The sequence below is a fragment of the Micromys minutus genome (genome assembly GCF_963924665.1).
Source record: "Micromys minutus genome assembly, chromosome: 1".
In the NCBI taxonomy this organism is placed as follows: Eukaryota; Metazoa; Chordata; class Mammalia; order Rodentia; family Muridae; genus Micromys; species Micromys minutus.
Genome location: NC_137969.1, coordinates 140,225,079 through 140,297,167, shown reverse-complemented (window position 1 = coordinate 140,297,167; position 72,089 = coordinate 140,225,079). Strand labels below are relative to the sequence as shown.

Below are 72,089 nucleotides of genomic sequence, written 5' to 3'. Positions count from 1 at the left end.
TGTTCTAAATGCTAGTTGCAACACTGTGTTTTCAATTGTCACTGCTATAGGACAGTAGATGACACATCTGCATGGAAGCCACACAGCCTGGTTCTCCCCACACGGAGTTCCAGTACAGGTCAGCTTTGTGGCTGCCTTTCCTCACCTACGTGTGAAAGTTTCTGCTTTTCTTTGCTCAGAGAAAAATTGAACTATGAGTTCTTTCCAGGAAGTGGAGCTTTGGACTTTCTTTCCTTCTTTGACACGATTTCTGCCTAGTTCATTGTCCAGTTAACTTCGGTGAGCTTTTCAAAGCCAGGATGTCCAGAGGGGTGAATCAGAAGCAAAATTACTTCAGGACTATGAGGAAATATGAGGATACATCAAAAAATCCTGAATAGTGACTCTCTAGGGAAAAACATTTTCAGACAACTATATAGAGCTTTTCTAGATATCTGATAAACATGATTACATCAGCAATTGTATTATTAAAAAGTTAGAATGAATTAAAATATGCAAAATAAAGTAAGAAAACATGTTGTATCCAACATGACATCATCAGTTGAGTGATCAACGTGGACCATGGGTGATATAGCTTTGTTTCCAGCTCACTCAGCTCCACATTTCTTTCCTTTCTTTTTCTCTTCCTTTCCCCATTTCTTTGTAGTAGAGAAAGGGAGTTACTACAAAAGTATCATGTATTTGAAAAAGCAAATAACAGTAACTGTTCAGACCATAGCTAAGAACGAATAGGGGAAATAAAAAAACCTATCTAAAAATTAAGCCTTTGACGGTAGGCTCATTATACCATACCCTAAGTACATGAGCTAATCTCTTACTGACTGATGGCTTAATAAAGTAGGTGTGGTCCTTTAACCCACTGTTTAAAAAAACCACATACCTAAGCACGGAGCATGAACATTTAGTTTATTTTTATTTATCACCATGAGTTATTATATTAACAGCTAGCACTGGCTAGTAAAAAATTGAAGCCAGCATCCATAGTTCATTCATTTTGACTGGTAAGCCATCACTTGCTCTGAATCACACATCACCAAAATTTTAGTCTCATGTATAAAATAGGATTGTGGTTTTCTGTTTTTCAATATTAATTCATAGCTGCCTAAGTTTTTAACACACACATACTGTTATAACTGAGCACAAGAACCAGAAAAAGGCAAATTCTTTAGAGATGTGTCCTTTAGGTTGCATGTGGCTTCCCTCTGAGGCAGAAAGCTTAGCAGGGGGCATGTAGCCCCTGTGTCATCCACTGCAAAGCCACATAACTTGTATACACTTCATACTGCACAGCTACAGATATCAAAGTACAGAGTGGTTGGCATCAAGAAAAAAATAAATGTATGTAAAAGCAATTCAAGATCAGAAGAAATGAGGATACAAATCATTAAGAGAAAATAAGAGATTTTTAACAGAGTGATACTGATTTTTTCATTCAAGTATAGAATTCGTCTCTTTCATATGAACTGAGAATTCTCTATGAAGCAAATACATTCAACAAGCCATGACTCTGGACTAAGTTATGACTCATGGCTCAAGTTACACAATGGCAAGGAATGCTGTCTTCTCTTTATGGGGTATTCTATGTGTACTTAAGGTTATTAAGAGAAACAAAACAAAACATAATAAAAAAAAAGGAAGAAGAAAGAGTTCAGCAGATAAAGCAAGAAACGAAGACCCCATTTCCACAAAAGATTTTTTAAAAAGATTTTCTATTTTGATCTGTTTTAACATATTAAGGTTCCAAATGGGGCTTAGTTTAAACAAAGCATTCCTTAACATAAAGCATAAATAAATAAAAACTGGCTTTAGTGGATCGTTCCTATTGCCTACCTTGTGGCAACAATCTGCTGGGGGTTGAAGCTGAAATAAAATGTCATCTTTTGGGCATAGTTTTTATGTTCTTCATAACTCCAACATGTAAAATAAACACACTTTATCTGCACATTCTATACATGAGGGCCTTCGAATTACGTCTGGAGTTTCCATTTTTTAATGTCAACGACAGAGGTAGCAAGTGGGATGAGTGTTAACCACAACATGGAATTAGCAGGCATTCTCCTCCCAGCTGATGTGGACTTTGGCAAACTTGAACTTGCCAAACCTGGATTTGGATGACAGCTCTGTCACCCCCTGGCTGAGTAACTTAATCCCTCAACGCTGTTTCCTTGGCCATAAAGCACGTATTTTTATGAGGATTAAGCGAGATGAGGTAGGGAAGCCTGAGACAGCACAGGTTCCTGGCAAGCGTTTGATAGCTGGCAGAGATTTCCCTGTGATTTATATTTGTATACATCAGCATTCAAAACTGGGATCACAATGCGCACTTTAATTTTTCCCCCTCAATCTAAACTCTTTTTTTACCTTGGCCAAACCCAAATTATGAAGACTACCCTTTGACCCCATACCTCTCAACTCAAATTCGAATGTATAGAGGCTATCCTTGGCCTTTGGGTCTCTCAACACAGATTCTAACATACCCATTATGTAATATAACAGTGTTAAGTGCCAGCCTATTCCCTTCACTAAACTGCCTCTCTCAGCAGAAATGTTACCCTTAGAGGCCGAAGGTCTGTATCCAGATCGGGAGTGAGGGCAAGGATCAGGTCTCTCTGGTCTTTGAGTTCACAGGTTGTTGTTCTTGTTGGTTTGTTTTATTGGATAGTCTTTATATTTACATTTCAAACATTATCCCTTTCTCCCAATTCCATTTCCCTCTCTTTCCCCTTGCTTCCATGAAAGTGTGCTCTCTCCCACCTAAGCACCTTGGCATTCCCCTACACTGGAAAAATGAGACTTCACTGGACCATAGACCTCTCCTCCCATTGATGCCAGATACTGGTATCTTCAGCTACATATGCAACTGGAGCCATGGGTCTCTCCATGTGTGCACATTGGTGTGTGCTTTAGTCTGGAAGCTGTGGTGGGTTTGGTTGGTTGATACTTTTGTTCTTCCCATGGGGTTGCAACCCTTTCAGCTTCTTCAGTCCTTTCTCTAGCTCCTTCAGGCTCCAGCCAGTAAACACACTTCAATTTTTAAAAGTATCTCCAAACTATTGTAAAAAGTACTTTTAAAATCTTTGTAGAGTCGTGTGTTGATTTTTCCATTAATAATGCCTATGTAAATTCTATGGTCTTCTACTGCTCATTATATGCAGACTAAGAAGATTCAGTGATGCCTTTCACAAGCAAGTAACCTGTAAGTGGAAACATGTACAAATACTCGTGTTTGACATATGAACTTATAAAAACAGTGAGAAAAAACGTAGCAAGCTTTATGAGATCAGGAAGCAGTGGGGGAGAAGAAACCACCCAGTGAAGAAGTATGCTGCATGAACTATTTTAAGGATAAAATAATGTAACTAGGCACAAATATTTCTTTCAAAAGGGTGTCACCAAACCCAAGCAGTAGTACTGATGCCAAGAAGTTCTTACTGGCAGAAGCCAGATATGGATGCTTCCTCAGAGGCTCCTCAGAGGCTCTGCCAGAGTCATACAGATACAGTTAACCATCTGTCTTAACACAGGACCCCAAATGAAGGAGCTAGAGAAAGAACTGAAGGATCTGAAAGGGTTTGCAACCCCATGGGAAGAACAACATTATCAATATACAAAACCCTACACAACTCCCAGGGACTAAAACACCAACCAGTGAGCACACATGAGAGACCCATGGCTCCAGGTGCATATGTAGCAGAGGATGGCATTGTCTGGTATCAATGGGAGGAGAGGCCTTTGGTGGAGTGAAGGTTCCCAATGTAGGGGAATGCCATTGTACTGAGGTGGATGAGGGTGGTTGGGAGAGGGAGCACCTTCATGAAAGCAAGTAGAGGGGGAGGGCAAATGGAAGTGGGGGGAAGGGGATAACACTTGAAATGTAAATACAGATATACACATATATAATGTATATAGAATGTTTATAGAACTACAGGAAGGTGTCATGCACAGATACTGAGTCTGGCTAAGTCAAATCAAGCAGGTCAGAACAGCTCAGAAGATGAAATGGCAAGGGTGATCATCATGGATCATAAATGTCACATGAAAAGTTTAAATACTATCCTAAAGACAGGCAGATTCCATATAAAAAGGGAGATTTTTTTCTGTTTTGTTGTTGTTGTTTGTTTGCTTGCTTTAAATCTCTAGAAGCATTTCCAGGAGTTTATTAGCAAGAAATAAAAATTCTATATTCAATTAAACTCGACTTTTCAGAAAATGTCAGCCCCAAATTCTCTACACTCAAAATTTAAAAGACGCCCGGACTCTGAGCAGTCCCTGGCCATGTCTTATCTTAGACATCATCTTTCACCTTGAATGCTGGATAACCTCCCGCACTCTCTCCCACTCCATCTCAGACCTACCATTCCTATAACAGCAACAGAAAGAGCCCACTAAAGGAACGATCTGATGCTCTTCCCGTGCCGCAAATCTCCAATATTTGCCTCACTCAAACAAAGACATTTACATGCCCAGCCCCAGATGACTGTCTCTGCCCTGACTTCCGCTGCCAGTTGCAGTGAATTTCTTTCTTCTATTATACTGTCTTCCCCCTTCACTCAGCCTCACAGATCACATGATCATTAGTCTCACTAATCCTCCCTCCAGGCTGTTTCTCCAATGCACCAGTGAGTACCCTGGATCAGGGCTTCCCATTCTCTCTGCCATCATGTTTACTTCACTGCGTTTCTCCCGTTCATTCCAATGCCGCTTTGGGAAGGAAGGTCTTTCCTGGCCACTCTTAACTATGCAGCACCTCATCCAGACCCATTTCCCACTTCTGACGTCATCCTCTGTTCTCCCAGTTTACCTCTATCATATCTGTCACTTTTGCTCCCATCACTAAGGCTGGATCTTGTTCCACAAAGGCTGATATAAACGTGGCATATATGATAGGAAACTTAGAAACAACAGAGGTTTATTTCTCACAGTCTGGAGGCTGGGAGGTCTGCGTCAATGGCAGTAACTTGTGTTTGTTGGACCTGTTACTTTAGTTATGGACGCCCATAACCGTAATACACACATGAGAAATCCATGTAGTCTCTTGTATCAGGACATCAGTCCCACGAGGGCGTTTACTCTCCTTATAACCTAACCACCTGATTAACTATCACACAATGCCACGTCTGCTTGAAGGTCAAGATTTCAACTAAGAAATTTAAGGAAACAATATTGTTCAATTCATAACCACTGGTATGATTATTTGGTTTTATTTACTGGGCCCCTAGGAGCTAAAACAATCACTAGAACATTATAGACTTCCACCAAATCTTTTGAATTAAGCTATGCAAGTTGAATTAACTTGGTTAGTTATTGAGTCAAGGCAACCAGCTAAAAGGTTTCTAAAGTATCATTAATGAAGCAATTTTCAAATCATAGTTAAGAGAGAGATACTAAAGGAAAAGACTTAGGAAGCAGAATTAGAAGTGAGCTAACTCCTTGGTGCCTGATGTACGTAATGCTCATGAACATGAGAAATAGTGTGTGCTGGGGTCAAGGACTGTAAGCTGTTTATTTGGGTGGTTGTAGAACATCTATGAGCTATTCATTGATCAACTGTAAGCAATGATACAGAATACACAGAGACTTAAGAAGCTGTCTGAAGAATATTCTACTGGTTGCTTGTTAAAACTATAGCACGGGTGAGATCATTTGAAATGACTCCATATCAGGAAAGGGCTGAGACTCAAACCATTGTTAACATCATAACTGACTTTTAAAATGGACATAGAATTCTCAAAAGGTTCAGTATTCACAATATTATGTATATCTAATCTAACAGCTATGTTACCACTAAGGTCTTCAAGTATTGTACATAATATGACTTTATTATCAAATTTCTATTGATCCATAGCTAAATTTCAGGCATATCTAAGTACCAATGTCAGAAGTTAATTCCTATATAAATATATTAAGATATATTTTCAAAATCAAATTAAATCAATATGTTTATTGATCTCATACTTCCTGTGTAATAAAATGCATACATACCATGTGTAAGGCAAAATTCTAGACATTTGAGAAGACAGTCAGTAGATTATATGAACCTTGCTTTTCCCCAATGTGAGATCAAGGGAGACAATAAACCCAGCACTTTTTCTGCCCTCTGAAGTGTATTGTAATTTAGCACATATACCTTAAGAAGTGTTTGTTCTTTCATTAAAACCTTCCTGGTTTCCACTTTCTGCTTTATCATTCTTGATCAAAAGGGATTTACATTCTTAGCCACACTTTTCCTATATTCAGAATGAACTCCATTAGAGAGTTCATGAGACCATTGCGGGAGTCAGCCGCCCACATGGGTAGTGTATGTATGACCGAGGCTTTCAAAACAAGACTATAAAAGAGGCCGCTGAAGAGAGAAGAGAGAACTGGGTAACCATATTACAACAAAGAATTTGTTTTTGTTTTAATGCAAAGTCTTGCTGTTTAAAATTCTGAATAAAAAGTAAACTATTTCCTTAGCAACTTCAACTACATTATATGTCAAAATTCAAACAAATGTTTGCAAACATTACAAAACTTTCTGTACATTTACAAAGCTTACAGTTCAACTGGAATTGCCTTAATCTTTATCATCAGCAGCGTGCAGAGATTTATCTCTGAGTTACCCAGCAGAGACTTCCTCAGCTCTTTCTACAGGGTGGAACAATCAATTCTTATGTAATCATCTCTTAAAAGATTAAGGTGATTTAGGCTCCCCACCCTTTGTTCCTTGAGTCATATGTCTCCTGGTGCTTCACAGTCTCCCAGTTTAAGATGTTTTCAGGGAACTAAAGGCAGAGTTGGCTCAGAGTCATTGTCATGGGAGACAAGACTCATCCAAACCAAAGCATGCACTGTCTCCTGACTGTTGTTTTTGGTTTTCTTTTCTTTTGTTTTTTTGTAATTTTACTTTATTCTCTCTGTTCTTCTTTTATAGAAAACAGACTTTCTTCTCATACAATATATCCTGATTATAGTTTCCTCTCCCTCTACTCCTCTCAGAACCTCCCCATGTCCTCTCTCCTCAGGATCCACTTTCTTTCTCTCCCTCCCCTCTCTCTCTCTCATTAGAGGAAGAACAAGCAAACACAACAACAACAAAAATAAGATGAAGCAAAAACTATCCTATGGCAGTTGGACACAGAAACAAAAGAGGAGGAACAGATCCCAAGAGCAGGCACTAGAGACAGAGACCCACTTGTTCTCACAGTCAGAAATTCCATAAAAGCACTAAGTGAACAGCTGTTTTACACACACACACACACACACACACACACACACACACACACACACACACACACACACAGAACATCTCTGCCTCAGTTCCATCTGCTGCTTGGGGGAAGCCTCTCTGATGATGACTGGCTAAGGCACTGCAGCCCTCTCCTCTAAGTTCCCATCTCTTTGTTGAGGGAAGATAGTCTGTAGGCTACTGAAAAAAAAAAAAAAACATGGATACCAACCTAACCACAAAAGATTTGACCCACAGTCTGCCCTACCTGCACCATATGCTAAGGTGACAGTAGCACAAAGAATTGTGGGAGTAGCCCAGGAATGATTTGACCTAAGGTCCACTCCACAATTATAGACCTACATCAGACACTACTCAGAGAACCATGAACCAGAGACTAGACAACCCAGAGATCTAAGGTAAAACCAAACACTACTGATCAAAAAAAAAAAAAAAAAAAAAAAAGCAACAAAATAGTTCCGAATGATACTCTGCTATAACTAACCTTTGGTTTTTAACGTTCAGGCTTTTTGGGTGCTTCAACTTGTTCCTTGTTTTTGATTACTTCTTACTCCACATCAGATTTTGTTAGAGAAATACAGTCCACCCACAGTTATTATTTCCTGAGTTCACAAACCCCAGATACTGTGACCTGTAGTAAGAAACACCTGGCACAACAACCCTGGAGGTGACAAGTGAATACACTGGTACTCAGAGACACTGGGAATGTCGAAATTCCAGTTTTCTTCCTTAGTGAGACTCAAGAGTCAGTTTTCACCAGTGCAGTAAAAACACTGATGAAGTACAAAAGATTAGAAAGGTAAAGTTATGTCTTTTATCTTTTATTGTTTTATTCTTGGGTAATGCCCTTCCTAGTACACATATTTAAATGTACTTTTGTTGTTAAAATATGTTTGATCTGAGCCAAATTTTAAATATAATTAATTATTCTTTAATTAACTTAATTAATAGTGTACCTAGTCAATAAAAACACAAGGTAGGAAATCTGCATGTGGGTTCAAAAGATGGCTCAGCAGTTAAGAGCACTGACTGCTCTTCTAGAGGTCCTAAGTTCAGCTCTCAACAATCATATGGTGGCTCACAACCATCTGCAATGGGATTTTGTGCCCTCTTTTAGTGTGTATGAAGACAGCTACAGTGTACTCATGAAAATAAATTTTTTAAAAAATAAGAAATCTGATGCTGACAGGAGTCTGATATACATGTCTCCTGAGAGGAAAATACAGAGGTGGATTCTCCCAGCATTATCAGACATCGGGCATCAACAGGAGGAAAGACCCTTGGTTCTGTAAAGGCTTAATGCCCCAGTGTAGAGGAATGCCAGAGCAGGGAGGTTAGAGGGAGTAGATGAGTAGGAGGGTGGAAGAACACTCTCAGAGAGCCAGGGGGAGAGGGGATGGGATAGGGAGATCCATGAGGAGAAACTGGGAAAGAGAATAACATTTGAAATGTAAGTAAAGAAAATATCCAATAAAAAGAAAAAAATATTCTTTTCTCACCTCAGAATGTCCAAAAACAAATAGAAAATAAGGAAAGTCATAATAAAATCTACCTAAATGTAGCTGAGTCCCAGTACAGTTAGGTTTCAAAATAACAAACATGGACAGAAATTTACATATGCAAAGATATTTATAAATATCATAAATATTTACAACCCCCCTAAGTATGGCTGACCCTCCCTTTACCCCACCCCACTCCCATTCCTGTCCCCCTCAATTTACCTTCACAAAAGTGCATTCCCTCCTGATCATCCTCTCCACCTTGGCATTCCCCTATATTGAGAAAACATGCCCCGCCTAGAACAAAAGCCTCTTCTCACATTGATGCCAGACACCGCCATCTTCAGCTACATATGCAACTGGAGCAATAGGTCTCTCAAAGTGTGTACAAAATCCATGGGAGTTTTGGAGCGTTTGGTTGGTTGATATTGTTGTTCTTCCCATGAGGTTGCAACCCTTTCAGCTCCTTACATCCTGTCCTTTCTTTAGAAACCTCAATGGGGTCCCTGAGTTCAGACTGATGGTTAGCTGCAAGCATGCTCAGCTGTATCTGTATGACCCTAGCATAGTCCCTGAGGAAGCATCTCTGTCTGGTTCCTGCCAGTAAGTACTTCTTGGGATAAGTTATAGTACTTGGATTTGGTGGCTGCGTATATGATAGACCCCAAGGTGAGGTGGCTTCTGAGTGATCTTTTCTTCAATCCCCATTCCTCTATTTGACCTTGCATTTCCTTCCGTGAGAGTTTTGTTCTCTTTTCTAAGAAGGACTGGGGTATCCCCATTTTGGCTTTCCTTCTTTTTGAGCCTCGTAATGTTTGTGAATTCTTTTTTGGGTATTGGATATTCAGAGCTTTCTGGGGCTAGTACCCACTTATCAGTGAGTGCATACCATGTGTGTTCTTTTGTGGCTGGGTTACCTCAGTCAGGATGATAGTCTCTAGTTCCATCCATTTGCCTTCCATGAAGTCATTGTTTCTAATAGCTGAGTAATACTCCATTGTGTAAATGTACCATACTTTCTGTATCCATTCATCTGTTGATGGGCATCTGGATTATTTCCAGGTTCTGGCTATTATAAGTAAGGCTGCTATGAACATAGTGGAGCATGTATGCTTGTCATATGTTGGAGCATCTTCGGGTGTATGCCCAGGAGTAAAATAGCTGGGTTTTCAGGTAGTATTATGTCTAATTTTCTGAAGAACTGCCAAACTGATTTCCAGGTTACAACCCCACCAACAGTGATGGAGTGTTCCTCTTTTTCCACATCCTCACCAGCATCTGCTGTCACCCGAGTTTTTTTGTTTTTTTTTGTTTTTTTTTTTTTTTGTTTGTTTGTTTTTGTTTTTTATCATAGCCATTCTAACTGGTATAAAGTGAAATTTGGGTTGTTTTGATTTGCATTTTCCTGATGACTAATGATGTTGAGCATTTCTTTAGGGGCATTTTAGCCATTGAATATTCCTCAGCTGAGAATTCTTGTTTAGCTCTGTACTCATATAGGATTATTTGAGTATCTATAGTCTAGCTTCCTGAGTTCTTTGTATATATTGGATACTAGTCCTCTATCAGATGTACAAATGGTAAATAAAGAATCCTTTCCCAATCTATTGGTTGCCTTTTTCTCTTCATAACAGTGTCCTTAGCCTTACTGAAGCATTGCAATATCATGGGGTCCCACTTGTCAAGTCTTTTTTTTTTTTTTTTTTTTTTTTTTTTTGAACAACTTTATTTTAAAAAACAAAGATGAATGTACAAATTTTAAACATTTTTGCATAAAAATGCTTTTTTTCCCAAAGGTTGGACAGTGTGCACTAAAGTCTAATTAGTTACAATGAGTATAAAGTACATGTAAAACTGGATATAACACAGAATTAGTCAAAGTTTTCTTGGTGTGTAAGGATTGAGCATAATGGTTTTTACTTTACTTTTTTTTTTTTTTTTTCTTTTCTTGAACTTCACACAGTCTGTGAGTTGTTACTGGGTTGTTCAGAGCTTTCTGGGATTAGTATCCCATTATTAGTGACTGCATTTTATGTCTGATCTTTTCTGACTGGGTTAACTCACTCAGGATAATATTCTCTAGATGCATCCATTTTCTTAAGAATTTGGTTGAGTCATTCTTTCTGATAGCTGAGTAGTAGTAAATGTACCACAATTTTTGTATCTGCTGTCATCTGAGTTTTGGATATTGACCAATCTGACTGGTGTGAGGTGGAATCTCAGGGTTGTTTTGATTTGCATTTCCCTGGTGGCTAAGAAAGTCAAGCACTTCCTTAGATGTTTCTAAGCCATTCAATATTCCTCAATTGAGAAATTTTGTTTAGCTCTGTACCCCATTTTTTAATAGGGTTGTTTGATTCTCTGGTGTCTAGCTTTTTGAGTTCCTTGTATACCTTGGATATTAGGCCTCTACCTGATGTGGGTAAAAAATCTTTTCCCACTCTGTTGGCTGCTGTTTTGTTTTCTTGACAGTGTCCTTAGCCTTACAGAAACTTTGCAATCCCATTAAGTCCAATTTATCAATCTTTGACCTTAGAGCACGAGCCACTTGTTTTCTGTTCAGGAAATTGTCTCCTGTGCCTATGTGTTCTAAGGTTTTCCCTACTTTCTCATCTAATAGTTTCAGTGTACCTGGTTTAATTTGGAGATCTTTGATCCAATTGCACTTGAGATTTGTACAAGGAGATAAGAAAGGGTCTATTTTCATTCTTCTGCATGCTGAGTGTCACTTGGACCAACACCATTTATTGAATAGGCTGTCCTTTTTCCATTGAATGTTTACAGCTCCTTTGTCAAAAATCAAGTGACCATATATGTGAGGGCTCATTTCTGGATCATCTATTCTATTCCATTGATCTACGTGCCTATTTCTGTACCAGTACCATGCAGTTTTTAACACAATTGCCTTGTAATATAGCATGAGGTCAGGAATAGTGATTTCCACAGATGTTTTCTTATTGTTGAGGATGGATATCTCTATTCTAGGACTTTTGTTATTCCAGATGAAATTGCACATTGCTCTTTCCAACTCAATGAAGAATTGTGTTGGTACTTTGATGGGGGTTGCATTGAATCTGTAGATTGATTTGGTAAGATGGCCATTTTTAAAATGTAGATCCTTCCAATCCATGAACATGGGAGATCTTTCCCTTTTCTGAAATCTTCCTGGATATCCTTCTTTAGAGATTTGAAGTTCTTGTCATACAGGTTCTTCACTTGCTTAGTTAGTAGTCACACCAAGGTATTTCATATTTTTTATGACTATTGTGAAGGGTATCTTTTCCCTAATTTCTTTCTCCACATGTTTGTCCTTTGAGTATAGGAAGACTACTGATTTGTTTGAGTTAATTTTATATCCAGCCACTTTGCTGAACTTGTTTATCAGCTGTAGAAGTTCTCTGGTGGAATTTGTGGGGTCTCATAAGTACACTATCATGTCATCTACAAATAGTGATGTTTTTACTTCATGCTTTCCAATTTGTATCCTTTTGATTTCATTTTGCTGTCTAATTGCTCAGGCCAGGATTTCCAGTACTGTGTTGAATAGATAGGGGGAGAGTGAATAGCCTTGTCAAGTCCCTGATTTAAGTGGGATTGCTTCAAGTTTCCCACCTTTAAGTTTGATGTTGGCTGTTCGTTTGCTGTATATTGCTTTTATTACGTTTTGGTATGAGCCTTGGATTCCAGTTCTATGCAAGACTTTTAACATGAAGGGGTGTTGAATTTTGTCAAATGCTTTCTCAGCATCTAGTCAGATGACCATGTGGTTTTTTCTATAAGTTTGTTTATATGGTGGATTACATTGATAAATTTACCTATATTAAACCATCCCTACATCCCAGGGATGAAGCCTACTTGATCATGGTGAATGATAGTTTTGATGTGTTCTTGAATTCGGTTTGCAACAATTTTGTTGAATATTTTTGCATCAATGTTCATAAGTGAGATTGGTCTGAAGTTCTCTTTCCTTGTAGGGTCTTTGTGTGCTTTAGGAACGAGGGTTATTGTAGCCTCAAAAAATGAGTTAGGTGGAGTTCCATCTGATTCTATTTTGTGGAATAGTTTGGAGAGTATTGGTGTTAGGTTGTCAATAAATGTTCGATAAAATTCAGCACTGAACCCATCTGGACCTTGGCTGGTTTTTGTTGGGAGGCTTTTGATGACTGCTTCTATTTTCTTTAGGTGTTATGGGATTATTTAGATGACTTACCTGGTCCTCCTTTAACTTTATTATCTGTTATCTGTCTAGGAATTCATCCATTTCCTCCAGATTTTCCAACCTTGTTGAGTATAGGTTTTGTAGTAGGATCTGATGATTTTTTGAATTTCCTCAGTTCCTGTAGTTACGTCTCCACTTTCCTTTCTGATTTTGTTAATTTGTATACTCTCTCTTTGCCCAGCAGTTAATCTGGCTAAGGGTTTATCAATCTTGTTAATTTTCTCAAAGAACCAGATATTGGTTTTGTTAATTCTTTGAATGATTCTTTTTGTTTCTATTTGGTCTATTTCTGTCCTAAGTTTGATTATTTCTTGCCATCTTCATCTCTTGGGTGTATCTGCTTCCTTTTGTTCTAGAGCTTTCAACTGTGCTGTCAGGTTGCTAGTGTATTCTCTCTCCAGTTTCTTTTTGGAAGCACTCAGAGCTAAAAGTTTTCCTCTCAGTACGGCTTTCATTGCATCCCATTGATTTGGGTATGTCGTGTTTTCAGTTTCATTGAATTCTAGAAAATCCTTAATTTCTTTCTATATTTCTTCTTTGACCCTGTTATCATTTAGTAGAGCACTGTTTAGTTTCCATGTAAAATTGGCTTTTTGTAGTCTTTGTTGTTATTAAAGTCCAACCTTAGGCCATGGTGATCTGAAGGGATGCATGGGAGGATTTCCATCTCCTTATATAGATTGAAGCTCGTTTTGTGACCAATTATGTGGTCAGTTTTCAAGAAGGTGCTGTGAGGTGCTGGGAAGAATGTGTATTCTTTAGTTTTAGGATGATATGTTCTGTAGATATCTATTAATTCCAGTTGCTTCCTAGTCTCTGTTAGTTTTACTGTGTCCTTGTTCAGTTTCTGATTCCATGATATGTACATTGGTGAGAGTGGGGTATTAACGTGTCCCACTATTACTGTATGGGGTAAAATGTATTTTTTTGAGCTTTAGTAGGGTTCCTTTTATGAATATGGTACTTTTGTATTTGGAGCATATATGTTAAGGCTTGAGAGTTCCTCCTGACAGATTTCCCCTCTAATGTGTAAAAACTTTCCTTCCTTATCTTTTTTTATAACTTTTGGTTGAAAATTACTTTCTTCGATATTAGAATGGCCGCTCCAGCTTGCTTCATGGGGCTTTTTGCTTGGAAGTTTTCTTCTCAAACTTTTACTCTGAGATAGTGTCTGTCTTTGTCTCTGAGATGAGTTTCCTGTATGCAGCAAAATGCTGTGTTTTGTTTATGTATCCAGTCTGATAGCCTATATATTTTTATTGTGTAATTGAGTCCATTTATATTAACAGATATCAAGGAATAGTGGTTGCTATTTCCTGCTATTATTGCTTTTGTAGGTTTATTGTGCCTATGTGTCTTACTGCTTTTGGTTTTCTTGCTTAGGAGTTTTCTTGATTTTACTAGGATGTAGTTCCCCTCATTGTATTGGGTTTTCCACTTATAATTCATTGTAGTGCTGGGTTTATGGTCATATATTGTGTAAATTTAGTTTTGTCTTGGAATATCTTAGTCTCTCCACCTATGGTGATTGATAGTTTTTCAGGGTATAGCAGCTTGGGCTGGCACTTGTGCTCTCTTAGGGTCTTCATGATGTGTTTCCAGGCTCTTCTAGCTTTCATCGTCTCTGTTGAGAAGTCTGGTGTGATTCTGATTGGTCTGCCTTTATATATTGCATGACCTTTTTCCCTTACTGTTTTTAGTATTCTTTCTTTGCTTTGGGCACTTGGTGTTTTGACTATTATGTGTCGGGAGGAATTTCTTTTCTGGTCCAACCTATTTGGAGTTCTGTAGTCTTCTTTTATGCTCATGATCATCTCATTCTTAAGGGTAGGAAATTTTTCTTTTACGATTTTGTTAAAGATATTTACTGTGCCTCTTAGTGATATTCTTCACCCTCTTCTATTCCTATTATTCTCAATTTTGGTCTTCTCATTGTGTCCTGGATTTCCTGGACATTTTGGATTAGGAGCTTTTTGGATTTTAATCTTCTCTGACTGTTTTGTCTATGTTTTCAATGTTGTCTTCGGCCCCCGAGATTCTTTCTTCCATCTCTTGTAGTCTATTAGAAATGCTTGCATCTGTGACTCCTGATTTCTTTTTTAGGTTTTATACTTCTAGGGTTGTCTCTTTTAGTGTTTTCTTTATTATGTCTATTTCCGTTTTAAATTCCTTCTTCCATTCCTTTATCTCTTTGGTTCTGTTTTCCTCTAGTTCTTTGAGTTCTTTGAGTGTTTTTCTTGTTTCTTCTTTAAAAGCTTCTAATTCTTTATGCTTTTCCTCCCGTTCTTGTTTTAGGATCTCTATCATCATCTTGAGGAAGAATTTTGGGTCTGAGTCTTATTTTTCTGAAGTTTTTGGCATTCTGCTGCTTGCTGTGATGGGAGAGCTGCGTTCTAGTGTTGCCAGGTTTTCTTGGATTCCCTGGGGTATGTTCTTTTGCTTTCCTTTTGCCATCCTGTTGTCAGTGATTGGTTCTTGCCTTTCCCTTGTACCTGGCCTGTGTCCCTGGATCTCTCCTGTTCCTGGTGGTGGATGGTCCAAGTGCATGTTCTGCACCCAAAAGACACCGGCTGGGTACAGAGGGACCAATGCCGGGTTCCTGGTTCCCTAGATCTAGCAGAGCAGGGGTCCACTTTCTGCGAGCTCAGCAGAGATCTCTTTGCCCCCTGGCTACTTGGAATGCCTTCTCCATCAAGTTTTGATCTTAGAGCATAAGCCATTGGTGTTCTGTTCAGGAAAATTACCCATGTGCCTATGTGTTCTAATCTCTTCCCGACTGTCTCTTCTAATGGTTTCAATGTACCTGGTTTTATGTGGAGGTCTTTGATCCATGTAAACTTGAGCTTTGTACAAGGATATAAGAAAGCAACTATTTTCATTCTTCTGCTTGTTGACTGCCAATTGAGCCAACACCCTTTGTTAAAGAGGCTGTTGTTTTTCCACTGAATGTTGTTAGCTCCTTTGTCAACAATCTAGGGACCATAGGTGTGTGGGTTCATTTCTTGGTCCTCAATTCTGTTCCATTGATCTACCTGCCTATCTCTGTGCCAATACCATGCAGTTTTTATCACAATGTCTTTGTAATACAGCTTGAGATCAGAGATAGTGACTCCTCCAGAAGTGTTTTTATTCTTGAAAATAGATTTTGCTATTCTAGGTTTTTTGTTATTCCAGATGAATTTACAAATTACTCTTTCCAACTCTATAAAGAATTGACTTGGAATTTTGATGGGGATTGCATTGAATCTATAGATTGCTTTGACCAAGATGGCTATGAGCATGGGAAATTTTTCCATCTTCTGAGATCTTCAATATCCTTCTTCAGAATCTTGAAGTTCTTGTCATACAGATCCTTCACTTGTTTGGTTAGGGTCACCCCAAGTTATTTTATAGTCTTTGTGACTATTGTGAAAGGTGTTGATTCCTTAATTTCTTTCTCAGCCTGTTTATCCATTGAGTAGAGGACGGCAGTTGATTGTTTGAGTTAATTTTATAACCAGCCACTTTGCCGAAGATGTTAATTGGTTGAAAAAGTTCTCTGTTGAAATTTTCGGGGTCAGTTATGTGTACTATCATATCACCTGCAAATAGTGATATTTTGACTGCTTCCTTTCCAATATGTATCCCTTTCTTTTTGTTGTTTAATTGCTCTGGCCAGGACTTCTAATTGAATAGGTAGGAAGAGATTGGGCAGCCTTGTCTAGTCCCTGATTTTAATGGGATTGCTTCAGGTTTCTCAACAAGTAGATTGATGTTGGCTATTGGTTTGCTGTATATTGTTTTTACTATGTTAAGATATGGGTCTTGGATTCCTGCTATTTCCAAGATTTTATCATGAAAAGGTGTTGAAATTTTTGAATGCTTTTCCAGGATCTAATGAGAAGATTGTGCGTTTTTTTTTCTTTGAGTTTGTTTATACGATGGATTACATTGATGGATTTCCATATGTTGGACCATCCCTGCATCCCTGAGAAAAAAGCCTACTTGGTCAAAGTAGATGATTGTTTTGATGTGTTCTTGGATTCAGTTTACAAAAATTTTTTCTTACAATTTTATTTTTAAAAACAGAGAAACATGTACAAATTTTTAAAGGTATTTTGGTATAAAACTATATGAATATATTTTTGTCAATACTTGATTATTTTAAAGGTTTAATACTATGCATTGAAATCTTACTAGTTACAATAAGCATAAAGTACATGTAAAACAAAATATAACATGGAAATAGTCAAAGTTTTCATAGTGTATTTAAATTAAACATAATGATTATTGAATACCAAAATTGGTTTGCAAGAATTTTATTGAGAATTTTTGCATCGCTGTTTATGAGAGAAATTGGTCTGAAGTTTTCTTTCTTTGTAGTGCTTTTGTTTGGTTTAAGTATGAACATAATTGTGGCTTCAAAGAACAAGTTGGGTAGTGTCCTTCTGTTTCTATTTTGTGGAATAGTTTGGAGAGTATAGGTATCAGGTATTCTATAAAAGTATGATCGAATTCTCCACTAAACCCATCTGGTCCTGGGTTTTTTTGTTTGTTTGTTTGTTTGTTTGTTTGTTTGTTATGTTTTGTTTTTGTTCTTGTTGTTTGCTTTCGGTTGGGAGGATTTGACGACTGCTTCTATTTCTTTAGGTGTTATGGGACTGTTTAGATGGTTTATCTGATCCTCATTTAACTTTGGTATCTGGTATCTGTCAAAGAATTCATCCATTTTCTCCAGATTTTCTAGTTTTGTTGAGTATAGGCTTTTGTAGTAGGGTCTGATGATTTATTGAATTTCCTCAGTTTCTGTTGTTATGTCTCCACTTTCATTTCTGATTTTGTTAATTTGGATACTCTCTTTTTGCCCTCTTGTTAGTCTGGCTAAGGGTTTGTCAATCTTGTTGATTTTCTCAAAAAACCAGCTCTTGATTTTGTTTATTCTTTTTACAGTTCTTTTTGTCTCTATTTGGTTGATTTCTGCTCTGAGTTTGATTATTTCCTGCCAGTTACTCCTCTTGGGTGTATCTGCTTCTTTTTGTTCTAGAACATTCAGCTGTATTGTCAACTGCTAGTATGTCCTCTCTTCAGTTTCTTTTGGAGGCACTTAGAGGTATGAGTTTTCCTCTTAGTACTGCTTCCACTGCAACCCATAAATTTGGGTATGTAGTGGTGTCATTTTTGTTAAATTCTAAAAAAATCCTTAACTTTTTTTATTTCTTCCTTGACCATGTTATCATTGAGCAGAGCATTGTTCAGCTTCCATTAGTACGTGGACTTTTTGTTGCCTTTGTTTTTATTAAAGACAAGCCTTAGTCCATAGTGATCTGATAGGATGCATGGGAGTATTTCAATCTTCTTATATCTGTTTTGTGACTGACTATATGGTCAGTTTTAGAGACAGTGTCAAGACATGCTGAAAAGAAAGTATATTCTTTTGTTTTTGGATGAAATGTACTGTAGATATCTGTTAATTCTTGTTGGTTCATAACCTCTGCTAGTTTTGCTGTGTCTCTGTTAAGTTTCTCTTTCCATGATCTGTCCATTGATGAGAATGGGGTGTTAAAGTCTCCTACTACTATTGTGTGTGGTGTAATATATGCTTTAAACTTTAGTAGGATTTCTTTTATAAACGTGGGTGTCCTTGTATTTGGAGCATAGATGTTCAAGATTGAGAGTTCATCTTGATAGATTTTTTTTCTGTGATGAGTAAAAAGTGTCCTCCTTATCTTTTATGATAACTTTTAGTTAAAACATTATTTTATTTGATATTAGACTAGCTACTCCATCTTGTTTCCTGGGACCATATGCTTGGAAGGTTTTTTCCCCAGCCTTTTAATCTGAGGTAGTGTCTGTCTTCGTCTCTGAGATGGGTTTCCTGTATGCATCAAAATGCTGGATCCTGTTTATTTACCAGTCTGATAGTCTATGTCTTTTTATTTGGGACTTGGGTCCATTGATGTTAAGAGAAATTATGAAATAGTGATTGTTGTTTCCTGTTATTTTTGTTGTTAGAAGTAGACTTATGTTTATGTGGTTTTCTTCTTTTGGTTTCCTTGCATAATTTTTTTTTTTTTTTGCTTTTTTTTTAGGTTAGTTTCCCTCCTTGTGCTGGATTTTTCCATCTTTCATTCTTTGTAGGGCTGGATTTTTGGACAGATTTTGTGTAAATTTGGTTTTGTCCTGGAATATTTTGGTCTCTCTATCTATGGTGATTGAGAGTTTTGCTGGCTATAGTAACCTGGACTGCCATTTGTGTTCTCTTAGGGTCCATATGACATCTGTCCAGGATCTTCTAGCTTTCATAGTCTCTATTGAGAACTGGTGTAATTCTTATTGGTCTGCCTTTGATGTTACTTGACCTTTTTCCCTTGCAGCTTTTAGGATTGTTTCGTTGTTTTGAATATTCAGTGTTTTGACTCTTATGTGTCAGGAGGAGTTTCTTTTCTGGTCCAATCTATTTGGAGTTTTGTAGGCTTCCTGTATTTTCATGGTCATCTCGTTCTTAAGGGCAGGGAAGTTTTCTTCTATGATTTTGTTGAAGATATTTACTGTGCCTTTTAGTTGATATTCTTCACCCTCTTCTACACCTATTATCCTTAGGTTTGGTCTTCTCATTGTGTCCTTGATCTCCTAGGCATTTGAGGTTAGGAGCTTTTTGGTTTTTGCATCTTCTCTGACTGTTGTCTTCAGCCCCTGAGAGCCTCTCTTCCATCTTTTGTAGTCTGTTGGTGATGCTTGCATTTGTGTCTTCTGATTTCTTTTTGGGTTTTCTATCTCCAGAGTTATCTCTTTTTCTGTTTTATTCATTGTTTCTATTTCTGTTTTCAATCCCTTTATCTACTTAATTGTGTTTTCCTGTAGTTCTTTAAGTGATTTCTCCTGGTTCTCCTGTAATTGTTTAAGGTAGTTATTTATGCACTTCTCAAAGATCTCCATCATCATCATGAAATATGATTTCAAATCTGTCTTTTTTTTTTTTTTTTTTTTTTTTTTTTGGTGTGCTTGGAAATCCACTACTTGTGGTGGGAAAGCTTGATGTTGCAAAGTTGTCTTGGTTTCCATTGCTTAGGTTCTTTCACTTTCTTCTTGCCATCTTGTTGTCTTTGATTATAGGTTGGTTATCTTGTTGTCTCTGACTGGAGCCTCTTTCCTGTGGATCTGAGGGCCCGTAGGCTCAGGGAGGAAATTGCTTCTGCGTGTTTGTCTCTTTGTGGACAGGCAGAGAGTTCTGATTGCAGTGACTCCATTCTGTCTCTATGGGCTAAGGTGGGAGAACTCTTGTAAAACTCTGGAGGCTCAGCAGTTTGCAGGCAGGTCCTGAGTCTTGATGGAGATTGCCTGTCCCTCTCAGTTGGCCAGAAAGGACCTGATCCCAGAGTGCACCATGCTAGTTTTCCTTCAAGAGCTCCAGGCTATCCCTACCCGGACAGCCTGAAAGGTGTGTGGCAAGCTTTCTGTAGGGTCAGGTGGAAGAGCACTTTCAAGGTTGTTCTGGGGTCTCAGCCATCTGTGGGCAGGTCCTGAGTTTTGATGGCAGTCACCTGGCCCTCTCGCTGGGCCAGAAAGGACCTGATCCCACAGTTCACCACTCTATCTGCTCAGGATATCACCAGGTATTCCCCACCCCGGACAGCCAGTGAGGGTATGTGGTAGGCTTAGGGTTTACAATGGGCTCAGATGGGAGAGCACTTACAAGGCTTTTCTGGGGGCTCAGCTGTCTGCAGGCAGGTCTTGTGTCATTATGGCTGTCACCCTGCCATCTAGCTGGACCAGAAAGAGCCCAATCCCAGAGTACACTACACTATCTGTCCCTTGGGAACTCTAGGCAATCCCTCCACAGACAACCTGTAGGGTATGTGGCAAGCTCCCTGTGGGCTCTGGCAGAAAAGCGCTTACAAGGTTGTTCTGGGGTCTCAGCCGTCTGTGGGCGGGTCCTGAGTCCTGATGGTGGTCACCTGGCACTCTCGATGGCCCCTAACCTCATTTTAATAACCTCATCTCAGCTTCCAATAGCCTTGTGAGATAAGCACAACTAGTAACATTTCTTCAGGAAAATAAGAAGGTGGTAACCTAAACAAGGAATTGTCCTGGTGACCTCCCCATGGGAATGGCCACTTCTGTGGCTGTCCTGGTGAAAGGAAACAGTGAATTAGATTGTTCTAGATGATATGCCCACTGTAAAATGAGATTGTATATTAATACAAGTTGATTGGCCTGCACTGCAATTTATGAAGTCATAGGTAAAAAAAAAAAAGTCACATTCATCCTCTGTTATTGGAGAAACTCTAGCCCAAGGGTTCTCACGACTTGTGGGGTCCAACTTCTTTGGAAGTTGGACGACCTCCAAAAGTTGTATTTCAGATACCTTGCATATCAGATGCTTACAATATGATTAATAACAGCAGCAAAATTATAATTATGAAGTAACAGTGAAAATAATGATTGGGGTCACCATAACATGAGAAACATGTCATACATTAGGAAGATTGAAAATCACCTTAGCTCTTACTACTTTAGTAGCCCACTCCATCATCTGTATCAATATGAAATGACATCTTGAAGAAATTTATTGTTATAATCCTCAATCCCACCCTTGCTTCTTTCTCCTCTTTCATCTTTTTACATTCGAGGTGGTCTCTCCTCACCACACCCTTGGTAATGGTTCCCAATTAACATGGGATGCTGTGACATTATCAAATTTTAGATCTTGGAAGGCATTGCAGTGTGATAAAAACTTTATAGGTCAATCTTAAGAGCATACCATCGTGTGATGAGAATTGTGTTGCATATGTTTGATCTTAATATTGAGAAAGCAGTAGTAGGTGGATTTCTATGAGTTGAGGCCAATTTTGCCTACACAAATAGTTCTAGACCAGTCAGAGTTACATAGTAAAGAAATCCTCTTTCAAAAACACAAGCAAAAACCCAAAAATACACAAAGTGGTAGGAAAAAATAAAGCAATTCTATGCCATAGGTCAGATGTTCTTATAATCCTACCAAACTACTTTAAAAAGACATTAGTTCTATGACTAAAAAAAGTATGAAGGGAAAGTATGAAGGATATCCTGGTAGTGTTCAGATTAATTTCTTGGACTATGTTTCTGTAATCAAATTCATGGACAAGCTATGAGATTCAAACTCAGTCATGGGTATTGAAAGTGTGCATTTCCAAGTGAACTGAGGGACACTCTTTTGTTTGATTCTTGTTTCAGACCAAGACCAATGCTGTCACCTTCAAGATTCTTCAATCCCTTGATGGTAGCTTTAATTGTCATAACAACAGTAGGTCTCCTGGCCATGACCACAGGTCTACTCATTCACTTTTTAGCTTTTGGTAAGTACTTTTCAGATTAAATTATTAAATATGCCATGAGATTTAAAATATAGTTCTTCCTATTATGGTTATATCTAACATGAGTTAATATTGCTTGGAATTTTTTTCTAAATAGATATTCATATACATATCCATATTTCTTTTCTTATTTTATTGCTTACTATATTTATTTATGACCATCTTAAGGTTTTTTTTGTTTGTTTGGTTGGTTGATTTTTGGGGGTGATAGTGCTTTGGCTTTTTAATATATAAAAACTATTTGATTATCTAAATTCTTACTAATGAATGAACAATCATCTATTATAGCTATCTATTAATGGTTACTAAATGACCATTATTTAGATGTACTACTAATAAAAATTACCATATTTCTGAACAACTTTGAAAGTACCAATCATACTAGTCTAATTTTTTTTTACCTTAACAGTCATATCTTTGTCAATCTTTTGAAAACCCAAAAGAAAGTTACTGTGTTATATTTATACCATATATACTTTTCCTTTCATCTAAGGAATACTATTTAAATTGTATAAATTCTCATAATTCTAAAAACTAAAAACTAATCTATTTAGAAGCATTAGAATAATCATGTTTTTATTTTATTTTCCAGACAAGAAAGCTTACTTTTATCATAGCAGCTTTCAAATCCTAAACGTTGAATATACTGAAGCTTTACACTCACCTGCTACACAGGAATACAGAACCTTGAGTGAAAGAATCGAGTCTATGGTACATTAATCCTTGTCTTTTTAATGTTTTCATTGTAGTTTTATCATTTTATTGAAAACAAATGAGGTTCTTCTTTCCTGAAATATATTGGAACAACAGTTTCCATCCCACTACCCCTCTCAACCTCAACCTCCTCACCTCACTTTTTGCACAATGACATTGCCTCTCCATTTCCTCTTCAGAAAAGAGAAATAAAGTTCGGGAATAAACACATGCACTCACACGTGCACACACACGTGCAGACCAGTGTTATAGGAGGTAGACCAGATGTTCACAAGCCTTCATTTTTCTTTCTTCCTTGAACAGTGAGTTTTCAGAATCTTTGGATTTTAAGAGAATGGGAATATAATAACAGACAGTAAAGAAGACCACATAACATCATCTCTGCCTACTAACCTTCAGATAACAGAAAGCACTGCTGTGTCAGCTAGCATAAACTGAAAAAAGTGATTTATAGAACACATGAGCAGCTGCTATGGTGTTTGTGTTTAAAGTGCCAACAATGTGAGAATTATACTTTAATTCTCTTTGTGATGCTTTGAAACAACCTACTAAATTGCTATGTATAATGATGACCACTTATGTTTTAATTTGTTGAAACTTACTGAAATGACATTTAATTCATATTGGGCCTTAAACAATCATGAATATGACTGGTGAGGATTCTAGAATATTCTATAACATGAAAGGATTATTGAAACTGTTGGCCATGAGGAAAACACAAAATCCTTTCTTCTTCCTTGTTTACTTGGTTTTCCCAATGTGATTAAAAAAAAAACAACAGCTACACTGTCAAGAAAACAAAAGGGCAGCCAACAGGTTGGGAAAAGATCTTTACCAACCCCACATCTGATAGAGGCCTAATATCCAAGGTATACAAAGAACTCAAGAAGTTAGAAACCATGTAATCAAACAATCCTATTAAAAAAATGGGGTACAGAGCTAAACAACAAGCTCTCAATTGAGGAATATCGAATGTCTGAGAAGCATCTAAGGATGTGCTTGACATCATTAGCCATCAGGGAAATGCAAATCAAAACAACCTTGAAATTCCACTTCACACCAGTCAGAATGGCTAAGATCAAAAATTCATATGAGAGGATGTGGAGAAAGAGGAACACTTCTCCATTGTTGGTGGGGTTGTAAACTGGTACAACCACTCTGGAAATCAGTCTGACAGTTCCTCAGAAAATTGGACATAGTACTACCTGAAGACCCAGTTATTCCACTTCTGGGCATATGCCCCAGAGAAGCTCCAACATACAACAAAGACACATACACCACAACGTTCATAGCTGCCCTATTTATAATAGACAGAAGCCTGAAAGAACCCAGATGTCCTTCAGTAGATGAATGGATACAAAAATTGTGGTATATTTACACAATGAAGTACTACTCAGCTATCAGAAACAACGACTTTATGAAATTCTTAAGAAAATGGATGCATCTAGAGAATATCATCCTGAGTGAGGTAACCTAGTCACAAAAGAGCAGACATAATATACAGTCACTGATAATTGGATACTAACCCCAGAAAGCTCTGAACACCCCAGAAACAACTCACAGACTATATAAAGTTCAAGAAAAACAAAGGCCAAAAAAATTAAAAATCATTATGCTTAATCTTTATACACCAAGAAAACTTTGACTAATTCCAGGTTACATCTTGTTTTATATATACTTTATGCTCATTGTACCTAGTAAGATTTTAAGGCATACTATCAAACCTTTAAAAAATCTAGTACTGATAAAAATGTATTCATATTCTCTTTGCAAAAATGCTTTTAAAATCTGAACATTTATCTCTGTTTTTTTTTAAATAAAGTTGTTCAATTAAAAAAAACAACAGCAATAAAACAAGTTGTAAACCCAAATGAGTATAAAAAGGAATTAATTTGAATAGTCTGATAGCCTGAGCAGTTAATAAACATAGTTCTGAAAAATTAGCTTTAAATCCTAGAATAATATAATGTTCAGCATGTGCCTAATTCCTCATTTCTGTATTCTTGTGTTGACCTACCCAAAGGTACAGGCTCATGTTATAAGTGAAAGAAATCTATTCCCTATTTTGAAATCACAGCATAGCTGACCCTGCACTGCAAACGAACTCTGAAATATATTGCTTCTACCTCCCCTTCAGATGTCTCATTTCTAATCATTCTAATTAGCTTTACCCTGATTTTTAGTTCATCCTTTTAAAACACAGTCATTATGTACCACACACATACGAGAAGTTGCATGAAAAGAGTCCAAGTTACTTGAAGCTGATTCCCAGACAACTCACTTACAGCTACCAAATCATATATCAGGAGTGACTTATTATATAGGCATGCCTTGCCAGATCGTCTGTGCTTAATAGCTGTAAAATAGAAACTGCATCAGAAGGTTACCCCATCTGCTTATATTGGTTCTATATGATCTCTGACAAAACTGAGCTGACCTCACCTGATATATTTCTACTTCTCATTCTATAAGCCCCATGTCACAGAAATCACCATGAAATAATGAACCTGCAATTGCAGTGGGATTATTTCCCATTTTTTTCTACAGATCACTGATGTGTTTCGAGAATCAAATCTAAGAAGTGAGTTTATCAGGACACATGTTGTCAAATTGAGGTAAGTGAGACCCTTACCAAAAACTCTGTTTGCAAAGACGTGATTTAGTATGTTGGATATGTGTTTGCAATGTGGTGGTTAAGTGACACATTCATGTAGTTGTTCCAATAATATGAAAGTAAAAATATTGAGAAAATGAGGTAGCTTAGACGACAAGGTAAAATGCTCTATGTATTCTGCTATTGATATAAATAACCAGATCACATCCTTTTTCATGGGAGATTGTAGAAAGGGTACAGGAAAAGCTGATACCAAAGGGGACAGTAATGGGGCCATTTACTGTATAAAATTCTCCAGACATCATAGTTCAGTCTATGAAAACAACATGTTCTTGAATTGTACAATACATGGGATGTAGTCATCCAAGATCAGTATAACATGCCAACACCAAAAGTAAGTTATTGGCTTCCCAGAATGTCATAATAAAAGGAAGGTGTTGTAGCAAACTCCATGACAAGTCTGTCAGGTACTAATAGCAGGAGTATGCCATACGGGATTTATGGAAATCTGCTACTTGTGCCTTAGTTACCATGTAACTATCCATGAGGTGTGGTGGAACAGGCTTTTCCAGTGAAAACAATCACACTGAGTAACAGTTCCAGAACTGTCTTCAATGCCTACATTGCTCAATTCTTCAAATAACAACATGAAAATTCATTAATATGCAAAAAATATTATGAATTTATTCTCAAGCATTGTTAACATCACACACACATAAAAGGCAAAGTGGTGGTTAAATTGAGTTTTAATGAGGAATTAGGGGATGAGGAAGAAACTATGGGAAGAGTACAGAGCACATTTCTACCTACTCAGTGTGCATTCCTTTGGGTACCTTGTGTGTGTGCTAGCTTGTAACGCTCTGAATTTTAAGCCAATACTGGAGGAGTAGATGGAAAACCCTTGCCTTTCCTTTTGTTAACTTCTCACTTGCCACTAATCCACTGTTTTCTGACTTCTGGCCACACTCTAAAGTACAAGGTATTCTTGCCAGTTTCATCGACAGCATCCAAATTACAAAATCTGGGAAATTACCTTAGCTCTACTCTTGGATCTCTGACCGCCATTGGCACTATTGGCTTGTTGATGGAATATTATACCTTGGCTCTGAAGACTATACACAGCCATGATTTTCCTGTTCAGTACCTAGATATATTCTCTTCTTCCTTTACTAGCTCTAGTATATTTCTCATGTGTTGAACATGAGTGTGCATTGTGAGCCACATATCACAGTTCACAGTCTCTCCTTCCTCGGGTTTCAGGTCCTCTGTTGATTGTCTGTTGATTAGTCTTGAACTTGTATCTCTGACATGATAAACTATATTTTCCATCCACAGAAATGAGCAAATGTAACTTTTAGGCAACATTAATATACAGAGTTCTGCACCTGCCTAATCATCTCAATCAAGTACATTTGTCCCCTAGCATTGTTCATCTCAGTCTTTGATGGACACTTCACTCCTTGCTTATTAAGGGGATCTGGGAGGCATCTGTAATTCTTGACCCACCCTCAGTTCCACATACCCAGTTGCCTAGTCTTCAACTTTGATTACTGAAATACCTCTCAACTCTATAACATGTGATGTAGTGCAACCATCCTTCTCCATATTGGACTGTAACCGTCTACAAATGTGTCTCCTTACCACTAGTCTTGCTCCACTGAATATATCAAACATAAACATTGTTTGAAGGGAAAAAAACAAAGCATACTATTCCCTTAATTAAAACCATTTTTTCATCTTTGTGGAACTCTTTTACCATGATAAATATAGCAAAACTTTGTGCATATGCATATAATCAAAACTGCCCTCCTGAAATAAACATTCAAATTTCTTCAAAAATGAAATTAAAATTTTATATTTTTTCAAGCTATTAATACAGTTATATATGGTAATGGCAATTCTAAGTTTTATGATTGCCTAAAAATAGTTGACCTTTGACCTTCTTTATAAAAGCAACCTAAAGAATTACAGCAAAGTTGTGCCAAACCCTTTCCTTTGAAATTCTCTTACTCTGCAAAACTACTATGTCTAAGAATAAAATTGAAACTCAAAGATTTAATACATAACTTACACACAATGAAATTCACAAAGTTGCAAATATACATTTTATATTTTACACTACTATAATCACAAAATGAATAAAGGTGTCATGTTAGGGATTTTGTAACTATAACCTGTATGAGGATAATCTGAGATTGAATGATAAAGAAAAACACTGCTTATAAAATATCTGAAAATATTTATCTCTATTAACATTACAACAGGAAAGTACGTGTTACCAAATTATGATCTCACAGAGGGCAGTTTTAGACAATGCTCAGAGGCTCCTCTTTTTCTCCATCTTGTTTGAAGTCTTTGTTTTCAGCTTCTTCCTCTGCCTCCATCTTGTTTTCATCATTTCCTTCACCTGCAGCTATCTCTTGCTCTTCTTCCTCCTTTCTATCCTCCTCTTTTCCATCATCCTTCTCCTTTCTGTCTTCCTGATGTTGACCTTCCTTTACCTCTTCCTCATGCTGATCTTCCTTTCCCTCTTCCTTGTTTTCCTCCTCTTTGCATTTCCCATCATCCTCCTTAGTTTTCTTTTTTAGTTCTTTTATTTCTTCCTCTGCTTCAGCTTCCCCCCTTTTGTCATCTTTTTCTTCTTCCTTCTTCCCACTGCCTTCTTTGCCATCTTCTCCTTTTTTAATGTCTTCTTTGTTTTCATCATCTTTGGCCTCCTTTGCATCTTCATGTTCAGCTGCACCTGGTTTTTCTTCCCTTTGTCCATCTTCTGGCTCCTCACCTGTATCTTTGTGCTCTTTCCCATCTTCATCTTTCTCCACATCCTAAGTATTTGCTTCCAGCTCATCATCTTTGCCTTCTGCTGCCACTGCTTCTTTCTTTTCTCCTCCATCTTCTTCAGTGTCTTCATTTATCTGTTCTTTTACTTCCTCAGTTCCATTTTAGGAATGGGTACCTCAATAATTTTGGCTTCTCCATTTTCAGCATTTTCCATGATGCATTCTTCTTTACCAACTTCTGACTTGATTTCAGGAGTTGTCATGATAATTTGTACTTTTTTTTTCTTTTGCAACATTTGTGGTCTTCATTTTCCTTGAAGTTGATGTTCTTCTAGGTTTCAACTCTGGTGTAAAGGGCTCAGGTATAGCAGACAGTCGGACTGATTTTCTCTTTGGCTCCTGGCTTACATCATTATGTGTAAATAAATACATAAATATTAATATTTGCATATTTAATTAAGGGAATGTTAAAATCCAATAGATATGTAGGTATACATCTATAAATGGGTCATGATACAAACATACACAAATCATACATACAAACACAGTAGATATAAATAGTATATGTACATATTTATTAAGAATATATATATCAAAATGTAATTAAAAATTTCTCTCTAGTTTTAAGAACTCCAGAGTATTCAAGGTTAAAGGTAAAAAAAAGACTTTACCCTCACTCACCTTGTACCTAGTACAGGATTATCAAGGTGGCAAATAGTGGTTTCAAGCTTAAATGCCAAAGACAGGAGTTATTTGTTGGTGAGGACCTTGGATGGTGTCTTTTTATTTGCTAAATGGTTCATGTCTTTTAAACTGATAAATGGCTCATGGTTGTCTACCATCAAAATTTGCTAATTCTAGGAGTGGTGTTCTCCAAGAATGAAATGTTCCAAAATCTTAATCTATCAGAACACAGATAATAAGCAACATGCTTAATGCACCTCATTTAGTCATTTCTTACTTGTGTTTAAAATCTCAGATGAACTTTCACTGCTACTTCCCCAAGGTATTTTTTAAAAGTAAATAATCATTTCATGTCTATATCAACCATTTGTATTTATCAAATTCAAATTTTCACTTATTTTTTCAAGAAATCAAAACCTACCAATGTGGTTTAAATCCCAACTGTACTCTACTCACTACCAACTCTATTGCTTCTTCTTTTACCCATAATTCTCGTCAGCTGATGAGTATTTCAGACGTGCTTATGGTGTGTCAGACACTAGATTCCATTCTAGGTATAGAATGTGAATTTAGCAAAGAACAAAACTGTGCTTCCATTTTGATGGGAAATATATTCCAGGGAGGAGGATCAGATGATAAGGAACAACAAAAAAAAAAAAAAAAACACAGACATGGGTCAGGTGTAATATGATTCATAAAGAAAACTAAGATTGTATGAGATTAAAAAGTTTTCTATGATGAAATGATATTTGAGCAGATACACAGAAACAGTAAAGATAAACTTTGAAAATAATAACCTTTCACCTGTTAATATGTATGGAGTCAACAAACAGAAAGGTACCTCTGAGAGTACAATGGAGTTAAAGGTGGTCCAAAGTATAGACAGAAACAAGATCATCCAGGCCTTGTTTGACATAATAAAAGATTGAAGAGTTTATTCTGAATGATGCCATTGGAAAGAAAAAGTGTGGTCAAAAAATTTTAAAGGATCACAACTCGTGAGGTAGCCCAGTAGGTAAACTGCTTGCCATGCAAGAATGAGAACCTGAGTTCAATTTCCTAAAATCCCATGTGTGTGTGTTTTTATAAATGGGCATGTTGTCAAATTCTTATAATCCAAAGATGAGAAAGAAGAGACAGAAGGACCCTCTGGAACTCAGTGACCAACCATTGTAGCCTACTCATTCTAGGCACACCATGCCAATGAGAGACTCTGTCTCAAAGATTAGATGGGTCCAACAACATCTGAGGTGGACATTCCGGCATCCACATATGCATATGCCACCCAAATGAACACACACAGATGTTTTAAAGAATCCCTATACTGTCAGATAGAGCACAGAGAAGAGGACCAACACTAATAGCAGGAAGCCCCTGAGGAGTAATAGCAATAAAAATAAGGATGCTATGTGCCTGAAGAAGATCATAGAGAATATCCAAAAGTAATGTGATTCTAGATGAGTTGTTAAAGTAGTCTTGGCCAGACTGGATACTGAATGAAAAAGATTTTCGCTCACAAGCATACTCCTATAGATTTATCATATTAATGGATCCTTAATTGGTATATAGAAGGGTTCTAAATGTTTTCTAACATTTATCTGCTGCTTTATCTGGTGTTACACTTTGCAAATTCTTCATATCCACTTTTTCAGTTAACTGAATTTCTTTAGCTCTGACCAACATCCTCTGTCACTTTGGTGAGGATGTTTTCTATCCAAAAAGCTCTAGCTGGACTTTTTGTTAGTTTGTTCTCTTTTGTTTTGTTGACACAGGGTCTTACTATGAAAGCCCAGGATGGTCTCAGGCTAATTCAAACTTCTCTATCTCAACCTTCAGAGTACTGTGGTTATAAGCATGAACCACATCATCCCTTTTATCTGATTTTTTTGAGGTGGTAAAATCTTCTATTTTTCTTATATTTATAATTTCTTCTTGTATAGTAATCACTTCAAAGATCCTGTGGGGAGCATTTCAAAGGGTTCTTTTTTTTTTCTTTTTGTTTTAGCTTGAGAATACCTTAAGCATTCTTTGAATAAATAGAAAGTATCAATACAAATGCAAATATCATGAAACCAGGCTCATTTTTAAAATTATATGAAAAAAAATATTTTATCCCATTCATAATTTAGCCTTGTAATGAAATAAAACTTTTCTTTGTGATAAGTTGGGTTTTTCCCTCCTTAACTCATGTTTATACTGGAGTTCAGTTGTTTGAAATATCAAAGCTAACTCTATTCTACACTCACCTAAGACCTCAGCTCCAGTCGTTATATATTTGTTAAAATGAAGCCTATTGAACATTCTAGCATATATAACTTAACAGATTTTTTTTATAACTCAAGTTTTCCCTCACTAGCATGCAGGTTCAGTTTTGAATCTAAAATATAATTTATGCCACTTCAACTAATATTTGTACAGTATTTAAAAATTCCTTAGATTTAGCATCCATATTGGTGAGTATCTGCTGTTCCATTTAAACTGCTCAACTGTTGAGTGTGACCACAGTGAAATTTCACCACAGCTAAATTATTGAAACTTAGAGTAGTATCATACACCATAAAATGTTTTGTACATTTTCTAAAAAATACTAAATTAGTTCCTAGGACAGTCTACTATTTGAACTGGCAGTTGAGTTGGAAGGAGGAAACTAAGAAGTATATAAGAAACATTAAGACAAATTTGCCTACTAAACTTTTTCACACAAAAATGAAACAAACTGTCCTTAAAACACAATAACCAAAAGCAACTTGAAGAGGAAAGGATTTATCTAGCTGATGCTTCCACATTTCTGCTCACCATTAAAGAAACAGGCACTCAAACAAGCAGGAAACTGGAGACAGGAACTGAAGCAGAGGACACGGAAAGATTGCTCTCCAGCTTGCTCTTCATTGCTTGCTCAGCCTGCTTTCTTATAGAGCCCTGGACTCCCAGCCAGGATAGCATGACCTACAATAGGCCAGGCCCTCCTCCAATGATCACTTACTAAGAAGATATTCTACAGGCTTGCCTAAAGCCGGATCTTACAGAGGTATCTTCTTTTTTTATTTTTTTTATTTTTTTATTTTATTTTATTTTATTTTATTTGCTTTTATTTAAAGAAGAGAAGCATAAAGCCTTGACCGCTCTCTCCCCTCTGGGAAGGAGCAGGCGTGCTGGCGAAGAAGCATCCACTGGGGGGCGCACTGGAGGATTGTTTTCTTTCTTTCTTTCTTTTTTTTTTTTTTTTTTTTTTTTTTTTTTTTTTTTCTTTTTTCCATTTTCAAACTGTTTTGGTGAACACCAATACATAAAATAAATACAAATATGCTACATCCCTTTCAAGCAAGGACTCAGAGAGGCAACCTGGCACTAAAACCACTTATAAAAAGTACAGGGAGAAGGGGCAAGACGAGGGCCTGTAAGGATCCTGTTTCCTTCCTAAGCAGAGTCCTAGAGCAATGCTCACTAAGAGCTGAGCTGCCTCCATCAACCCCTGGAGGTTGTGACCTCTGGAGTTCACTTATCTTTCCAGAGGTATCTTCTTAGTCAACGTTACCTCCTCTTACATGACTACAGAGTGGGTCAAAGTGATGTAATGCTAGACAGCACACAAGCCTCTGCCAGATGGAGAAGGTGGCTCACACTGTTAACTGTTTGTAACAGAGGGCACAATGAAACCACCTACTCTGTGGGTAGAAAGAAAGGTTTGGAGGGATGAGATCAAACTGTCAAATGTGTCTGGGAGACAAAGAACAGGAACTTGTCAGGAAAGCAATCTAATGGGATGGGAATTTTTGGGCTGATATAATTTGTTTGGATTAACTGAGAAGTAGATGCCCTTACCCAAGATGGTTTACCTTTGGTGTAGATAAAGGAAGTAGGGGTGTTGTGGTAAAGGCAAGCCCAGCCTACAAAATTCCTAAAGAATGCTAGATTTAGGCTTCTGTTTATCCAATAAGTTAACCTTTACCCGTCAGGATCCTTCTGTTTAGGACTGTGTCAGCACTGCTACAGTTTCGGGTGTCCACTTCATAACTAACATTGTTGGTATAAAATAAAGTAGAATTTATTTAGATTTTGATATCATCAAGTTCATTGTGAGGAATGTGTCTCTGTGGTCAATCAAAACATAAGTAAAATATTAATATATAACTACAAACTTGTTGTCATGGGCAAATGAAAGTGTCTATGTAATGGAAAACTAACTTGGTGCTCTAAATCACACAAATTTGAAACCTCATCAATTTTTAAGTTTAAGACAGGAAATATTTTCTCAGTTTTAGGCTAATGTTATAGTTCACCTTGGTGTTTTTCATGCACTCTTTCCAAAAGTTCTACATCAATTTATGCATATAATCCTCATAAAAACCCACTTAAAACACTAAGATTTTTAAACACAGTATGTTAAGAAACTAAAACAGTTTGCAAAGAAAATCACCTAGTGGTAGCATTTTGCCTCCAAGCCTGGTGATGTCAGTGAGTTGCACTAAAATCAAATTTGATAAATAACATTGCGACACCTCGTTGTTCTCACTATTTTGCAAATATGTTCTGACATGGATTCTTAAAAAAAAAAACAGTTTAGTCAAAAAGAGTATATAAATAGTACAAAATTACCCAAAGGATCTCTTTCTTTTATGACTTACAGAAAAGAAGAAAGTTGTGTGGTCGCGGATGTTGTCATGAAATTCCGATCTAGTAAACGTAACAACAGAAGAGCAATGAAAACCAGAATACAATCTGTCCTACAAAAGCTCAGCAGCTCTGGAAACTTGGAAATAACCCCTTCGAATGAGATAACATGCAAGTACCATGATTTATGCCTTTTCATATTAATTCATCTTTCAACTTCATTCAAATTTACATATAATTAACATGAGAATCAGCTCATTCTTTGTAACTGAACTTTCTAAGGTTTATTATAGTTCTAAATATTACAGACAGCTCTCTAATATAAAACATGCAAGAATTTGTTTTTTTTTTTCACTTTTTACTCATTAAAATTGTTTTAAAGATTTGATTTTCTTCTTAGATGGAATTTCAATATGGGAAGAGATCTATTTCCTCGTGTCCACACCAGAGCCATCTATTTTAACATGTCTTTTTCTATTGTTTTGAGTCCTCTATAGAATGGGAGAACATGACAAAGAAGACTTTCTCATTTTCCTTCTGAAATTGATTAGGTAGTTCTTTAAGGCTGTTCCAATAGCAGTGAATTTTAGAGGTTGAAATCTAAAAAAAAAAAAAGAAAGAAAAAAAAAACTTAAGGATTCACTTTACCATTATAAAAAAAAAATAGACTCATAATTCTTGAGTGATGATGAAAACAAGTGCAGGTATCATTTTGGCAACTCATTTTGATTCCTTTAGATATGTATCCAACAGAAGATAGCTGGATCATATGATACCAGTATTTTTAGTCTTTTTTTTTCTTAAAAATCCCAGACTGTTTTCCATAAGTGTACTGGTAATTAACAGATCAGTTTTGTTTACACTATTTTCCTATTACCCAGAATCTGATATGTAATAATCAATAAATAATTGTTACATGGCTGAAATAAATGAACTATGTAATAGACATCTCTTTGGCTCTGCCTGCACTACTTGCTATCAGAAGTCATGACTTCATGCTGAGCTCAAGATCAAAAAGGTTTTCCAGCTAAAGAGTTAATGTTTAGTCAAGTACGCCTAGACCAGCTGTCCTCAACCTATGAGCAGCAATCCCTATGGACCTCCAATGCTCCTTTCACAGGGGTTGCCTAAGACCATCAGAAAACACAGATATTTACCTTATGATTCCTAAAAGTAGGAAAATTACAGTTATGACATAGCAACAAAAAGTTTATGTATGGGGAGTCACACAACATGAGGAATTATTAAAGGGTCACAGCATTAGGAAGGCTGAAAGCCTTGGCCCTAGACACTGCTCCAATCCATAGTTTCACTGTTTCTGACTGTAATTACCCATAAACCAGGTCTAAGTAAGAAAACATCAGCTCTTCTCCTACACATTAAGGGACACTTTCAGAGAGCTTCTTGGGTATTTGCTATTTGGCAGTGTGCTGGGAAATTCTGCCTCCCAGAATGAAGGAAGGAAAGAGCTATAAGTACAGAATAATAAATAGAATTGACAATCAAGAGGAGATATACAGAGTCAGCACATAGTAGAGTGCACGTCCATGGTACATACCAAGCCCTGGGCTATTTTTCCAAGCATGAAATAAAAATGAAGCAAGAGAAAGAATCCATCAGCTCAAGCCTACGCAGTGTAAGAATAGAGACTGCTAGACGGATCCAGAAAAGAGAGAGACTACAGGTCAGAAGGACTCAGGTGTGAGAAGGATCCTAAGACACGGACAGAACTTGTCCTGAGAAAGAGGGAAATGTGGGAAAGAGTAAGTCCTCAAATAATCATAATGCTTTGGAACAAGAAGCCAATGGATATCTTATAGGTAATTTTGCTGCCTCTACTAGGGGCCAGAGTCAAAGAGTTCCTGTGTTGGCAGTTAGGCTTAAAACTCAAGTGTTTGTTGTTCAACGAAGAAAGAAAGGCAATCAGTTGTTTCTGTTAGTTTTTCATGCTTCCAGCAGAATGACTTGGCCCTAATAATGCTGACAAAAAGCAGATGAAGCACAGAACCTTCTAGCTGGAAATCGTTTTGTGTAAACCAGGTTTAGAGGCCATGAAAACCTATTTTAGCAAGTTTAGTTTACTGAAAATAAGAAGACTGCCCAGTAAGAATTTTTAAATCTGGCAGAATGTAATCTGACATCATTTTAGAAAGTATTGGTCCTATAAAATAACAATGTGGAAATCAGTTTGAAGGTATTATAACTGTACAAATGTTAATTAGAGTAGGCAGCAGAGAAATGGATGAGAAGAAGAGAAGGAAGATTTTCATCCACTTCTAACCATCTATAGAGATGGTATCACTTACAAAGGGAGGAAACATAAGTAGTATGTTCTTGATAAATTATGCTTATGCTAAGGTTAAGAAAACTATTAGACCTGCCTTAGAAACCATTGTGAATGCAGGCCTGGAAGTAGGGTACAAAGATCGGTCACCATGTGATGCGATGCTGTTGGCTTTTCTGGCACTCCCAACAACCCTGCTACTGACTATTTCATAACACACATCTGATATCTGGGAACACAGATCCTATTTTAACTCCCATTTAGGCTACTCTTTCTCTTCTGGTCTTCATGAGCCATTCTTTAAAGTTTCAATTAGTGCAAATGTTATGTCCTTTGTGATGATATCTGTCACTCTCTTGGTATTGTTATCTTTTTCTCCACCTAACTTTTCACGAGAATAATATTTTGGTTAGCATCCATCTGTAAATAATGTGTTAAGAGACCCTTTGTTTTTGTTCACTCTTGAAGAAACTGCACATAATATAGCAATACTAAAGTTCTACACACACATACCAGTGTCTACTCACAGGTGTAGTTGAACAATGAACAAATGGATTCTTCTATAAGATGTCACACTGTACCCTAATGGCTGCCTAAGCCTTCTTTTGCCAAGAGACATGAGTGACTTTTAGAGCAGAGACATTTGTTAAGTATTTCATGAATTTCATGTAAGCACAAACTTCCAACAGTTTGAGTGCAACAACACACGGGGATGAAGTGGCAAAGAGATTTCTAGGGCATACGACTCAAGGCATTTCTAAAAGCTTGGTGAAGCCTGGGAATCTGAATTTCAGCAAACCCTCCTCCCAGAGACCGCATCTCTGGTTGTGTCAGCACCGAGCTTCGTGAAATTGAGGTGAAATGATATTGAGCTCCTGTTTTGTTGATAGTCTTCTCCTCTTTTCTTTCTTAACACTAGCCCTCACTGACCAGGATACAGAAAATGTTTTGACTCAAGGTAAGTTTGTTAAATTATTTTAAATTACTTATTAAATTATGATTTTTGAGCATAAGTCTTTTGAGCTCTCTGACAAGGCCACATCGGTCAAGTTTGTGCCTTCATTCTGAGTTCACTCCGGAAGGTTCTTGTTGAAAGCAGACCCTGCACCTCAACCTGGTTGATGGAACAATGTTTAAGCAATCCCTCCCCTTAGAAGAATGGAAGTGTAGACAAGGGCCATCCATTTGGCATTCTTTTAACATCAGGGTTCTGCCCGTTTTCATGGCTGTTCTGGGAAGCTTTGTTCCTGTAGTTCTAAAGCAGTGCTTCTGAAGACCTGCAAATTATATCTGTTGACAAAATTCATGTAGCTTTTGCAACCACCAAAATGGCTTGCTTTGTTGTGGATTTGGGTTAATTATAAGGTAACAAATTACAGATGTCTTGTCAGTTGGAGGCTGAAGGGAGAGGCATTATGTGCCATTGTCACCCCAGATACATTCTCTAGTATAGAATTTCTAAAAACATGAACTTTACTTCTCAGATCAGCCAAATATACTTAGAAGTTAATTTCAGATACTTGGATTTCCAATTTCCTCTAGATACATAAGAGTTTTGTTAGTGTGACTCTACTACACTATATTTTCAATTCAGTCATGTGTTTAATCTATGATTGTTTTTAAAAAATTTCTATAAAATAATTACTAAGGAATTTATTTGGAGAAGTCAGGAAAGAAACCCATAGCCATGTATGTTCTTAATGGAAGTCTAGCTACACCTTCTTTATTGGAATGTTTGTAAGAAAACAAATGCTTAGGGTTAACAACCCATTGCCAATAGCAGTAGAAATTATTATTTATGATAGACCTCTAGCATTACTAAGAAATGTTAAACTAAACATGAGAAAAACTATCATAAAATTTTGGCTTGGAAAAAAAGATTTTGGCTTGAGAAAAACTGAACAAACAAACCCACCCCAACCCATTTCACCTCTGGCATTAACACATAGGTTTATTCAGATATTTAAATATGGTTTTATTAAAGAGAATCTCCACAGTAATTTTCTAAATGGAAACACCACCAAATTGCCAGCATGTTAATTCCTTTATGTTGTTGATAATGATGTTGTTGTCATTAGAGTGTGGAGCACGTCCAGACCTTATAACTCTGTCTGAGGAGAGAGTTATTGGAGGCACTCTAGCTGAGACAGGTGACTGGCCCTGGCAAGTGAGTCTACAGCTCAATAATGTTCACCACTGCGGAGGTACCCTGATCAGTAACTCCTGGGTCCTGACAGCAGCTCATTGCTTCAGAAGGTGAGGCCACAGCTACTCTTCCATCTGGAAATAATTAAGAAAGAAATATAGATGGTGACTCCACCCATAACACTTATGACTAAGTATAATTAGATATTGACAATGGAATAATTCAGTGGAAAATATTTCTGAGTCTTTTTTTATTCATGGAAATATACTTAATTGTCTTTTCTCCTTGAGCTCAATGGTTTGCTGGTAGGTCTCTGTTTCAAATCACAGTATTCCATCATGAGGAGAAAAGGGACCATACACTAGAGTGCTTAATTTAAATACGTGTTATAAAAAGTTTATAGAATTTGCACAACTTCTGTTCCCAAATTAGGAGCAACACTATTGTATACATGGTAGTATTACAAGCAGGACAGATTACAGTAATACAAAAGGGAATTTTAAATTGTTGTTATCTAGTCTAGAGAGATGTTTAATTGTTAAGAGCATTAGTCACTTACTCAGAGAACTCAGGGTCAGTTTTTAGCATCCACATTCTGGCTCCAGTTCCACAGCACACAACAACCTTTTCTGACCTCTTTCAGGCATCAGACATGTAGGCAGTATATATACATTCAGGCAAAACACTCATACACATCTAACTAAATAAAGAACGTTAATTTTTATTTTAATTTTTTATTAAAAAAGGGTTTTGCCATTATATCATAGAAGCTAATTAGTAGACTAATAGTTGGCTTGGAGACTACAAAATCCCACTCATTTAATTTTCCAAAATTGATTCAATACCTATATTGAACACAATAGTATACAACATAGAAGTACTAAATACAAACACCTTCAGAATGCTTATATTAGATCACTTACAATGAGCCATTACAAGTGACTACTTCCTCTGGAATAAGTGACAGGTGGATGGAGCTAAGCAAACTTACTGTTAGTATACAGTGAAGGTCACACCACCCTTAGGAGAAGTTTTTAGTTCACCATAATAAAAATACCTAGGGGATGCATCTTCTTCAAGGATAAGGATGGGGAGAATTGAGGGAGGTTTTGTGTGAGGGGAGACTGGTTGGAAGGAGAGAATCGGGGGAGGTTTTGTGTGAGGGGGGACTGGTTGGAAGGGGAGAATCAGGGGAGGTTTGTGTGGGGGGGGCTGGTTGGAGAGGGACAGTGCTACTGGGGTGTAGAGTGAATAAAAATAAATAAATTTTTAAAAATTGGGAGCAAACTAAAATTAAAAAAATCAGCCAGAAAAGTAAACTCCAGTGAGCCCCTAACAATATCTCCTCTTTTCTCAGACTTTTTCAATTAGTAGAAAACAACATCGTTAGCATATATTCAAGTCAACTATCAGTCAAATAAACTCAAGCTCACTTCAGACCCTTGATATTTTTCTCATTTGGCTCTTTGGACGTTTTCCCATCTATGACACTCCTCAAACTGCCATTTTTCTCCCTGAAATTGGAGAAAATCCTTTCCAATCCCTCCCACTGAGTGCATATGAAAACAGCTGGAATGTAGCTTGTGAACTAAAGTTCTAGGAAACCACACATTTTTCTCTATAGTTTTCTACTGCCGTTTTATAACTCAGCGTTGCTGAATACATTTGAAATTTATTTAAGATATCCTCCAAAAATCATGAGATTATGGTTTAATCAAGCAAAGTTGCTGCTGCATTTCAGGTAACACGAGGAACAAAGTTCGTAAGAGCATTTCAATCACCAGTGTCAAATGAGATGCCAAACAGTAAGACAGGGACTATTGGCTTTCAGTTACACTCTTAGTGTGGAAACCAAACGCGTAAAAATCTGGACTCAGCAGGCATTTAATATAATTAAGGATATACTAGGAATAGGATTAGATCTGCATGGTAGTAGAACCTAGTTATCAAAGCTGAGGACAATCAAAAAAATATAGTCCCAAGTGTCACCAACGAACACCAAAGAAGTGCAGAAAAAATCTTTGGATTTTGACACCACAAATGTACTCACCACCTTGATGGACCCAATAGAGCTGAAAACCCTTATGAACCATGCATGTGCTGGTATCCTCAGCAATAGCCTGATCATCACCGAGAGAGACAAAAGGGAAGTTGGAGGGGACTAGCCAATCTTATATCCAGGTACACAAAAGTGATGAGGCTCTATTAAAGATCATTCTATTGTTTTCTCCTCCATGAAGCTTTTATGGTGATTTCTTACTTTTCCCAGTAATCTTTGTGTTTGCTGATAGTTCAGTTGTCTCTTCAAGTGGTGTTGAATGCCTAAAGTATAGAGATCATAATTATTTAGGCTTTAATTCTGAAAACTTTCCTTATATAAACTAGACAGCCTCAATTTGTTGAGCTATGAATAGAGAGAGTTCAACTATAGTTAGTGACAGCACAGTTTGTTCCAAAAATCATGCTTGGCATGCTTCTGTTTTATTAGAACTTCATAGTCAATTACATTTCATACATAAACTAAGGATGCCATATTTATACATATCCCTATAGGGACTGGCATAATTCTAATGATGCTAGAGTGTGGCAGAGATAAAATTTACAGGTAAATACTTATATTCACTTTAGTGTTTCTCTACACTTTATATCTGGGGTTCATTCATGCATAATCAAGAACTTCCTATATACAGATAATTTTATTCTTGTATTGATTCCGCTGTTGGAAAATTCTTTTTAAATTACCTAATTAATTTTTACTTAATCACTTTACATCCAGCTCCTTTTCACTCCCTCCCACAATCCTTCCCTCATCCTTTCCCCTTCTCCTGAGAGGGTGACTTCCCCCTCACCTGGTTACTCTCCCACCCTGGTACACCAGGCTAGAAGAACATATTTTATGTACAGAGAACAGCTTTTGGGATAATGCCCACTCCAGTTTTTCAGGACCCACATGAAGACCAAGCTGCACATTAGGTACATATGAACAGGGAGGCCTCGGTCTAGCCCATGCTCTTTGGTTGGTGGTTTAGTATCTGAGAGCCCCTGGTGTCCAGGTTAGTTGATTTTATTGGTCTTCTTGTGAAGTTCCAATCCTTCCCCCTTTTCTTCCATAAGAATCTTTAAGATCCATCCAGTTTGTGAATGAAGGTCTACTTCTGTGTGAGTCAGCTGCTAGATAGAGCCTCCCAGAGCACAGCCATGCTAGACTCCTGTCTGCAAGTATAATAGAGTATCATTAATAGTGTTAGAGATTGGAGCTTGCCCATGGATGGGTCTCAAGTTGGGCTGGTTATTGGTTGACCATTCCCTCAGTCTCTGCTCCACCCCTCTTCCTTGCATTTCCTGTAGTCAGGATAAATTTGGGGTCAAAAGTTTTGTGGGTCAGTTGGTGCCCCCACTGCTCCACTTGGGGTTTCTGCCTAGCTACAGGAGATACTCTCTCAAGATTCCATATCCAAAATTCTGTGAGTAACAGATAAGGTCACCACCATTGATTCTTGGGTGCCTCCGCTATCTAAGTCTGTGTCATGTTTTATAGATTCCCCAACCTCCCTGCCCCCTTCAGTTGCAGATTTCTATTCATTCTCAAGGCCATCTGGCCATCTCTCTTTTCCAGAACCTACCACATTCTACTCCCTGTCTCCTCTCCCACTTAGTTCCCTTGCTCCATCTGTGTCTCATGGCCATTGCCTCTTCTAAGTGATATTTAAACATCCTCAATTGTGTCTTTTTTCTTGTTTAGCTTCATAGAGTCTGTAGAGTATAGCATGAGTATCCTATATTTTATGGCTACTATCCCCTTATAAGACTACATATCATACATGTCCTTTTGGGACTGAGTTACCTCACTCAGGATGATATTCTCAAGTTCAATCCATTTGCCTACAAGTTCATGATGTCTTTGTTTTCAATAGCTGAAGAATATGCCATTGTATAGATGTAGCACAGTTTCTTTATCCATTTTTCAATTGAGGGTTAACTAGGTTGTTTCCAGTCTCTGGCTATTACAAATACAGCTACTATGAACATAGTCAAGTGGAATGATATATTTCCAGAAGTGGTATAGCTGGGTCTTGAGGTAGAACTATCCCAAGGTTTCTGAGAAAATGACAAATTGATTTCCAAAATAGCTGTGCAAGTTTACATTTCTACCAGCAATGGAGAAGTGTTCCCCTTGCTCCACATCCTCACCTACATGTGCTTGAGGTTTGTTTGTTTGTTTGTTTGTTTGTTTTAATCTTAGCCATTCTAATCGATGTAAGATGGAACCAAGAGCTGTTTTGATTTGCATTTCTCTGATGACTAAGGCCTTTGAACTTTCTTTAAGTGCTTCTTAGCCATTTGAGAGTCCTCTGTTGAAAATTCTCTGTTTAGCTCTGTGCTCCATTTTTAATTGGGTTATTTGGTTTGTTGATGTCTAACTTCTTGAGTACTTTGTAAATTTTAGATATTACCCTCTGTCAGATGTAGGGTTAATGAAGATCCTTTTCTAATCTGTAGGCTTCCATTTTGTCCTATTGCTAGTGTCCTTTGTCTTATAGAAGTTTTTCAGTTTCTTGAGGTCCCATTTATCAATTGATGATCTTAGAACCTGGGCCATTAGTTTTCTGTTCAAGAAGTTGTCTCATAATGTCTGTTAGTTTTGTTATTTCTCTGTTTAGTTTTTGCCTAGATAACCTGTCAGTTGGTGACCATGGGGTAAGGACGTCTCTGACTATTAAAGTGTATGGTTTGATGTGTGATTTAAGCTTTAGCAATGCTTCTTTTACAAATGAGTGTGCCCTTGTGTTTGAGGAATAGATGTTCAGAGCTGAGATATCACCTTGGTAGATTATTTTCCTTTGATGACTATAGAAATGTCTTTGAAGGACTATAAAGTATCCTTCCCTATCTATTTTGATTAATTTTGGTTGAATGTTTTGCTTTCTGGGTCGCCTTACTTGGGAAACACTTTTCCAGCCATTTTCTATGAGGTAATGTCTGTCTTTATTGCCAGTTAACAGACAAAGGCAGACCTACCATAATGATACCTCACCTCTCACCAGAAACTCACTATGGATGCTGTGTTTCTTGTATGCAGCAGAATGATGGATCCTGTTTTTGCATCCATTCTGTTGGCCTGTGTCTTTTTATTAGGGAATTAACTCCATTGATGCTGACAGATATTAATGACAAGTGATCATTAATTCCTGTTATTTTGGTGATTAGTGTGTGCATGTGTGCTTCCCTTGTTTTTCTGGTATGAAATTATTTATTTCCTGTAAGGTTTTTTTGGGGGGAGTGAACTTATATTATTTAGGTTGGAGTTTTTCTTCTAGTATTTTCTGTATGGCTGGATTTGTGAATAGATTTTTTTAATTTGGATTTGTCTTGAAATATTTTATTTTCTCCATCTATGATGATTAAGAATTTTTCTCAGTATAGTAGTGAAGGTTGGCTTCTGTAGGGTTTTTAAGAGGTTGGAAGTATTTATAATAGCCAGAGCTGGAAAGAACCGAGACGTCCTGCAGTAGATGAATGGATACAAAAATTGTGGTACATTTACACAATGGAGTACTACTCAGCTATCAGAAACAATGACTTAACCAAATTCTTAAGAAAATGGCTGCATCTAGAGAATATCATCCTGAGTGAGGTAACCCAGTCACAAAAGAGCAGACATAATATACAGTCACTGATAATTGGATACTAACCCCAGAAAGCTCTGAACACCCCAGAAACAACTCACAGACTGTGTGAAGCTCAAGAAAAAAAAGAAAGAAAGAAAAGAAAAAACCATTATGCTCAATCCTTACACATCAAGAAAGCTTTGACTAATTCCGGGTTACATCCTGTTTTACATGTACTTTATGCTCATTGTAACTAGTAAGACCTTAATGCACATTATCAAACCTTTGAAAAAAAAAAAAAAAAAGCCAAGCACTGACAAAAATGTATTCAATACTTTTATGCAAAAATGCTTAAAATATGTTCATTTATCATTGTTTTTTAAAATAAAGTTTTCAAAAAAAAAAAAAAAAAAAAAAAGAGGTTGGAAGGTATCTGCCCAGGCCCTTCTAACTTTTAAAGTCTCTGTTGACAAATTGGACGTAATTCTGATAGCTCTGCCTATGTATATTATCTGGCTTTTTTCTTTTGCCAATTTTAATAATCTTTGTTCAGTAGATTTTGTGTTTTGATTGTTATGAGACAGGATCATTTTTTTTTTCTGGGTGAATCTAATTAGTGTTTTATAAGCTTCTTATATGTTTATAAGCATCTCTTTCTTTAAGTTGGGGAAGTTTTCTTCTGTGATTTTGTTGAAAATATTTTCTGGTTCTTGCATCTGGGACTCTTTTTTTTAGAAAAAAGAAAATAAGTAATCTTTTAAAGGAGAGAATGTCAGTACGATACAAATAAACTCATCTTAATGGATAGACAGTTGGTACAGCACCCCATCAAAGATCACTGACTAAAGAACAAGAGTACAATACAGAATCAAGTTTTTGAACAAACACAATAGCTGACCAAGCTCTCTGCAGTTACAATTACATCAAACAAATAATTAAAATGTGTGAAAAAGTCCAAAGATTTCACTTTATAGTCCTTTTCTACTTGAATGTATGCAAACAACAGTATAAAAATCCCATCATTGTCATATCTAAATGATGCTTGTTAAGAAAATTAACTATTTTATAGTCTATATTATTTTATTCTTCACAATACAGTCCTGGGACATAAATGTCTTGTTATGTCTTAATTTGATAAATTATTATTTTGATAACTTTTAATGGGAACAAATAGAAAAACATAAAAAACATTACAGAAAATGATCAGCAGTTTTGTGTCTTCTGGTTTATTTGTTGACTCACACAATCCTATACTCTCTCCTCTGGGACGAGAACAAACACAACTACAGCAATGAAACAGTCTTAGATTGCTTTCTTACTAGTATGGCACATTTTTACATCCATTTGATTTCCAGCAGCAGGGTTTCAAAGTATTTTTTAAATTTGCTGTTACACAATATCTTTTTTTTAATTTATTTCAGATACATTTTTTAAGATTGTAATTAAGTATTTGTGGATACATATACACATATATATATATATATATATGTGTGTGTGTGTGTGTGTGTGTGTGTGTGTGTGTGTGTGTAACAGTAATATAGAAAGAGAGGCTATTAATTTGAGGGGATAGGAGAGAGACTAGGAAAGGCTGTAGGAAGGAAAGGGGGATGTGATACAGTTCTATTTTAATTAAAATATATTTTATTTTTGAGCTTCACTCAGTCCATGAGTTGTTTCTAGGGTGTTCAGAGATTTCTGGGGTTAGTTTCCCATTATCAGTGACTGCATATTATGTCTGTTCTGTTGTGACTGGGTTATCTCACTCAGGATGATATTCTCTAGATGCATCCATTTTTTTAAGAATTTGGTTAAGTCATTGTTTCTGATAGCTGAATAGTACTCCATTGTGTAAATGTACCACAATTTTTGTATCCATTCATCTACTGAAGGACACCTTGGTTCTTTTCAGCTTCTGGCTATTATAAATAGAGCTGCAATGAACATTGTGGTGCATGTATCTTTGTTGTATGTTGGTGCAACTCTGGGGTATATGCCCAGAAGTGGAATAGCCAGATCACTATTCCTGACCTCAAGCTATATTACAAGGCAATTGTGCTGAAAACTGCATGGTACTGGTTCAGAAATAGGGATGTGGATCAATGGAATAGGATAGAAGATCCAGAAATGAGCCCTCACGTATATGGTCACCTGATTTTTGACAAAGGAGCTGTAAACATGCAATGGAAAAAGGACAGCCTATTCAACAAATGGTGTTGGTCCAACTGGCACTCAGTATGCAGAAGAATGAAAATAGACCCTTTCTTATCTCCTTGTACAAAGCTCAAGGGTAAGTGGATCAAAGATCTCCACAATAAACCAGGTACACTGAAACTATTAGATGAGAAAGTAGGGAAAACCTTAGAACACATAGTCACAGGAGAAAATTTCCTGAACAGAACACCAATGGCTCGAGCTCTAAGGTCTAAGATTGACAATTTAGACTTAATGAGATTGCAAAGTTTCTGTAAGGCTAAAGACACTGTCAAGAAAACAAAATGGCAGCCAACAGAGTGTGGGAAAAGATCTTTACCAACTCCACATCACATAGAGGCCTAATATCCAAGGTATACTAATTGCTCTGGCCAGACTTCCAGTATTATGTTGCATAAGTAGGGGGAGAGTGGGCAGCCTTGTCAAGTCCCTGATTTAAGTGGGATTGCTTCGAGTTTTCCACCTTTATGTTTGATGTTGGCTGTTCTTTTGCTGTATATTGTTTTTATTATGTTTTGGAATGGGCCTTGGATTCCAGTTCTTTGCAAGACTTTTAACATGAAGGGGTGTTGGATTTTGTCAAATGCTTTCTTTCTTTTTTTTTTTTTTAAAGGTTTGATAGTGTGATAAAGATCCCACCAGTAACAATGAGCATAAGGTACATGTAAAACAAGATGCAACCTGGAAATAGTCAAAGTTTTCTTGGTGTGTAAAGATTTTTTTTTTTACAATGAGCAAACAGTACATGTAACGCAGGGTACAACCCGGAATTTGTCAATGTGTTCTTGGTGGGTAAGGATTGAGCATGACTATTTTTTTTGTTTTGTTTTGTTTTCTTTTTTTCTTGGACTTCATACAGTCTGTGAGTTGTTTCTGGGGCAGTGCGAGCCTCTGGGGTTAGCATCCCACTATCAGTGACTGCATATTATGTCTGTTCTTCTGCGACTGGGTTATCTCACTGAGGATGATATTCTCTAGATGCAACTATTTTCTTAAGAATTTGGTTAAGTCATTGTTTCTGATAGCTAAGTAGTACTCCATTGTGTAAATGTACCACAATTTTTGTATCCATTCATCTACTGAAGGACATCTGGGTTCTTTCCAGATTCTGGCTATTATAAATAGAGCTGCTATGAACATTGTGGTGCATGTATCTTGTTGTATATTGGAGTGTCTCTGCAGTATATGTAAAGAAGTGAATTAGCTGGATATTCAGGTAGTACTATGTCCAATTTTCTTTATTGGAATCTCCAGACTGATTTTCAGAGCGGTTGTATCAGTAACAACCCCACAAACAGTAAAGAAGTATTCCTCTTTTTCCACAACCTCGTCAGCATCTGCTGTCATCTGAGTTTTGGATCTTGGCCAATCTGACTGGTGTGAGGTGGAATCTCAGGGTTGTTTAGATTTGCATTTCCCTAATGGCTAAAAATGTTGAGCACTTCCTTAGATGTTTCTAAGCCATTCAATATTCCTCAATTGAGAATGTTTTGTTTAGCTCTGTACCCCATTTTTTTTCACTTAAACAATACTGCAGTTTATCAAAAAACACATAAGAAATTTCAACTTATTCTTGAGTTACAAAAATCAAGGTTTGGCTAAGTTATAAACATGTTTTTCATGTAATTATTTGCATAACTCTAGTAATGCTCAGTGGCTTTAAATCAGAACTGGTTCTTAAAAAGAACACTAAAAACACAAACATACTTAGCCCCTGTATTTACCTGTAGAATACTCATTTATGCGTATGTCACAGGATTTGCTGTATCAGTTACAACTTTAAAGGTCACATCCAAAGGAGAAAGCAAACCACCTATAAACTGGCATTATCTGTTTATTTTTTGGCTTATGAAACTTCCTTAATTTGTTGATATAGCAAACAAATCTCAACTCTGCTATGCAAATGACAGAAGGAATCTGCTCAGCAATTAGCTTTAGAGTTCAATTTCATACAGGCAACATGCTATATGTGAAAAAATTACTACCTGAACTACAGGTATTAAATACTGAAAAAAATTAACAGTTTATTATAATTTATTTTATTTAACAATCTAGGAAGCTCGCGGCCATCAGCAGTTCCAATGCAATTTCAGGTGCAATTGGGAATTCTGGAATTTCAGTGGAGCTGTTAGTATAGTGGACCTTGTAGGTAAAATACATGCACACTTTTGATAGCACATGTGAAGGGATCTCTCTAAAATTGACCTCATTGGTTTCATTCTCCACAAACTGACCTGGACCACTCAACATGGCCTTTATTGTTCCTGATGTTAATGCATGATCTCTTTTTACAATAAATTCATGACCACCAGAAGATACTAATTTCACATACATGGCATCAGGGCCTTCACAGCCATCATAGGTTTTCTCTTCTCCATCCATTCTGTTCTTACAAAATTCTATTTGATCCCAGAGAAACTTTAGTAGTTTCCTGGTGAGGCCGAGACGTTGTCCACTAATAACTTGCGTCCGAAGGAAGTGCCTGTACCCCATTTTTTTAATAGGGTTATTTGATTCTCTGGTGTCTAACTTTTTGAGTTCTTTGTATACCTTGGATATTAGGCCTCTATCTGATGTGGAGTTGGTAAAGATCTTTTCCCATTCTGTTGGCGGCCGTTTTGTTTTCTTGACAATGTCCTTAGGCTTAAAGAAACTTTGCAATCTCATTAAGTTCCATTTGTTAATCTTTGACCTTAGAGCTTGAGCCATTGGTGTTTTGTTCAGAAAATTTTCTCCGGTGCCTATGTGTTCTAAGGTTTTCCCTACTTTCTCATCTAATAGTTTCAGTGTATCTGGTTTAATGTGGAGATCTTTGATCCACTTACACTTGAGTTTTGTACAAGGAGATAAGAAAGGGTCTATTTTCATTCTTCTGCATGCTGAGTGCCAGTTGGACCAACACCATTTGTTGAATAGGCTGTCCTTTTTCCAATGAATGTTTACAGCTCCTTTGTCAAAAATCAGGTGACCATATACGTGAGGGCTCATTTCTGGATCTTCTATTCTATTCTGTTGATCCACATCCCTATTTCTGAACCAGTACCATGCAGTTTTAAACACAATTGCCTTGTAATATAGCTTGAGGTCAAGGATAGTGATTCCCACAGATGTTTTCTTGTTGTTAAGGATGGATTTCGCTATTCTAGGTCTTTTGTTATTCCAGATGAAATTGCACATTGCTCTTTCCAACTCAATGAAGAACTGGGTTGGAATTTTGATGGGGATTGCATTGAATTTTGCTTTTGGTAGGATGGCCATTTTAAAAATGTTGATCCTCCAATCCATGAGCATGGGAAATCTTTCCATTTTCTGAGATCTTCCTCGATTTCCTTCTTTAGAGGTTTGAAGTTCTTGTCATACAGGTCCTTCACTTGCTTAGTTAGAGTCACACCAAGGTATTTCATAGTTTTTGTGACTATTGTGAAGGGTATCTTTTCCCTAATTTCTTTGTCCACATTTTTGTCCTTTGAATATAGGAAGGCTACTGATTTGTTTGAGTTAATTTTATATCCAGCCAACTTTTTCTGAACTTCTTTATCAGCTGTAGGAGTTCTCTGGTGGAATTTGTGAGGTCACTTAAGTACACTATCATGTCATTGGCAAAAAGTGATGTTTTTACTTCTTCCTTTTTGATTTGTATTCCTTTGATTTCCTTTTGCTGTCTAATTACTGCAGCCAGAACTTCCAGTACTATGTTGAATAGTTAGGGGGAGAGTGGGCAGTTTTGTCTAGTCCCTGATTTTAGTGGAATTGCTTCAAATTTCCCACCATTAAGTTTGATGTTGGCTGTTGGTTTGCTGTATATTGCTTTCATTATGTTTAGGTATGGACCTTGGATTCCTGTTCTTTCCAGGACTTTTAATATGAAGGGGTGTTGAATTTTGTCAAATGCTTTCTCAGAATCTAGTGAGATGACCATGTGATTTTGTTCTTTGAGTTTGTTTATATGATGGATTACGTTGATGGATTTCCTTATATTAAACCATCCCTGCATCCCAGGGATGAAGCCTACTTGGTCATGATGAATGATAGTTTTGATGTGTTCTTGGATTCGGTTTGCAACAATTTTGTTGAGTATTTTTGCATCAATGTTCATAACTGAGATTGGTCTGAAGTTCTCTTTCCTTGTAGGGTCTTTGTGTGGTTTAGGAAGGAGGGTTATTGTAGCCTCAAAAAATGAGTTAGGTAGTATTCCATCTGATTCTCTCTTGTGGAATAGTTTGGAGAGTATTGGTATTATGTCACCAATAAATGTCTGATAAAATTCTGCACCAAACCCGTTTGGACCTGGACTTTTTTTGGTTGGGACCAGTTTGATGAATTCTTCTATTTCTTTAGGTGTTAATGGATTGTTTAGCTAGTTTACCTGGTCCTTGTTTAACTTTGGGATCTTGTATCTGTCTAGGAATTCATCCATTTCCTCCAGATTTTCCAGCTTTGTTGAGTTTAGGCTTTTGTAGTAGGATCTGATGATTTCTTGAATTTCCTCAGATTCAGTCATTATTTCTCCACTTTGTTTTCTGATTTTGTTAATTTGGATACTGTCTCTTTGCCCTCTAGTTAGTCTGGCTAAGGGTTTATCAATCTTGTTGATTTTCTCAAGCAACCAGCTTTTGGTTTTGTTGATTCTTTCAATGGTTCTTTTCGTTTCTATTTGGTCTATTTCTACCCTATGTTTGATTATTTCTTTCTGGCTACTCCTCTTGGGTGTATCTGCTTCCTTTTGCTCTAGAGCTTTCAACTGTGCTCTCAGGAAGCTAGTGTATGCTCTCTCCAGTTTCTTTTTGGAAGCACTCAGAACTATGTGTTTTTTCTCAGTGCTGCTTTCATTGCATCCCATAGGTTTGGGTATGTCATGTTTTCTTTTTCATTGAATTTTAGAAAATCCCTAATTTCTTTCTTTATTTGTTCTTTGACCTTGCTATAGTTTAATTGAGCATTGTTTAGTTTCCATGTTTACGTGGGCTTTTTGTTGTCTTTGTTGTTATTAAAGACCAGCCTTAGACCATGGTGATCTGTAAGGATGCATGGGAGTATTTTGATCTTCTTGTATCGATTAAGGCTCGTTCTGTGTCCAATTATGTGGTCAGTTTTCAAGAAGGTGCCATGAGGTGCTGAGAAGAAGGTGTATCCTTTAGTTTTAGGATGATATGTTCAGTAGATATCTATTAATTCAAGTTGGTTTATAGTCTCTGTTAGTTTTACAGTGCCCTTGTTCAGTTTCTGATTCCATGATATATACATTGGTGAGAGTGGGGTATTAAAGTGTCCCACTATTATTGTGTGGGTAAAAATGTATTTTTTGAGCTTTAGTAGGGTTTCTTTTATGAATATGGGTGCTTTTGTATTTGGAGCATATATGTTAAGGATTGAGAGTTCCTCTCAACAGATTTCCCCTGTAATGAGTAAAAAGTTTTCTTTTTTATCTTTTTTGATAACGTTTCGTTGAAAATCTACTTTATTCAATATTAGAATGGCCACTCCAGCTTGCTTCTTGGGGCCATTTGCTTGGAAGTTTTTTCCCACCCTTTTATTCTGAGATAGTGTCTGTCTTTGTCTCTGATATGAGTTTCCTGTATGCAGAAAAATGCTGGGTTTTGTTTATGTATCCAGTCTGATAGCCTATATCTTTTTATTGGGGAGTTGAGTCCATTTATGTTAATAGATATCAAGGATTAGTGGTTGCTGTTTCCTGCTATTGTTGCTTTGGTAGGTTGAAATGTGCCTGTGTGTCTTTCTTCTTTTGGTTTTCTTCCTTAGAAATTTCTTGTTTTTATTATGAAGTGGTTCCCCTCATTGTATTTGGTTTTCCACCTATAATTCGTTGTAGTGCTGGGTTTGTGGTTATATATTGTGTGAATTTAGTTTTGTCTTGGAATATATTCATCTCGCCATCTATGGTGATTGATAGTTTTGTTGGGTATAGCAGCTTGGGCTGGCACTTGTGCTCTCTCAGGGTCTGCATGATGTCTGTCCAGGCTCTTCTAGCTTTCATAGTCTCTGTTGAGAAATCGGGTGTGAATCTGATTGGTCTGCCTTTATATGTTACATGACCTTTTTCCCTTACTGCTTTTAGTATTCTTTCTTTGCTTTGGGCACTTGGTGTTTTGACTATTATGTGTCGGGAGGAATTTTTTTTCTGGTCCAACCTATTTGGAGTTCTGAAGGCTTCTTTTATGCTCGTGGTCATCTCGTTCTTAAGGGTAGGAAATTTTTCTTCTACAATTTTGTTGAAGATATTTACCGTACCTCTTAGTTGATATTCTTCGCTCTCTCCTATTATCTTTAGCTTTGGTCTTCTCATTTTGTCCTGGATTTCCTGCACATTTTGGGTTAGGAGTTTTTTGGTTTTTGCATCTTCTCTGACTGTTTTGTCTATGTTTTCATTGTTGTCTTCGGCCCCTGAGATTCTTTCTTCCATCTCTTGTAGTCTGTTGGAAATGCTTGCATCTGTGACTCCTGATTCCTTTTTTAGGTTTTCTATCTCTAGGGTTGTCTCTTTTAGTGTTTTCTTTATTATGTCTATTTCCATTTTAAATTCATTTTTCCATTCCTTCATCTCTTTGGTTCTGTTTTCTTCTAGTTCTTTTAGTGTTTTTTGTTTGTTTGTTTGTTTGTTTGTTTTCTAATTCTTCTAATTCTTTATGCTTTTCTTCTTGTTCTTGTTTAAGGATCTCTATCATCATCTTGGGGTAGGATTTCGTGTCTGAGTCTTCTTTTTCTGGAGTGTTTGGCATTCTGCTGTTTGTTGTGATGGGAAAGCTGGGTTCTAGTGTTGCCAGGTTGTCTTTATTTCCCTGGGGTACATTCTTTTGCTTTCCTATTGCCATCTTGTTGTCAGTGATTGGTTCTTGCCTTTCGCTTATACCTGGCCTGTGTCCCTGGATCTCCGCTGTTTCTGGTGGAGGATGTTCTGAGTGCCTGTTGTGCGCCCTGGAAGCCATCGGCTGGGAACAGAGTGTCTGATGCCAAGGGGTTCCTGGATCCCTGGATCACGCTGGGCGGGCAGGCACACACTTTCCACGTGCTCCACTGAGATCTCTCTTCCCCCTGGCTAGTCAGAATCCGTTCTCACCTAGTTCTCGCCTGTCCTGTGTTGTCTGGGTCTCCTCCTTTCCTGGTGGGTATGTGCAGCTTGGACTCTTCACCTAATTCTATCTATTATCTTTAGATTAGGTTTTTTCACGGTGTCCCAAATTTCCTGCATGTTTTGTGTCAGGAATATTTAGGGTTAAATTTTTCTTTGCCTGATTATAAATGTCTTCTATTGTATATTCTATGCCTGAGATTCTCTTCTATATACTTTATTCTGTTGCAGATACTTGCATCCGTTATTGCTGTTCTCTTTCCTAGGTTTTCCGTCTCTAGAATTTCCTCTGTGATTTGTTTTTGCTTCTATTTTCACTTTCAGGTCTTGCACAGTTTTATTTCCTTCACTGGTTTGATTGTATTTTTTTGTATTTCTTTGTTCCTCTTAAAGGCCTCTATGATTGTTTAAAAAATTATTTTATTGGATATTCTCTGTATTTACATTTCAAATTATTTAAGGTCATTTTTTTTATGCTTCGGTTAGATTAGGATATTCAGAGCTTGCTCTAGTAGGGCAGCTGTGTTCTGGTGGTGTCATATTACCCTGGCCTTTGTTGGCTATGTTCTTTTAAGGACTTTCTGGGTGACATTGGTCTTTGGATGTTTCTGTTGTAGTAGGTATTGGTAGGGGGTTGTCCTCCATGGTCCTGGTGTGGCAGGCCTCTGATGGGCATCTTTGGACTGCATGGTTCTGGATCAGCAGCTCTGTATGGTTCAGAATCCCCATGTCTGATGAAAGCAAGAAGAAAGATTGGGGGAGAATGGAGGCCCTGGTGAGATAGGTTGCTCATGGCAGCTTTGAGTGCCCAGAGGATTCACTGGGGAAGTTGGATACAGAAAAGAAGCTAACCTATATGGCTCAGGATCCACAGGTCTGATAAAAATGAGTGGAGAGGTGGTGGAAGAATAAATGTCTCCCTAGAATAAGACTGCTCAGGCGTGAAAACAAACATTTTATGTATAAATGCTTTTAATTTATAGCAACAGCAGTGTGTATGAGTTTTGTATTATTCTTTATGGTTTCCACCTAATCATGAGAATTCCTATCTGTTTAAACTGTTTCTTCATGGGAATCCATTGTATGAAGCTGTCATGTTTGCTTCATCATACTAGATGGCAGTAATTTCCTACTAACAGAAAGAACACATTACCCAACATTCATAAGTAAATACATGAAAAGGAATACTATCTTTCTATAAAATCTTTAGAAATGTTTATGACATGTACCCAGATATAGACATGAAACTTGATAAATATTGTATAAAACTGTAAAACTCTCCAAATGGTCAATTTGACTAGTAATGGAAGAGAACTAAATTTCCACCTACCATTTGATAATGTGCTTCTGCATAATATTTGTCATTGTTATTAATACACACAAGGTGTTCATTGTTATAATTTCTATTGCTTGTTAGCCAGTGTATTTGAGCATCTCTTCTTATATTTAAGAGGTGCATAGGCCTCACTTAGCATGGATTTTCTACTAATATTCCATGTCCATTCTACAATGGCTCCCCAGTCTGGTTACTATTTGTTTATAGACATTATTGTAAGTCTCCAAAGCTTGTAGACATTACCTGAGAATCAGGCAGTCTAATGCAAACATTTGGAATGCAGAGACAAAAGGATCTGGAGTTCAAGATAACCCTCAGTCATCTAACAAGCTCTAAGCAAGACTGAGCTACGTGGACTGTCTCAAAATTCAAATATTGAGCATTACCAATACTTTCTTGTGGTTTCACATTTACTGGATAAATTTGTGTATGTTGTACTTAATTTTGATTTACTAAAACTTATCTACTCTTTACCTTGCATGTGTCTGTATTGGTGTACTTAACACACTCTATCGTCCCAAGTTACCATACTAATTTCTACATTTTTATGTTAAATTTTATATATATATACATACATACATATATACATACATGTGTATGTCTATATTTATATGTATATACATATATATACATGCATCAAATTTAGTACAGAAAAATTATTCATGCATTAACAAGAAAGATAGCCTGCAACCTCATTACTATTTAAATAGATCTTTCTTCTCACAACAACAACAACAATCAAAAGGAACAAGTTAAAATAGGGAAGATAATTATTTCAGAATCCTTTGCTTCATGGACCGGAATATCAAGAAAGGACAAAAAACAATAGCATTCCCCTTTACTAGTTATCATTAACATGTTAGGATACACTCACTGGGAAATAAAAATGGTCAAGATAAGTTATTATTTGAAGATGTGTTTTCGAAAAATTTTATTTTTCTGTCTATTTAGAATTAAACTACTAGGCTGCTAGTAAAGAATTCAATTGAATTGTGAGATTACAGTTTAGGGAAACATTACTGGGAAGTTGGTGGAAAATAAAAAACACATTATAGTAAATTCTCAAAGAACTAACATAATTTAAATAAAACCCAAAGAACAGATATATGAGGGGATATTGAATTCTCTATTTAATAGCATGTTTTGTTTTATGTTTGATATTTTTGTATTATTTTATGTTCTTTAGCTACTCTAACCCTCAACAATGGACTGCCACCTTCGGTGTTTCTACAATAAGTCCTAGGTTAAGAGTGAGAGTGCGGGCTATTCTAGCCCATGACGAATACAGCTCCACAACTCGTGACAATGACATTGCAGTTGTACAGCTTGAAAGACCTGTCACCTTTACCAGAAATATCCACAGGGTATGCCTGCCAGCAGCAACCCAAAGCATCATACCTGGGTCTGTTGCATACGTCACAGGATGGGGATCTCTCACTTATGGAGGTAAATGTCTCTGGGAAATGAAACATTTTGACAACAAATCTTCTGTTATTTGTTTCTATGTAAATGTGTTTGTTTTGTTTTGTCATAAAATCTCATTTTAATCCGGCTAATTTGGAGTCCACTATGAAGCTCAGGATGGCCTCAAATTCATAATTCTCTTGAAGCAGTTTCAATAATAGAGATATGGGCTTGTCCCACCATGTCCAGCCTTGTAAATTCCTAGGTGAGGAAACCCCTGAGGATAGCCTCTTCTACAGAACCATCTACATTCTGGTCAGACCTGCCTCTAGCTATAGCTGCTGCCTCAGCAATGTAAAACAAGCAACCCTTAGAAACCACAGAATTCTGATATCAGAACAGAGAAATGTGAAAGAAAAAAAAATGAAAAAGGTGAAGGGTCCTAGAACTTGGCTCAAGACACCTCAAAACCAAGTTCTAAGCACAAAGCAATTTATTCATCCCAGACAGACAAAGATCAGGTGATAAAGGAAAAGAAAGAAGGGAGGGGGAACAAGATAGGGGGTGAAAAATCACAAGGGAGAGGGGAAGAGATATTTTTCCCATAGGGACAAAGGCCTTTGCATAAAGAAAAGACAGAAGTGTCCTGTAGGCAAATGGCAGTTTATAAATGTAAAGGGGGAAACTCCTGTCTTGGAATAAGTTGGTTAATTTTGTTTGGGCAAAAGGGAGCTTTTGAGTGTTGGGCTCCAATACTTTGATATCAGACCTTGACAGTCAGCCTCTGGTGAAGGAAGTGGTTGAATAAGGAAATGTAACCTTGGCGGCTAGCTTTTTGAGATGTAATCTAATGGGTTTTAGCAAGGCAGGGGGGGGGAGGTAATGGGGTGGGAGAGAGGGCGAGGCCTGCCAGAGCCATGTGTGCCAATGCTTAGGTTGGCGAGAACCCCTTCAATAAGTCCCTTATTAATACAGAAAGTCTATACTTTTCTGTTCATAAAAGGAGACTTAAAAAAGACTATGACCTGGGTTTTTTAATAACACTTAAGATATGGCCTTCAAGTTATTCTGGTATAAAATGAATCCCACAGCCACAGAAAGAAAATCCATGTTAGATAATAATTTATTATGTTCATTCATGGGATAAATGAAATTTTACATAAAATAAACACAATTTAAAGTAAGAATTGTGGCCAAGAAAAAAAAAAAAAAAAAAAAAAAAAAAAAAAAAAAAAAACACTATTAGGTGGGAAATGGATAAGAAGCTTTGGTGGTGTATATGGATTATTACAATTGTGGTAAGACATTAAAATGTCCTAATTGTCTTGGAAAAGATTTCATTCTGTTTCTTTGAACCAACTGACCTGAAATAATAGGTGTCTATACCAATCATGGAAAATTGTGACAGTTCTGTTCTCAAGGAACACTGATATCGTAGACTACTTCTTTAACTTTGAGAGTAGACTAATTTCTCTTCTTTTTTTTTTAAACGACATTATTTTACAAAACAAAGATAAATGTACAGATTTTAAACATTTTTTGCTTAAAATTATACATTTTTGTCAGTACTGTTTTTTCAGACATTAAAATAATTTTTACATAAAACCATGTGAATATATTTTTTTAGTCAGTACTTGATTTTTTTCAAGGGCTTGACAGTATGCATTGAAAACCTAATAGTTACCATGAGCATAAAGTACATGCAAAACAAAACGCAACATGGAAATAGTCAAAGTCTTCTTGTTTTGTAAATATATGTATATTTTTTTGTTTTCTTTACTTCTTGGACTTCATACAGTCTGTGAGTTGTTTCTGGGGGAGTGCAAGCCTCTGGGGTTAGCATCCCACTATCAGTGACTACATATTATGTCTGTTCTTTTGTGACTGGGTTATCTCACTCAGGATGATCTTCTCTAGATGCAGCCATTTTCTTAAGAATTTCATTAAGTCATTGTTTCTGATAGCTGAGTAGTACTCCATTGTGTAACTGTACCACAATTTTTGTATCCATTCATCTACTGAAGGACATCTGGGTTCCTTCCAGCTTCTGGCTATTATAAATAGAGCCGCTATGAACATTGTGGTGCATATATCTTTGTTGTGTATTAAAGTGTCTCTGGGGTATATGCCCAGAAGTGGAATAGCTGGGTCTTCAGGTAGTACTATATCCAATTTTCTGAGGTATCGCCAGACTGATTTCCAGAGTGGTTGTATTAGCTTGCAACCCCACCAACAGTAGAGAAGTGTTCCTCTTTCTCCACAGCCTCGCCAGCATCTGCTGTCATCTGAGTTTTGGATCTTGGCCAATCTGACTGGTGTGAGGTGGAATCTTAGGGTTGTTTTGATTTGCATTTCCCTGATGGCTAAGGATGTCGAGCACTTCCTCAGATGTTTCTCGGCCATTCGGTGTTCCTCAACTGAAAATGTTTTGTTTAGCTCTGTACCCCATTTTTAATAGGGTTATTTGATTCTCTGGTGTCTAGCTTTTTGAGTTCCTTGTACACCTTGGATATTAGGCCTCTATCTGATGTGGTGTTGGTAAAGATCTTTTCCCATTCTGTTGGTTGCCGTTTTGTTTTCTTTACGATGTCTTTAGCCTTACAGAAACTTTGCAATCTCATTAAGTCCCATTTGTTAATCTATGACCTTAGAGCTTGAGCCATTGGTGTTTTGTTCAGGAAATTTTCTCCTGTACCTATGTGTTCTAAGGTTTTCCCTACTTTCTCATCTAATAGTTTCAGTGTATCTGGTTTAATGTGGAGATCTTTGATCCACTTACACTTGAGCTTTCTACAAGGAGATAAGAACGGGTCTATTTTCATTCTTTTGCATGCTGAGTGCCAGTTGGACCAACACCATTTGTTGAATAGGGTATCATTTTTCCATTGAATGTTTACTGCTCCTTTGTCAAAAATCAGGTGACCACATACATGAGGGCTCATTTCTGGATCTTCTGTTCTATTCCATTGATCCACATGCCTATTTCTGTAACAGTACCATGCAGTTTTCAGCACAATTGCCTTGTAATATAGCTTGAGGTCAGGGATAGTGATTCCCGCTGATGTTTTTTTGTTGTTGAGGATGGATTTCGCTATTCTAGGTCTTTTGTTATTCCATATGAAATTGCACATTGATCTTTCCAATTCCATGAAGAACTGGGTTGGAATTTTGATGGGGATTGCATTGAATCTGTAGATTGCTTTTGGTAGGATGGCCATTTTTAAGATGTTGATTTTTCCAATCCATGAGCATGGGAGATCTTTCCATTTTCTGAGATCCTCCTCAATTTCTTTCTTTAGAGGTTTGAAGTTCTTGTCATACAGGTCCTTCACTTGCTTAGTTAGAGTCACACCAAGGTATTTCATAGTTTTTGTAACGATTGTGAAGGGTACCTTTTCCCTAATTTCTTTCTCCACATGTTTGTCCTTTGAGTACAGGAAGGCTACTGATTTTTTTGAGTTAATTTTGTATCCAGCAACTTTGCTGAACTTGTTTTATCAGCTGTAGGAGTTCTCTGGTGGAATTTTTGGGGTCACTCAAGTACACTATCATGTCATCGGCAAAGAGTGATGTTTTTATCTCTTCCTTTCCGATTTGTATCCCCTTGATCTCCTTTTGCTGTTTAATTGCTCTAGCCAGGACTTCCAATACTATGTTGAATAGGTAGGGAGAAAGTGGGCAGCCTTGTCGAGTCCCTGATTTTAGTGGGATTGCTTCAAGTTTCTCGCCATTAAGTTTTATGTTGGCTGTTGGTTTGCTGTATATTGCTTTTATTATGTTTAAGTATGGGCATTGGATTTCTGTTCTTTCCAGAACTTTTAACATGAAGGGGTGTTGGATTTTGGAGAATGCTTTCTCAGCGTCTAGTGATATGATCATGTGATTTTGGTCTTTGAGTTTGTTTATATAGTGGATTACGTTGATGGATTTCTTTATGTTAAACCATCCCTGCATCCCAGGGATGAAGCCTACTTGGTCATGATGAATGATCATTTTGATGTGTTCTTGGATTCAGTTTGTGAGGATTTTGTTGAGTATTTTTGCATCAATGTTCATAAGTGAGATTGGTCTGAAGTTCTCTTTCCTTGTAGGGTCTTTGTGTGGTTTAGGTACGAGGGTTATTGTAGCCTCAAAAATGAGTTGGGTAATATTCCATCTGATTCTATCTTTTGGAATAGTTTGGCGAATATTAGTGTTATATCCTCAATAAAAGTCTGATAAAATTCTGCACTGAACCCGTCTGGACCTGGGCTTTTTTTGGTTGGGAGGCTTTTGATGACTTCTTCTATTTCTTTAGGTGTTATAGGGTTATTTAGATGGTTTACTTGGTCCTGGTTTAACTTTGGGACCTTGTATCTGTCTAGGAATTCATCCATTTCCTCCAGATTTTCCAATTTTGTGGAGTATAAGTTTTTGTAGTAGGATCTGATGATTTCTTGAATTTTCTCAGTTTCAGTTGTTATGTCCCCACTTTCCTTTCTGATTTTGTTAATTTGGATACTCTCTCTTTGCCCTCTAGTTAGTCTGGCTAGGGGTTTATCAATCTTGTTGATTTTCTCAAAGAACCAACTCTTGGTTTTGTTGATTTTTTCAATGGTTCTTTTTGTTTCTATTTGGTCTATTTCTGCCCTAATTTTGATTATTTCTTGCCATCTACGCTTTTTGGGTATATCTGCTTCCTTTTGTTCTAGGGCTTTTAGCGGTGCTGTCAGGTTGCTGATGTGAGCTCTCTCCAGTTTCTTTGTGAAAGCACTTAGGGCTGTGAGTTTTCCTTTCAATACTGCTTTCATTGCATCCCATAGGTTTGGGTATGTTGTGTTTTCATTTTCGTTGAATTTTAGAAAATCCTTAATTTCTTTCTTTATTTCTTCTTTGACCCTGCTATCCTTTAACAGAGCATTGTTTAGTTTCCATATGTATGTGGGCTTTTTGTTGTCTTTGTTGTTGTTAAAGACCAGCCGTAGACCATGTTGATCTGAAAGGATGCATGGGAGTATTTCAATCTTCTTATATCAATGGAGGCTCGTTCTGTGTCCAATTATGTGGTCAATTTTCGAGAAGGTGCCATGGAGTGGTGAGAAGAAGGTGTATTCTTTTACTTTGGGATAGTATGTTCTGTATATATCTATTAATTCTAGTTGGTTCAAAGTCTCTGCTAGTTTTGCAGTGTCCTGGTTCTGTTTCTGTTTCCCTGATCTGTCCATTGGTGAGAGTGGGGTATTAAAGTTACCCACTATTATTGTGTGGGGTCAAATGTATTTTTTGAGCTTTAGTAGGGTTTCTTTTATGAATGTGGGTGATTTTTTTATTTGGAGCATATATGTTAAGGATTGAGAGTTCCTCCTGACAGATTTCCCCGGTAATGAGTAAAAAGTGTCCTTCCTTATCTTTTTTGATAACTTTTGGTTGGAAATTTACTTTATTCAATATTAGAATAGCCACTCCAGCATGTTTCTTGGAGCTGTTTGCTTGGAAGTTTTTTTCCCACCCTTTTACTCTGAGATAGTGTCTGTCTTTGTCTCTGAAAGAGTTTCCTGTATGCAGCAAAAGGCTGGATTTTGTTTATGTATCCAGTCTGATAATCTATGTCTCTTTATTTGGGAGTTGAGACCATTGATGTTAATAGATATCAAGGAATAGTTGTTTCTGTTTCCTGCTATTATTGCTTTTTTGGGTTGAGTTGTGTGTGTGTTTTTTTTTCTTCTTTTAGTTTTCTTATTTAGGAGTTTTCTTGTTCTTACTAGGCTGTATTTTCCCTCCTTGTATTGGGTTTTCCACCTATAATTCGTTGTAGTGCTGGGTTTGTGGTCAGATATTGTGTGAATTTTGATTTGTCTTGAAATATCTTCGTCTCTCCATCGATGGTGATTGATAGTTTTGCTGGGTATAGCAGCTTGGGCTGGCACTTGTGCTCTCTTAAGGAGTGCATGATGTCTGTCCAGACTCTTCTAGCTTTCATAGTCTCTGTTGAGAAATCGGGTGTGAGTCTGATTGGTCTGCCTTTATATGTTACCTAACCTTTTTCCCTTACTGCTTTTAGTATTCTTTCTTTACTTTGGGCGCTTGATGTTTTTACTATTATGTGTCGGGAGGTATTTCTTTTCTGGTCCAACCTATTTGGAGTTCTGAAGGCTTCTTTTATGCTTGTGGTCATCTCATTCTTAAGGGTAGGGAAGTTTTCTTCTATGATTTTGTTGAAGATATTTACTGTGCCTCTTAGTTGATACTCTTCTCCCTCTTCTATTCCTATTATCCTTAGGTTCGGTCTTGTCATTGTGTCTTGGATTTCCTGGACATTTTGGGTTAGGAGCTTTTTGTTTTTTGCATCTTCTCTGGCTGTTTTGTCTATGTTTGCAATGTTGTTCTGCCCCCGAGATTCTCTCTTCGATCTCTTGCAATCTATTGGACATGCTTGCTTCTGTGACTCCTGATTTCGTTTTTTGGTGTTCTGACTCTAGGGTTATCTCTTTTAGTGTTTTCTTTATTGTGTCAATCTCTGTTTTAATTTCCCTCTTCCATTCTTTTATTTCTTTGGTTCTGTTTTCCTCTAGTTCTTTGAGTTCTTTGAGTGTTTTTCTTGTTTCTTCTTTAAAAGCTTCTGAATCTTTTTGCTTTTCCTCCCTTTCTTGTTTAAGTAACTCTATCAGCGTCTTGAGGCATGATTTCAGGTCTGTGTCTTCTTTTTCTGGAGTGTTTGGAATTTCGATGTTTGCTGTTATGGGAGAGCTGGGCTTTGGTGTTGCTAGATTGTCTTGGTTCCCTTGGGATATACTCTTTCTCTTTCCTCTTGCCATTTTGTTGTCAGTGATATGTTCTTGCCTTTCCCTTGTATCTGGTCTGTGTCCCTGGTTCTCCACTGGTTGAGGTGTCAGATGGGTCTAGCCCTGTTTTATGCCTCAGAGTCGTCGGGTGTGAGCAGAAGTTCCAACGTTCTGTTTCTGTTTGCTGGATCAGGCACGGCAGGGCAGGGCAAGGCAGGAGGTGCACTTTCCGTGTGTACTCCACAGAGATCTTTCTGCTCCCCTGCAGCCCAGGTCTCCCACCCACCAGTTGCTCAGCCTCTATGAGCCTCCATTCCGGGTGGCAGATGGGCCAGGCTCTGCTCTGCGTCCTGAAGTCGCCTCCAGTTGGAAACAGAAGTTCTAATTTTCTGTTCCCAATTGCTGGATCGGGCAAGGCGGGGCAGGGCAAGGTATGGTGTGCACTTTCCGTGTGTACTCCGCAGAGATCTCTCTGTTCCCCTGCAGTCTTGGTCTCTTACTCACCAGTTGCTCAGCCTCTATGAGCCGCCGTTCTGCCTGGCAGGTAGGCCAGGCTCCGCTCTGCGTCCGGAAGTCGCCTCTGGGTGGAAACAGAAGTTCTAATTTTCTGTTCTCAATCGCAGTTGCTCAGCCTCTATGAGCTGCCAATCCGGGTGTCAGGTAGGCCAGGTTCCGCTCTGTGTCCGGAAGTCGCCTCCGGGTGGAAACAGAAGTTCTAATTTTCTGTTCCCAATCGCTGGATCGGGCAAGGCGGGGCAGGGCAAGGTATGGTGTGCACTTTCCGTGTGCACTCCACAGAGATCTCTCTGCTCTCCTGCAGTCTTGGTCTCCCACTCACCCATTGGTCAGCCTCCCTGATTTCTCTTCTGATACGTAGTTTTCTAACCCAAAAATCCATCAATTAACTTTAAATATTGTAAGTCACTTTTAACACAAGTATTAGGGGGTTGTTGTTGTTTTTTTTTTTTTTTTTTTTTTTTTTTTTTTGTTATTGTTGGGTTAGATTTTTTTGTTTGTTTGTGTGTTTGTTCTCATGGTAGCCCAGATTGGCCTCAAATTTACTATATAACTAAAGCTGACCTTGAACTCCTCATGATTCTACATTCACCTCCTACATATTGGGATCACGGTCATGTGTCACCACACCCAATCATTTATCAACTCCAAGAGAATAAAGAAAGATATATCGCAAACTCAAAGAGTAAAGAAAATCTCATCTCTCTAAAGGAGTTATCCCTTCTCTCCTACAGCAATCTTGCCCAGATTTACTTATGTGCATCTTCTGGTGCCATCCTTTCAACATAGATAATGTTTATAATAGTCATGTTATTCTTAAATTTGGCACAGAGTCATTGACTCATATTTTCTGAGGTCTGATTCATTTCTGTTTTTACACTGAACAGGCAACGCAGTCACAAATCTACAGCAAGGAGAGGTCAGACTAATAAGTTCAGAGGTATGCAATGAGCCAGCTAGTTACGGTGGAAGTGTCTTGCCAGGAATGCTCTGTGCTGGAGTGCGTTCAGGAGCTGTGGATGCATGCCAGGTAACAACATTATCTATGTCACCACTGGGAAGTTTACAGGCATTTTCAAACACATCACCCTGTGACAGGCAAAAAGATAACAACAGTTACAACATAAAGCTCTGCTCCTCAAAAAGAAAAAAAAATGGCCTTAATTTTAGAGATAGAATTCTGTTTTAAATTTTATGTAGCATGAAAATATTGTTAGTTACTATGGATGGCTAAACCAAGATAATATAACATGGTGGATACAATTAATAATAAACTATTGTATGCTTCAAAATCTCTAGAGAGTAAATTTTGACGTTCTTATCACAAGGAACAATGCTGAAGCAGTAGAAGCTTGCTTGATTTTAGTATTCAGTATCATACCCATAAATTATAAAATCATTTCCTATCTTATAACTGTATTTAATAATCAACTCACAATGAAAACAGTCATTTAAAGTTCATAACATAATTATGCTTTAATTTATACTATTTTCTTTGTAAATTACAAACTAGTTGCTTTTTCATTCCTTCCTTTTTCTTTCCTGCTCTCCTTTCTTTTCCCTTTCTTTTTCTTCCTCCTCCCATTCCTTCCCTCTCTTCCATTTTCCTCTGTCTGTCCCTCCCCTCCCTTTCTCTTGTCTTTCTTTTCCTTTTCTACTACTATATAATTTGGGATATCTTGTAACTCAAATAATTAAGATATTGTATACATTTTTTAATCTTTAAAATACTTTTAAAATTGGATTTTTTTTAGCAGTCACATGCTATACTGTTTTCTCTAGCCTGTAAAATTTTAAATTAAACATCCAAAAAACAAATAGTAAATGCACAACTATATACAGTAATGAGTATAAAATTTAGTCTTAAAATTTTAATGAAATCGATGAAACGTAACAGGTTCCATTCCTTTATCTGAAATGAGGCCAATGTAGTTATAGGAGCAAAACGTTAGGGATTTAAACATTATTATAAATACTCTAGTCTCTTCAGGAATCCAGTACTGTTTGCCTTGATGAGCTGCATGCAACATAAAGCTTATTCTCTTCATCCATGCTCCTGACTCTTAATCTGTTGTGCACAATCTTGAAAAAGTGGTGCTGCTTACAGAACACCAGAACCCAAACCATAAGTGTTTTCCCAAAATGATACATTTTTAACAGTTTCAAGCATTGAAAAGTGGAGATGTGGATATCGATTATCAAGAGGCTTATTTATGCACTCAGTTCATTATATCTTTATGTGAGATGGTTCCACCTTCTGTAAAACAAGTTTTTAAGATTCGTGAAAGTTTTCTAAAAATCTCATCAGTTAGATTATATCCCAGGCTGCCAACTTCAGATCTACTGAAAGTATTGGTTACAACAGCTTGAGGAAATAACAAACTAAAATGTCCTCTTCTTGCTCTTGCAAGCCTCCATCGGCTTCTGCATAGGAATAGTCTGCCCTTCACTTCAGGCAAGTTCACCACACCACTACCATAAAAATTTCCCTGAACCACCCCAGGCCTCACTGACTGTACTTACAACACACAGAGTTTATGCCTCAATAAATGATAATAAGTGAATAATATTTTTGCATAGAAGTTTATAAGATCAATTCAGACATTCTTTCAAAGATATATCTACTCTCACCACTAGGAAACCTGTGTGTCAATGTAAGTAGATGCTCCCTGACTCATCAGGTTGAGAAAAATGAATGCCAGTTCAAAGGTCTGACCCTAGGCAGAGAAACTAACCACACGTTACTTGGAACTCGCGATTACCACTTGCTTGTCCATGGTGGATAAGATACACAGAAAGCTTTGCCACTATAGAAAAAGAATAGCAGAGAAACATAAAAAAAAAAATGCTGCGGACTAGTAAAATGCAGCATGAATGTCTCATCCAGAGGAACGTGGTACCAGCAGCTCCACGCAGTACTTGTCAAGCAAGTTGGTGATTCACATACTGACGTTTCTCTCCATTAAACCATTAATTAAATAGGTATGGAAAACATAACTACTCTGAGCCATCAAATGAATGGCTAACTTTTCTAGACATACATTTTTTAACAATAGCTGGGTTTTATTAGTACTGACCATATGCTAAACTGTGCCCAGAGTGTTTTGTGTGTTAATCTCACTAAAGCTCATTTTTAATGCCATTTATTGATAAGAGAAATTCAGCAGAGATTTGTCAAAGAGGGTCCTGGAGTTCACCTACCTGATAGGCAGATGCTCAAACTCAGACTATCTAGCTCCAGAATTCACAGAATTGACCCATGATACAGTATGTTCTAAAAGCATCTCCCTAATTGGATGATTACATGTATACACGTTTCTAAGCAGTTAGTTATTGCTATTGGCTGGTAAATACCTCATAAAAAAGGCTCTACTTAACTGCCATAAAAATTTCTTTTCAATTATTCACGAAAAGAATTGTAGTAGGTGATTTACTATGCATCAGGCCTCATACCAGGGCGTAAAAGGGACACATCTAGAGACTCCTTCATTCAAAAGCTATTTTCTTAACATCTTCTATTGGCTGGAGGCCAAGGTTGGGGCAGCATCCAGAACAAGGATGCTCCCTTCCCTCATGGATTTTTATTACAGGACTGCTAACACAGACACTGGCCAAGTATCGAAATACAGCCAGTGCTAATACAAGGAGAGATTTCCAAGGGTAATAGGCTGGGCTTTTTAGAGGCAGTGAAATAAATGTCACAGCACATGACATCACAGGGAAAAACTATGGGGTTGAAGCCAGAAGTGCAAAGGAAAGAGGAGGGTCAAAGAATCCCTTCTCGAGGGAGGCCTGAGAAGATTAGGAAACAAGAAAGCAAAAGAAGGAAGGCTTGCTCATGAGTGTTAATTAGTCTCAGCCTTACTTATATACTTGAAAGATTTCAGTAATTTTTTTTTTTTTTTTTTGGCATGGCTTGGCATGTTTCAAAAAGATGTATGCTGGTATAACAGCTTGGACTTCCTTTACTACCATAGAAATAGACTGGTGATTTCCAGGTTGTTTTTTCCATTTAAATAATCATTTGCTTTGTTTTCTACAGGGTGATTCTGGTGGCCCACTAGTACAAGAAGACTCAAGGAGGCTTTGGTTTGTTGTGGGGATTGTGAGTTGGGGATATCAGTGTGGCCTGCCAAACAAGCCGGGGGTGTATACTCGAGTGACAGCCTACCGCAACTGGATTAGACAGAAGACTGGAATCTAGTGCAACTAAGGAAAACACGTGTGAAGTCTGTATCCAAGTGTGCCTGATTCAGATGCCACAGCTTTGCTTTTCAAATGCAAAGGAACCTGGAAATGTCCCATTTGAACATACCATTACATAAATAAGGTTTAACCGTTTAGTATTTCTTGTCCGTATGGATTTTTACTTTCTGAAGGGGAAAAGAAAACATGAACATGAAATGTAAAGGCAGAGAATATCCAATAAAAGAGAGAGAGAGAGAGAGAGAGAGAGAGAGAGAGAGAGAGAGAGAGAGGGAGAGAGGGAGAGAGGGAGAGAGGGAGAGAGGGAGAGAGGGAGAGAGGGAGAGAGGGAGAGAGGGAGAGAGGGAGAGAGGGAGAGAGGGAGAGAGGGAGAGAGGGAGAGAGGGAGAGAGAGAAAGGGCTGGAGGGATGGCTCAGTGGTTAAGAGCACTGACTGCTCTTCCAGAGGTCCTGAGTTCAATTCCCAGCAACCACATGACTCATAACCATCTAATGAGAATGGATGCCCTCTTCTGGTGTGTCTGAAGACAGCTACAGTGCACTTACATATATTAAATAAAATTTTTAAGAGGAAAAAAAAAAGAAAGCATGAGCATGGCTAAGTAAGAGAGAAATACGTTAAGCTAGTAACGGGTTAACAATTTTATTACAGGGGTGGCCAGGTATTTTAGTTTTATTATAGTAGTGAGGAATCATGTACATTAATTCAGCATTGTACAGGAAACTATAGTCCTAACATTAAATTTGTCAGGCCACTGGACAAATAGCATAAGAACTGTAGCCATCCCAAGTATTTGAGATTCCCAAACAAATCTTCCAGGATGTTCATGTGTGTGAAACATACGAGTTAAAATAGTTGTTTTCAAGTGAAACCAAAAAACAGATTTATGAACTGTTTTAATGGTGAATTTTCACTTTAAATATCTTATCTACATAGAGAAGACATATCTTCTCCATGGGGAACTGAGGTGATGAATCCACACAACCTCCTCAGCTCTACTTACAGCCAGAGTCACTGGGGAAAAAAATCCCTACTACCAACTTCTTGCTTCTGCCATTAGTTTTGTTTTTTGTTTTTGTTGTTGTTGTTGTTGTTTTAGAGTAACACGATGTTCAACGGCAAAATTTAAGTAGCAAATTAAAAATTAATGGTGAAAAAGAGCTAAAGAGCTGGTTTGCAATGACAAAGATTAAACAGTTTGATATCAATCAATCTGAAGACAGAAGGATCTCAGATTCATATTCTATGTTTCTTTGTATGTTCCTTCTGTGTGTCTCTCACATAAACATACACATATTCTCTTTGTGTATCTTTGAGTCTCTCTGTCTCTCTCTCTGCCTCTCTCTGTCTCTCTGTCTCTCTCTGTCTCTGTCTCTCTCTGTCTCTCTCTCTGTGTTTCTCTCTCTCCCTCCCTCTTAGACACACACAACCACTATCACCAAAATAATTAAATAGCATTAATAAAATTTAATGTGATACCAATCTATATAATTTATATCACAAATTCTCCATGTTTTACTGGCTCCCAGTAGAGCTAAGGTTGTGCATGGTCACCTGTGTGTCACAGTTTCCTTCTAAAAGCTAACTCCTAACCCCTGGAGATAAGGGAAGTTAAAGACATCACAATGAAAACGTTTTGCTCTTAGAAAAGAAAAATTATGAGAACTGGATTAAAGCAGATTCCTTTGACAGAAAAGGTCTTGAAAAATGTAGCACTCTCGGAAAAATGGATAAACAAAATCTTTGGCACGTTTTATTATCATTTCTGCCTAATTATTTATGGAAGTTATGATTGCTGAAGGATGAGCCTAAACAACTTATTTTAATTGGTTGTCTAATAAGAGAACGTATAGCCAGACTCACTCTAAAGACTGGGCATGTTCTGCCTCCTATAATCAAGCTCTATAACTAAGGTGGCGTCCAGCTTGACACTCCCTTCGTGCACCCTGTGAAGACAGCATTAAACTGGTTATTTAGAGAAAGCCTCCAGGGAGTGTGTCCGAGCTTGGGTGTACAGGTAATGGGTGTGCCATCATAGCAGACATGCTTGTGTTCATCCTATGTTAGAATGTGTGTGCCATCATAACAGACATGCTTGTGTTTTTCCTATGTTAGAAGTTACTTCAAAGGTAACACTTATTTTACAGAGAATAGAGCACAATCCTTAAATTGTTAAGATGTTACTTAGGATATATATTCTTTCTACAAAGAGATATTATAAAACCAAAGGAACATGTGCAGTCTGGTTGCCAAAGCTCCTTTGTCTCTCTTTCTTCCCTCCGTCCTTACTTCCTCCTTCTCTCTCCCTCCCTCCCTTTTTCTATCTTTTAGTTACTGATAGATTACACTTTTCAAAGACTTAAGTGACTTCATGAAACTGAATGTGACCATGTACAGAAATGTGGTGGTAATCTATAAATTCTTGCACATCTTAAAAATTTATATTGAGTTCTTAAAGAAATTTCTCAAGATCATATTGAGTTGCAGAATTATTAATGCTAAGAAAAATTCAAGGTAACATACAGCCATACATATTAGCCAATTTTAACAATGAAAAGATAATTTTTTATATTCCAACTAAAGTTGAAATAGTCAATATAATTAATGAAAAGATAAACTAAGAAAGCTTAGAGTTAGCAATTGACAATAAATTAAATTTGGTTTAAATGTCAATTTTATAGGGTAGCTTGCTAGTTTAATAAATGGATCAAGCCCTACTTCTGTTTTCTGGGGTCTCTCTGAGGTATAAATGAAATAAAGGCAATTTAGTGTTGCTCTTAAGACATTCAGGCAATATTGATGTAGGGCTGTGCAGTATAATTGGTAAAACCAAGAATAAAACATTTATTTTTTTAAACAAAATAACAAAGTAATCAGGAATACCTTAGAACTAGCAGAAAATAGAATTATTTTATATTTTATAATTGCATGAAAAATTATCGGGAGCATCAATATGCCACAAACCATGACAATCACCCTCTGCTCTAGGAAAGGGGAAATGGTAACACTGCGGAATATGGATCTACACATCTTGAACCGGATCTAACGTTCACTATTCACTTCCGGTTCCCTCATTTTATGAACATAAAATGATTCGGAACCCCGAATAGATTTTTTTTTTATTTCTATGCTTTTACATTTATATTTAATAAGATAGCAAAATGAATTCTGAGTTGGGGCGATTGCTCGATGAATAAAGTGCTTGTTCTATCTGCACGGGGTCCTGAGTTCAATCCCAAGAACCCATATAAAAACCGAATGCTGCATCTCTGCTTGCAGTGTTGGCATTGAAGAGACAGACGCAGGTGGGTCCCTGAACCTCACTTGTCTCGCAGCCTGACAGAATTGGTGAGCTCTGGGTCCCAGTGAGAGATCCTGGCCCCAAAACACTATATACTATTGCTTCTGGTTTTGTATTTTTACATGATTCCTGTGTGTAGAATGTGTGTGTTTATGTGTCTCTGAATTTCTTGTGCTTTTTTCTTTGGCCCTTTCTCCTGTTTGATCTTTTTGTCCCATTCCAATTGGTTTGCTTTTGTTTTATAGTGTTGTGCTTTTTATTTTATTTTATTTTATTTTATTTTATTTTATTTTATTATTATTCCTTAGATTCATGTTTGTTTTCTGACAAAAGACAGAAAATGTGTGGACCCAGATGGAAGAGGAGGTAGAGAGGATCTAGGAGGAGTAGGGGAGGTAAAATTATTTAGAATAGATTGTATAACGAACATTTTTATAAAACAAAGTTCAAAAAAACTAATTGGATTAAATGATAGTTTTAAAAATAAGGAAAATAGAAGAATTAAGAAAATTAAAGGAAACTTTCACAGGACTGACAACAAACTTCTTCCAATTATACAATTTATACTGGAAATGTTAGAAAAAAAAACTAGTAATCGTGATATATTTAAAGTTTGATGATTTGAGAGAACTTAACTATCAATCAAAGTCATCAACAAAATTAAATTTTAAAAATAAATTGATAGACAAAGATGTTTATATATAAGAACAAACTAGAGTAATTGTCGTCTTACCCACCCTTGCCAGGAACCCTACATAGGATGAAGAAAGTCAGTCATGAAGACAGGGATGAATGACTTCATGAAAAGAATAGGTAACAAACGCTAGGAAAGATTCAATCACATACAACTCAGCCAATCAACAAAAAAAACCCAACATAAATAGGGAAGAAACAATATCTAAACCAAATAGAAAAATATTAACAACATCATAGTAATCACAAAACTCCTTTATATATAAATGGCTTAATTAAATATAAATGGTCTAGTTTTCCAACTACAAGATGCTGACTGGAATAAAACTCAAGTTCCCAAAGCTTGTGACCTACAAGAAATCTACTTCACTAGTAAAGACACGGAGACTGAACATAGAAGGATAGGAGCAGCCATACTTAAGTCTGACAAGGTAGTTATCAAGTCAAAATTAGAAGATACAGAAAAGGTCCCTACATGTTAATAAAAGTAAGAGTTCGTCAAGAGAACACATAATTGGAACATTATGTGCACTGAATGGTGTTGTACCTAATTTCATACAACACATACAAAGAGACAAATGGGTGCGAATGGCTTCAGTGCCCACTGGTTTTTACTTGACAATCAGCTATACAAAATGTCCAGGAAGAAGCTGCAGAGTTAAATCACTTCATATTCAAATTCGTCTTGAGACATCTATAGTATATTCCATAAACAGCTGCAGAATTCACATTCTTCTTAACATGTTTCTCTAAAATGGTTTGCATTTAGGACATAAGGTCTTGCCAAAGGTAGAAATATCAAATAATTAACTGTAACTTATCAAATGATAGGAGGAAATAGAAATCAACTATG

The 72,089-nt window shown here is 37.1% G+C and overlaps 2 protein-coding genes and 1 pseudogene across 3 annotated transcripts; 1 reads left to right on the top strand and 2 right to left on the bottom strand.

The window, feature by feature from the left end:
* Positions 1–20,892: 20,892 nt before the first annotated feature.
* On the top strand, positions 20,893–67,239 carry LOC308414707 (transmembrane protease serine 11D; the record flags this gene model as incomplete). The annotated part of the gene is made up of 10 exons (XM_080909947.1): positions 20,893–20,942; positions 22,139–22,260; positions 22,871–22,989; positions 25,540–25,607; positions 33,698–33,856; positions 36,856–36,923; positions 38,044–38,221; positions 55,541–55,800; positions 63,923–64,065; positions 67,078–67,239. 10 exons carry the CDS (start codon positions 20,893–20,895, stop codon positions 67,237–67,239), a joined length of 1,329 nt encoding a protein of 442 aa, XP_080766073.1.
* Positions 26,133–28,818, bottom strand: LOC308436475 (high mobility group nucleosome-binding domain-containing protein 5-like; annotated as a pseudogene). The gene is made up of 2 exons: positions 28,014–28,818; positions 26,133–26,239 (listed from the first exon to the last, which is right to left on the bottom strand). The product of its transcript is annotated as a high mobility group nucleosome-binding domain-containing protein 5-like (transcript).
* On the bottom strand, positions 47,975–48,316 carry LOC308439756 (elongin-C-like; the record flags this gene model as incomplete). Its single annotated transcript, XM_080941714.1, has 1 exon — positions 47,975–48,316. The coding sequence occupies exon 1, from the start codon at positions 48,311–48,313 to the stop codon at positions 47,975–47,977; it is 339 nt and encodes a 112-aa protein (XP_080797840.1). The 5' UTR covers positions 48,314–48,316.
* Positions 67,240–72,089: the final 4,850 nt, after the last annotated feature.